This window comes from Primulina huaijiensis, chromosome 16 (assembly GCF_012295235.1).
Source record: "Primulina huaijiensis isolate GDHJ02 chromosome 16, ASM1229523v2, whole genome shotgun sequence".
NCBI classification, from domain to species: domain Eukaryota; kingdom Viridiplantae; phylum Streptophyta; class Magnoliopsida; order Lamiales; family Gesneriaceae; genus Primulina; species Primulina huaijiensis.
In genome coordinates, this window is record NC_133321.1 from 18,799,968 (window position 1) to 18,869,411 (window position 69,444).

Sequence of the window (69,444 nt, forward strand, 5' to 3'; positions counted from 1 at the left end):
AAAAATTTGGATCCTTGTGGTCAAGTTCCATGTAGTCACAATATAATTGTAATAGAAACTCCTTGGCGTTGCGATGGAACCAAAAAGTTGTAAATGATAAGCAAAAGAATTCGCCCGAAGTTTGGGCCAAAGGAGAGGCTACTCAGTATATATTTAGTGGGTGACATGACTTGAATTTAGAGAAGTGACATATGATTCTTTTTTTTTCGATGCATTGGACAAATTTCATGCATAATCTCGTCCAAAAAAATATTGATAATAGAAATAACATATGATATTTTTCGTTAGAAGGGGGCGGCTAACCCTCAAGGCAGCCTCGATCCACACTTGGTGGATTGTGATCATGGGGTTACGTATCATATTTCGATTTTTTTGCTTCTAAGTAGGATGGTAGAGTAATTATTTCTCTCGGTTACAAATAAAGGATGAAAAATGGCGCCTATGTTATAATCTAATTGAGGTTAGGTGATGAGGTTACGTATCATCTTTCTTTTTGTTTTCCACCCGCGTTTGATGATTGTTTATTGTGAATCTGTTTGATATATATGCCTTCATTTAGGCCTCAAAAAAGTAGAGAAATGACATACAGGGGCTAGCGTGCAGAACTATAGTAAGCTACTTCACTCTGGCTCGACTTTCTCCAACTTATCGAAAAAATAAAAACATATATATAGATCTTTGACCCAGACCTATAGGACCGCGGGATATAACAAAACGGAAATCTACTGATTTATATGCTGATTTTGTAAATATCAATATTCTAGTATATAGAAAGGCTCGCTTGCAGAACCTCAACGTACCCTTTGAACTGTGGAATGACATGTTTCATATATAGATTAATCAAGACAATGATTGGCACATGTATTGCTTAAAGATGGAATCCTTGTTGGTTGCGATTAATTTTTTTATGATTCTGTAAGTTTTGCAAATCATAGCTAAGAAATAAATATCTAAATTAGTAGATATCATTTAAATTTGAATATCCAGGCCATAAACCATGGCATTGAAAATTCCTTCCTGGATGAACTGCGAAGAGTTTCAAGAAAATTTTTCCATCTGCCCATAATAGAGAAACAAAAATATGTCAGACCAGCGGATGGCATTGAAGGCTACGGCAGTGATATGATTCTTTTCGAGAATCAATCCCTAGATTGGAACGATAGGTTGTATCTTTTACTGAGTCCGAAAGATCAGCAAAAGCTCGAATATTGGCCTGAAAATCCAGAAACTTTCAGGTAAGATCAGCCATTTTCTCTGTAAAAAATTGGGTTTTTTTTTAGTTACAAAATCGGTTTATTTTTAGGACAACATGAGTTCATTTGATGACTTCAGCGATTTCAATCCTTCAGGAAGTTATTAGATGAGTATACTGGTAGTTTAAGACAAATCCAAGAACTGATAATAAAGGCTATAGCAAGATCATTAAGCTTACCAGAGAAATGCTTTTTGGACCAATTCGGGGAGAGGCCTACAATGTATGGAAGGTTCAACTACTATCCTCCATGTTCGAGGCCAGACATTGTTCTTGGGCTCAAACCACATGCAGATGGCTCGGGGATAACTATTCTACTGCAAGATGAAGAAGTTGAGGGCCTTCAAATGCTGAAAGATGATCGGTGGTATCGAGTTCCCATTATGCCTTATGCTCTTCTTGTCAACGTTGGGGATCAACTTGAGGTACGTCTTAAACTCATCTTTCTATGGGTTTCAAGAATGAATTTCATAGAATGTTGGTTGTAAGATAGGAGGCTTTGATCTTTCAAAACCTCGTTTTAGATTGCTGCGTAGAATTGGGGACAACATTAATGTTTTTCATTTGGAGTACGCGAAGCAACTTTTTTTTTTGGGATACAATAGGTTGGGGAATTTCCTATCTAACCACACAACCCACACACAAGTGGGATTTGAAGTTTTGAACCAAGATCTCGTATCTTTGGGGCTCACCCTTGCCACTAGACCATTATTGTATTGAATTCAAGTCACATTAGGTGCATATATAGGTGGGTAAATTAAATTATAAAAGCAAACTAATGTGATTGTCAAAAGCTTCGTTTATGATTTTGTTTCCTTAATATTTGGCAACTAGTTGATTTTGCGATTTTCTCTACTAACCCTCCCAAGTTCCTGAAATTTCGACCGTGCTCCTGGCAAGTTTTCAATTCACTGTAGTTCCATAATGCTGATCATGACTGGCATTATACTGTGGGGGAAGAGTTGATGGATTTATAAAGCCACAGAATAGATGATCCTCTCAGTTTCGATTAATCATCTTCGTAAAGCAATTAAAGATGTGACAAGTACTTGTTAGTAGGAACTATATTATATTGCATGGTCCATGTAATCTTGATTCCGCAAGCATGTGAAACTTACTCAAGCATGATAGACTACTTATCATATGTTACTTTTCATAACTTTTGAATATTTTATAATCTCGTCTTTTCGCTCTTTTGTCCACGCAGATAATGAGCAATGGCATCATCAAGAGCCCGATGCATCGAGCAGTTACGAACACAGTCAGGGAGAGAAATACTCTAGCTATGTTCTTTGCTCCAGATCCTGAACTAGAGATTGGACCGGTGAATGAACTAGTTGATGATACGAGGCCGAGATTATTCAAGAAAGTAAGAAACTACCCGGAGACCTATTTTCAACACTACCAGCAGGGGAAAAGGCCAATTCAAGCTGTTAGAATCTAGTTTTACTCAACGTGCACGAGTTTGGTTTTTATGGGAAAATTGCAATTTCAATCGTCTGTCTCAGGTCTTCGTATAACTTGAATTTTTTTTATCCTTTTTTCGTTGGAACCAATCGATTATGACTTATTTGGTACCTATTTCTGCATCATGACTAATATGATGAGAATAAAATCTATATTATAGTCTACTAACAAAAAGTCTATATTATAGACACTAAAATTAATTTAAACAAAAATAAATGTGAAAATAAAGTAAAACGACGTCCAAATTTTGAAGAAAAAAAATTGGCTTTTCTTTTTATTTTTGCCAGATAGATTTTAGTTTATGTATGTTTTATTCTTGTCACGTAAGGGAGCATTGAATGCAAATAATCAATATTAACTTATTGGTTTCAGCCAAAAATATAGACTTTGTAAAATAAAAATTCATATTATTAGATGAACATCATACTTTGACAAATTATGTGGATAAAAACCAAAATATGTAACTTACAAAATTATGATTTTTTTTAAAAAAAAATCCGCTTATTTATTGTGTACCTGCAAATTGACAATAATAATAATAATAATATAATAAAAATAAAATATTATAGTTTTCAACGTCAATTAAATCATCTTTTTATTAACTCAAGAGTATACAAAACTTGTGACAAATATATCCCAATCGTCGCACAAACGGATTTTAGAACGCAGTACATGATAACAAAATTATACAAAAGAAATGCACGAAGATAGAGCAAATAAATAAGTACGAAAAAGTCTGAAGTAAAATGACATTCTCAAATCTTGTTCCCAAGTACTCCGACAAAGGAAACCACCAAAGCCACGAGTCCGATCACCGTGGTTGGAGAATAACTTATTCCAACGGAGGGTGGCGGCGCACGCGGCGGCATAGGGGCAGGCCCCGGAGCCATGTGGTGGTCGTGACCTTCATGCGCCGCCACGAGTTGCACTAGAAATATAATGCAAGCAAACATAGCGATCGATCTAAAAGCCATAACTGTTGTGTCACTTGAGGGAAAAAAAAAAGAGAAAATTGCTTATAAATTTGTCTAGTCTAGGCTTAAAATATCTGTGTCAAGAGAGATCTTGTAGTCGTGGGTATTTATATGCAATTTTAGCTGCACACTTGCATTAGTCGACTTGGTTATTATTGTACTATATATCCGTCAAATTTGTACTGCCATTTTAATTAAAATGTATGAATTATTGCCAACTTTCAAGACTTTGCAAAAATAACTTAATGCCTTCCATTGACTCTTACACGCTTTCAGCATACAAATATCAGAGGAAAACTTCTGTTAATTTTTTTTTTATTACTATTTTCCCCTAAAATTTAATATTTTCACTACAAGTTTTGTGCTCACATCTGGACTTGGTAAGTTTTGTGAGGTGACGAAATCTAAGAGTCAATGGTTGAAGTAATTTTCCTTTTTGTAGATGTATTTAATACTACAAACTTCACAGTTTGAATATATATATTATTTCAAATTTGGTTAATCTGCGGAGGTTACTTTCTAATCACGTGACAAAATACTGTGTGTGTAGAATAGTTGTGGTTGTGGTGGTCGCGGCCTTTGGGCACAGGCGCCATAGGGGAAGGTGCCGGAGCCATGTGGTCATGGCCTTCATGTGCCGCCACGAATTGCACTAGAACCATAATGCAAGCTAAATAAAAACAATTGATTTAAAAGTCATAATTGTTGTGACATTTGAGGGGAAAAATAATGTTACACATAAAGGGATGCTAAATTTTGTTAGACGTAAAAATTGCCTCGTAGTCAAGGATATTTAGTTGCACGACTTTGCTTTATTTGACTTGGTTCTCGTTGTACTATCCAACGTCACATCTGTACTGCCATTTGATTTTGATTAAAAATACTTTGTGTGTGTGTAGAATAGTTATTACAAGGTTTTCTCCCTTAATTACTAGTAAGAGATGATGCCTTATTGCCAGCTTTCAAGACTTGGCAAAAATAACTTCATACCAATCGCAAGCAATATTATTTGTTAAAGTTTAAAAATAATTCACACACACACACACGCACGCAAATATATATATATATATATATTTGCGTGCGTGTGTGTGTGTGTGTATTATTTTTATATTTTAACATATATATATATATATATATTTGCGTGCGTGTGTGTGTGTGTGTGTGTGTGTGTGTATTATTTTTATATTTTAACATATATATATATATATATATAAGAGTCAGCGGTTCCTCATCTTTATGCGTGCTGTTTCAGCCTCCATTATTTGTTTATTCATGTACACGAACATTACTTAAATATATAATGCATATGTTGAAACGATTATTTTCTTTTTTAAAAAAAATTTGTGAGTAAAAATCAGCCAACGTTATCTTTCGACGTACACTATATAATCCATGAACAAACAAAATATTTTACAAATCACGTTAATCAAAGTATTCAAAACAATGTGGCATAAAATTAATAACATTTTAGGCTCCCATTATTTTAAAACGATTACGAAGAGTTCAGAGAATGTGGACATAATCAACTCGTAGATGAAAGATCTGATGCAAAAGCTAATGGAAAAAGTTGACAAGGCATTGATATACTTCGTGAAAGAATACTAAAACTATGTCCCAACTCTTCACAAGATTTGGCCATTTGATGATAGAGAATTTCTCCTCAAATCTAATTAAATTAGAAATCAGCAAAGCATATTATACTTCAACGGAAATTACAAAAAGTCGGAGCAGGAAATATAGAGCATCTCATATCTCTTTACTTCAGAAAATCTTGAAGAGCAAACCACCATGAGTAGCAAAGAAGGGGGCGAACACCAGTGATTCGACTGCCATAAGCTTGATAAGAATGTTCAATGAGGGCCCAGATGTGTCCTTCAGAGGATCGCCAACTGTGTCCCCGATCACAGCAGCCTTGTGTGGGTCAGATCCTTTAGGACCCAGAGTTCGAGCATGCTCTGAAGCACCAGCCTATAGTCGGGGGATCATCAAAAAAATTAGTGAATTAAGCGCAGATTCAATCGTCATGCGATTAAAATTTGGAACAAATCTTTACCTCGATGTATTTCTTGGCGTTATCCCAAGCACCACCGGTGTTGGAGGCAGAGATAGCGATCTGCGTGACATGATGCAAGTAGTAACAATGCCGTACAATACAAACAAAATTATCACAGAGTTTCCTACTTAAATTGAAGCTTTGGAAAAAAAACAAAACCATTCAGGATTATGATTGATCCATGGCATTTCGAAATTATTTTCGGTTTGAGTAGGACGTCTTTCCTTGCCTGCCCCCGCATAAAAGAAGTACGGATACAGTTTGTGAAACCTAATAAAAGGACGGACTATGGGACGAATATGACCCATCAGATATCTAGGTTGCTATACTGCTGCTATGTATATACAATTTCTCTAGTGATTGAATTAAGATTTTCAGTAGAAATCAAACAATTTTCTCGGCTCAGCTTTTCCCTACTTATTTTTCCATTTCTTCCAAACAGATACGAAATTAATCACTAATAAAATAAAATGTCCTTGGAGATCTCAATAAGATGAAGCACGTTTCAATTAAGTTACCTGAACACCAGAGACGAGAGATCCAGCAAGAACACCTGAAAGTGTCTCCACACCAAAGAAAATGCCCACGATGAGGGGTGTGAGCATGACAAGAGCACCAGGAGGGATCATTTCCCTGATAGATGCATCGGTGGATATCTTAACACAAGTTGCATAGTCGGGCTTTGTAGTGCCTTCCATAAGTCCAGGGATAGTATTAAATTGCCGACGCACTTCTTCAACCATCTTCAGAGCAGCACTGCCGACGCTTTTCATTGTCATTGCCGAGAACCAGTAAGGAAGCATAGCACCAACTATTAAACCGATGAAGACTTTTGGGGTCAAAACATCTACAGTTGAGATGGAAGCACGGCTCACAAATGCACCAAAAAGCGCTAGAGATACAAGAGCAGCAGACCCGATTGCGAATCCCTGAAATTAGGAGTTAAGGATCGATATTGGAAAATAGTAGTATCAATACTGCCAATATATGAAACAAGTACCTTCCCGATAGCTGCAGTGGTGTTTCCTGCAGCATCAAGGGCATCAGTTCTTTCTCGAATTTTATGACTCATGCCTGCCATCTCAGCAATACCACCAGCATTGTCACTGATGGGGCCATATGCGTCAATAGCCAGACCAGTGGCTATGGTGCTAAGCATCCCAAGTGCAGCCACTGCAATGCCGTACATTGCAGCAAAGGTAAAACTGACAAAAATGCTGACTGCTATAGCAAAAATCGGAATAATAACTGATTTGTATCCCAATGCAAGGCCAAAAATAACGTTGGTGGCTGCTCCAGTACGGCAAGAATCCGCAACATCTTGCACGGGACTGAAACAGTGGAGAGATTACTTAATACATTAACTGTATAATTACTTTACACGAGATAACTGTCTAGATATATACCTATAAGCATTGCTTGTATAGTACTCTGTGACAAATCCAATTATCAGACCAGCCCACAAACCAACAGCAACACATAAGAACAATTGCCTGCAACATTCAGATAATGTTGTTAAGGAATTTAACAAAGAAGCAACAAAACGGTACATATAGTAAATGCGTGCACATACTTATGCAAAATTCTTAAAGAGGGAGAGAGCCATTCAAACTTATTACAGTTTTCTCTTCATGAAAAACAATAAGGTTCCTAATTTGACAGTGTACTTACGAGAATGGATGATATGCTTTATATGAAAGGAAGGGAAATTATATGTAAATGAAGGTATACAATGAAAGAAAAGTCATTAAGAAATTTGAGGCAACATTGAACTCACCAGCTTTTGACATCTTTCTGGGTTCCGAAATTAAATATCGTGAAGGAGGAAGGAAGTGCAATGAAACAGACAACAGCAATTCCAACAGTCATTAATACCGTGGAGATGATGAGTTGCTTCTTCAGTGCAGGCTCGATTTCTTTGACAGCCTTGACTTCAAAGAAATCAGTTGCAAACAAGGTGGTCAACAAACAAACAAGAATTCCAACGGAGCTGACCAAAAGAGGAAATAACATAGCAGTAAAGTCATGATTGATCCCAAAAGATGAGATTGAAGCAACGACAAGGGCCGCGCAGGAGGATTCTGCGTATGAACCGAATAGATCAGATCCCATACCGGCAATATCCCCTACATTGTCTCCAACATTGTCTGCAATGACCTGCGACATTCATCAAACACAAGTTCACAATTTAAGAACAAAATATTCCAAGAAACTATTATCAGTTATTTTTACTGTAGCCATACAGCAGGATTCCTAGGGTCATCCTCTGGAATGTTCCTTTCTACTTTGCCCACAAGATCGGCCCCTACATCAGCAGCTTTCGTGTAGATACCTCCACCAACTCTGCCAAAGAGAGCCATGGAAGATCCCCCAAGTCCATAACCGGTTATTGCCTCAAACAGGCCTTCCCAGTCATCACCATAGTATAACTTGAAAAGGTTGATGGCAATATACAAAACTAAAAGGCCATTTGCGGCAAGGAGGAAACCCATTACTGCACCAGACCGAAATGCAACTATGAAAGCCTTTCCAACACCCTTCCTAGCCTCCAATGTAGTCCGGGCATTGGCATAGGTGGCAATTTTCATTCCAAGAAATCCAGACACCAAAGATGTGAGGCCACCAAGAAGAAATGAAATGGTACTAAAGACAGCTGTAGCTAGAGCAGGCTTGCAAATTTTGGTGCTGTCAAACGTACATGATTGGCTCTTTGTACTGAATCCTTCCACAGAACCGAGGAAAAGGAAAACCAATATGGCAAAAGCAACCATGAAGATGCCAACATACCTGTACTCGGTAAAAAGAAATGATGTTGCACCTGTGATATCACAATTAGATTATAAGAATCGGAGACAAATTACTGAGCAAATATTTGACTTTTTCTGTTCTTCTGAACGTACAACAATACAGTTTGGACAAAAAACAAAGATACAGACAATAGAAACTCAAGTTCAAAAACATTATTAGTTTCCGGAAATCAACTTTCAAGTGCACATTTTAATAATAAAGACATCATTTTAGCCTTACAAATCGTTTCGAGATCATTTCAACAACATGAAATAACGACAATAATTAGCGCACGCTATGCCTAGGTACTTTTTCACTTATTAGTTCATGCTATATTTCATCCCAAAATAAGTAATCTGCAGAATGTTACTAGCCAACATGGTATACCTTTCAGACAGAACTATCACAAAGGACAAAGAGTCCAGACAAAACCAATGAAAAACAGAAAACTATAAAAGAAAAGGAAAATACAGAAATCCAATCGTGAGTATGTATAGAAGAGCAACTTTATGCCAACATAGAACTAAACTTATAGCAGTGACGTAGAGAAACTATGCGTGTGTATTAATTAGACGACCTCGCTACAAACAAATGAAAAAAAATCTAATCTGAACAAAAGTTACAAGCTTTGATAAGGTAAAATTGACACCGAAACTTGTTAGCAATTATCAATTAATTAGTGTGTAAAAGGGACAACAACTATTTATAATAAGAACCATCATCTAAGGCTGACTCGTATAAATGACGAAAGCATCCTAAGAAACAGTAGCAACAACTGTGTTTAACAACGAAGCATGATCGTGGATCCTTTTAGAAGAACCGCATCATAGGGCTTGACAAGGAGGAAAGGAAGAGTATTTCTTTAATCAGCTAGAAAGACGTGGACTAAAAAAATTGATCTTTGATTTTCACGTGGACGGGGGATATTAAAGGAAATTTTAAAATCACGAAATACATATAGAAAATAATAGCATGCTTTTAACTTTTCCACCATGAGAAAGGAACAACAAGAGAATCAAACGAAAATAGGGCAAAACAATAAAAGGAAATAAAGCCACGTAAGGCTATAGATTTCAAACGTGAATACAAGGGTGCTGAAGGCATACGCAAACGCCGTTAACATTAAAGTATCCGAGCAAGAACCCAGATTTCCCATCTAGAATTATAAAAAAAACGCGAACTTTTCGTGAAATAGCGCTTAATTAGACAACCGTATGGAATAGCACTGAAGGAATATAATAATTATACAAGCTATGTATTTTGAGACTACAAAGAGATGCATACATATTACTGCATACTTCAAGCAATTGAAAATAACAGGTAAGAAGCAGCCATAACTAAAAGGCCAAAAAGAAAATCTGCCAATCCATCCACTAAACCAAGCAAAACCCATATCCTCAACATCATATTATTCAGCCCTAATGCTCAACTCTCCCTCGTAAACAAATCTCCCTGGCTCTGTAATATAAACAAACACAACCAATGCACGGAATATATAAAAACAAAATATACCTTCAGAGATGGCTGCTTGGATTTCGGCGCATTTCCGAACAACAGAATGCTCATTGGTGCCTTCTTCCTCCTCTATAAGAGCTTCGTTTAACCCACTTTTGCTGTCGGTCGAGCTAGATTTGTCAACTGAAAGCTTTACCTTGGAAACCAGCAGCCATTGGAAGAGGGCGAAGACGATGCCCACGACCGCGCAGAGGGGAATAATGATTTCGGTGGCGAAATAGGGAAGCAGCGTCGTCTCACCCATCTCTTCTTTTGCGTGCAGAGGGATTCGCGATATTGGGGGGGGGGGGGGGGGGGGGGGGGGGGGGGAGCGAGGGAGATATGCGTTTGGTTGTGTGAGTGCGAGCCTGAATTTATGCGGTGAGGAGTGTGGAGAGATCCTGGAAATTTTTGTTCCAAAAAATGGTTTATATAAAATCAATTTGTTTTATTTATTTATGTATTTTTGATGACCAGCAACTTTTTTTAAAAATTTTAAAAAAAATCTTTGTATTAAATAAATTCTCGAAATAAACTGGAAATATAAATTAAAGAAAATGAAGATAATAAATATTCCAAGAAATTTAATATGAAATTTTGAATTCGATATTTGATTATAATAAATCCCTCCGAAACTTTTAAAAAAAATATATTAAACAAGCGGAAATGTTAAATATATACAATTAATTATGGTAAAAAAATATACGTGTCGTCTTATTTTAGATTACACACGTCTTAGAAATTATGACTATTACATCATTCGAATAATCCATATTAGTTTTCCAGTCATGTCTAACTTTTAATCATGGGATAAAGTTAATGAGAATATTGAATTTTCGTGACATTATTCAAAGTATAGTTCACATGACTATTATAGATTTTTATAGCTAACATGACCACGCTCATGGAATTTGAATAAATCAAAGTAAAATAATAGCACACAGGTTTAATTTTGAATTATTTGATGGTAAAATTTCTTTGGAAAAAAAAAAGCCTATTTATGCACAGAAATTTACTTTAATGTTATAGAAAAACTTAACACGAGTTAGGTGCACCAAATCGGCTCCACGAAACATTGGTTGACAAAGACTCAAACACAAGATAACTATATATAATTTTTAAATCTCGTGTAAATTATCGGGAAGCATGAAATTGTCTTTTTATATACAGATATATAATCTTAGGCTTTTTGATTATGAGATATATAGAAAATGTCTTTTTATATACATAATCTTATGCTTTTGATTATGATATATATATATACAGACATGTGTGAATAAAAACTCTAGACCGTTATTTTTCAATCATCTCAATTTCAACACGCTAATATGTAAACTATATTTGATAGATGACAAAAACTTGTGTGAGACGGTCTCACGGGTCATATTTGTGAGACGGACCTCTTATTTGGGTCATCCATGAAAAAGTATAACTTTTTATGCTAAGAGTATTACTTTTTATTGTGAATATGGGTAGGATTGACTCGTCTCACAGATTAATATCCGTGAGACGGTCTCACATGAGACCCACTCTTGATAGATATACTACGTTAGCAAGCCTGATGCAGTAATATACAAACTATATCAATCGGATAAATTGTAGTAAGCATACGTCGTGCGACATGTTTGATCGATAAAATTTTGGTGGAGAGAATCGAATTATCACACGTTCACCTACTCTGTCAAATCAAAACACGGGGTATGATCATGATATATTGTTATAAAATTTTAAACAAAAATGGTAATATTAGTTGGTTGGAAGGTTATTGTTGGATGAGGATACATGTACGAGGCTAAAATGTTTATTTCATCTTATCTATGTGGACATTGTCTCCATGATAGGATAGATTGCCAAAATTTGCCCATACATATATAGGACCCATTTTTTTTGGAAATTGTATGTGTAGTAAAATCTTACCCGTTGAAATGAAATGAGGATACTACCCACATAAGTAAGATCTCATCTACCATTCTAAAGGACAAGACCCCCGGCTGACTCATAGTCTAGTTGCCGTTTCGCATTGTTATCCGCTGGTAAAACTAAACTATCTTCTTAAATAAGCGAATATATATATATATATATTCTCGTAATTTAATAAGCTATAATAATTATTTAATAAGCTATAATAATTATTAAACGGACAATAAAATAAATATATAAGAGAAAAAAATTAATTTAAAGGGATGGCAGGAAACCGAAATGTAAAAACCGTACGTCGCCTTAAACGAAATTTCCGCCTACTTTTACTCGAAAAATAAATGCCTACCCGTAGTTGGGTAATTACCACACAATTTAATACTTTAAATTTATAATAATTTTTGTAATGTTATTTCTTTAAGTTAATTAATTATGTTACTGCCTGTTAGATTTTGCTCTTTTTTTTATATGTATATCATAAATTATAATAATTAATTAAAGGACCAAATGTCTAATTCTACTTTCAAGATCAATGAACTAATTTGCAAAAAGATATAAATGTTATTTGGCCTCCACACGTTTAATAAGTTAAAGTCAGAAAGCCTAAAATATTATAAATTTAATAACTATACTATTTAATAATCCAAAAACCCTATAAAATAAATATATTAATCATTTTAATGGACGAACAAAAATACCACCTATTTATCTAATAAAAAATTGTTAGATCGTTAGTTTTGATTATAACAAACAATGACTTATTTTGTTAGATCAAATTGTTTTTGCATTCAAATTGTTTTTGCATGTATTATAGGTACTCAACCGTTTTATTGAAGATTCCGAAAAAATCGTTCAACCGGTCTTAAAGCAGCTTATTTGATCTATTTGACCACTTGAGCATACAAGATGCGCCATAAGACCAATCAACCATTCACTCTATCGAAACATATTTGAAAATTGTTGAGTAAGATATTTTCAAGTCACACGTCTTACACTGATCCTACCTACTTTATCAAAAAAATTGGCAGGCTGATTATACACTAAAAAAAGACATTATAATATGATAATGTTTTTCTAAAAAGGCATAGCTCAGTGACAGTTAATTTTTGCTGTCAGCGACCGTTTCTTTCCGCAATAGAAAAATGTCCAATTGATATTCATTGGGTGTATTATGAATTAAGAAAGGACAACGACAACAATTCTTTTGCATTAGTGAGCTATAGCCAAACTTTGAATTGACAAATACAAAGAACACTATAAATCGAATATGTTAAGAAAAGCTTCATATGATGCAACACGATTAGACATACACTTGAAGTGATTTTTCAAGATTACATTTATCTGAAAAATTTATGAGCATCCTTCACACTCATATCAACAACTGTTCAACAGCTCTTGCTTCAAAAAAACATCCATCAGATCATCAAATATCAAATAGGTCTTCTGTCAACTTCTCAATCATTTATGTCAAGACCGTTTGAGAAGTTTCTCGATAATTTGAATCTCAAGATTCATTCATTCTATATGTTTGTGTTGTATTGGTTGTCAGACTTGTTGTCTCAATCGTTGATAAAAGTTAACCATGAATTTCAACTTAGGCACTGAATACGTCATAAAATTGAAGCAGATTGTTACAAAGATTTTAAAATCAAAGTCTTCTAATAAAATTCTTTTTAAATGAAATAATATGTAACACAGGAGCTTGAGTTTCTGACCATCCATAAAAAATCATCGTTTCATTTCATTTATTGCATTTATTTATTTTATTGTATGTTTATATTTGAGCATAAAAGTATAATAAAAACCATCATACTGTTTTATACATTATTCGTGGACCGATCTTTTTTAAGAGTTGAGAAAATCAGGTCTCGTACAGCAAACACTATTAATATCAGTTGCATTATTTTTTAGTGTTAAAAAAAATTAAATTATTTATTCACCTCTTCTTAAACTTATTTACGATATTTATGATCTCGACAAAATTATTATTATTATTTTTTGTCTGTCTCGACAAAATTATTATAACAAACTGTTTTGATAAATTAGAAAAATACCTAAATAATTTGTTGATAATTACGTTAATTTTTTTCCACGTGAATTACTCTGTACGCTTGAGTTGATAGTTTTAATAATAAACCAAACAAGACTATGTGCATTTCTTAATTAATTTTTTTTATTCCAAAAAAAAGTAAAAGCTGCCAACATTTTTTTTAATAATAATAATAACAGTAATAATAATAAAGCACGAACTCATATTTTATCCTTTAGTTTTAAGCTGGCAGTTCTTTCCCCGATTCGCCAAAACTTGCCTTTTGAAGTTAAAAGGAAAAATGGATTTAAAAAAGAAGTTAGATTAAAAACTATTTTCATTTCGACGCATGAATAAATAAAAGTGTATTCTAGAAGGTTTTGAATTGTTCATTCCAAATTGGCAAGGACTTTCAAATTTTGAGTTATATAGTTTATTTATGCTAGCGGATGAGGCACACGCGTTGTGTGTAACATAATATTAGATATTTGAAATATTGTTTAATCAATTTATAGAATGAATATTGGACATTTGTAATTTTATATGAATATTATAATTAGTGTGTTCGTACACATTGTTATGTATGACAAAAAATCTATTTTTCTATTAAACTTAATTACAATAAAAAATTATAATAGTATTATGGTAGAAAAAAATGTTTTTTGCGTTAAAAATACTAAACTTAAGGTTTTTTTAAATCGAGAAGTTTTCAAATGTGTTGGTACAGTTAGAGCTTCCATTTTTAGGGAAGATTTCATACGTAGGATTGACATGATTGGAATTATTATATGTAGTGTTGAAGAGGAGGGTAAAAAGGGAAGATATTTTGGTGTCTTCCTCGAACAGTTTTTCTAACACACTCACACTTAATAATAGAAGTATAGATATATTAATACCCTATATACGTGTGTATTTGTTTTAAAAAAAAAATAAAAAAAATCTTTTTGGAGTTTAATAAAATTAAAGATTATATTTATACTAGTAATTAGACGCATATATAGATATACGTGTTGATTATTTTTTTTCCTTCTGCTATTATTTGTGTCAAAAAAATAAAAATTATATTAAAATTAGAAAGTCTATATATATTCATATAATATTTTTTTATAAAGATAATTATTTAAGAAGGATAATTTTTTGTTACTTTTCAAAATGTGCGATGTTTGACAAAGATGAAATACCGAAATTTAAAATTAGAGTTTTGCAATATTTCATATTAAAAACCCACTAAAACTCGGAAAGATGAGCGATAAATAAAATATTTCAAATAGGTGTGTTACATTTATATTTTGGGTACATTTTAGTCTGTGGGAGGTTAACAAAATAGAAACAGACACAATTAATCAATTTTATGTGCGTTTGTTTTCTTTGTCCTAAAATGAATCCTTTTCACGATGCTTCTAATCTCAAAACTCCTGCTGAATTTGACGTATTGATCCGAGCAGGGCCAAAGTCTCAAATATATAAATAAATAAATAAATAAAATAAAATAAAATAAAATAAATGGACCCGATTGAGTTGGGTATAGAATTAAATGTGGATGGGCAAAGCATATTTTTCATTACAAAACAAAATTAAAGATAAATAGGATCCAAAGATCTCAATAAATGTGAGGGAATAAAACTCAAAGGAGACGAGATATTCATCGGAATCTTGCCTAGTGACCACATGATATTAGTCACACTGCATTATATTATATTATATTATATTATATAATATTGTATTATAATTTAATGTACGCAGTTTGAAGATAACATTGGAGAAAAAATTACCAAAATTCGAGAGAGTTTCCTGTGGGTATATTTCCAAGGATAGACCACACTCATTTCCACGAATTTCAAGTCCTTTCTCTCTAGTTTTTTATTCATTTCTGATGTAATATTTATGTATAAAAAGGTTATTATTACACATGCAATGTAAACAAATTTGTGTGGCTAATGTGTATCTAATATCTAAATAACGTTCAAACTTGTGATAAATTTTAGAAAATGGAACTTATCGTTCGCGATCATGTATATAACACATTCGTCTTTCGTTCCCATTAACTTATTGTGATATCCTTGTCCCACATCGAAAAAATCAAAGATTTAAAATGAGTTTATAATGACTTACAATGGACTTCTATAGCAACTTGGGTTAATCATTTTCGTAAAGCGAGGACGAATACGAAGTAGTTGCTATAGGGGCCCATTGTGCAGTCACGCAAGCGCGAGCTCGGGCTCGGGGCGGGACAGAATGGTATCAGAGCCGGTCACCGGCATGGAACACCGGGAAATAAGTGCTATGCAGGGCCAAGTGCTACGTGCATGGGAGCCACCTCTTGAACCTGCGGGGCAAAGTGCTACATGACAGGAGCCACCTCTAGATTCTCGGTGCTGGTGGATCGAGGGGTCAGGCTGCGACGAGGACGTCGCGTTCTGAAGGAGGGGTGATTGTGATACCCTTGTCCCACATCGAAAAAATCAAAGATTTAAAATGAGTTTATAATGACTTACAATGGACTTCTATAGCAACTTGGGTTAATCATGTTCGTAAAGCGAGGACGAATACGAAGTAGTTGCTATAGAGGCCCATTGTGCAGTCACGCAGTCGCGGGCCCGGGTTCGTGGCGTGACACTTATTTTATTGTATATCTCGGTAATTTATTGATTTTAAACTAAATATTTTCGATTCATGTGATTCGTAGGATCTAAATGTTCGTCGTTCTATTAAAATAGAAACTTTTGCAAAGCATTTCATAGCTTTCTAGTTAGATACAAGTATTACTTCCAAAGAATCTGATTGTGCGAGAGAAAAGTTGAATGGAGGTCACGGGAACTTTAAATGAATGCAATTTTGAGAGGATTATAAATTTATTATAAATAATCAATTTTTAAATAATAACTCAAAATAGGTGAAGTGCAATCCCGATAGTGACATTATATTGTGTAGGCATAACGAATTTGGTCCCTCTCGCTAGCATCGATTTTTTTTCTGGTTAAAGTCGATTTTTTTAATTGTTCGGGTGGAGGTTTATTCTATTTCCAGTTTGATTCTTCGGGAAATTTGTCGTTAGTCCCCAGCCGTCGATTTTTTTTGTGTTCAGTCTCTGAGTACTTTTTTAGTACCACATTTCCACATGAAGTGTACCACATTTCCACATGACATAGTACCACATTTTTTTGGGTAAGGAGTGAACCCAAAAAAATATTTGATTGAGGATTTTTCACCAACTTCCCGTTGATTCTTTATATTTTAAACAAAATTGATTAAATAATTTTATATTATATGTTTCCAAAAATACAAAGGTATATACAAGTTTAATAAATTTATAGTTTCACTTGATACCGAGTCAGGATTAGTGAAAATTAGTAATTAATTGCAATCAATATATGACTTTAAATTTTTATATACTTTTTATATGTTAAAACTATGATAATATAATAACGTCATAATAATATGAATCTTTTCGGTGTTTTACACAAGCATAAGTATCTCTTGTGAGACGATTTCACATATTTATTTTTGTGAGTCAGGTCGATCAAGTTCATATTTAAAATGAAAACTAATATTTTTTGCATAAAATTTTGTAATTTTTTGATGAGTCGGATTGAAGTTTACACAAAACCGGTAAAAGAATATCCCTGTGCAAATAGACTGCTCATCAATTGGTTAAGGGATGAAAATAATTGAACCACGGGACTTTTATTACTTTTTAAAAAAGGAAGAATATTTAAAAGAAAATGCTCTCCACTTTACCCTAAAGCTTTTCATACATATAAATGCTCTAGATAATCATTCATGTTAAGGTCGAAAATTAATATTAACGAATAATTAATTGAATTTTATCGATGCAATCAAATTATAATGTTCGGAAGATAGTGAAGTTGAATAAAATTATGTAAAAAGGCACTATGAGACTGCGTGTGTGTGTAGAATCAAGTAATGGAGAATATGAATATCTATGGTGATCAAAAGTTGGAAAAATTATTCCTCACTCTTTCGATTTATTCCAAAAAAAAAAATGTCCGCAAAAAGTGTGGAAAAGGGGAGAATAATCAATCAAAATTTGGATTCCTCATATTTTTTTTATTAAAAAATTATTATTTTATGTATATATGTAAATCATGATTTTATTTAGAATATCTACTCCACTAAGATTTTGAAATATATATTGTAAAATATTGGTTATATCCACTTTTGCAAGGCAAAATTTGTGTGAGACGGTCTCACGGTCGAATTTTGTGAGACGTATTTCTTATTTGGGTTATCTATGAAAAAGTATTACTTTTTATACTAAGAATATTACTTTTTATTGTGAATATCGGTAGAGTTGACCCGTTTCACACATAAAGATTCGTGACAACAACTTTTTTTTCAATTTTACCTTTATATGATATTACTATTACACATTTGTTTTTTATTTTTTTTGTTTTAATTTCAACACACACTTTTATTTTTATTTATTTTTATTTCAACAATTCAAATATCAATTTAGTCCCTCCATAATTTGTCAAATTTCACTTTAGTCAATCGATAATAATAAAAAAGATTGTACACACACGCATCGCGTGTCCATAGTAATTAGTATATATATATGGATATGGATCTATTTATTGTGTTGGACTCAAATATTTTGGATATGAATATATAAAATAATGGCAAAAACTTGTGTGAGACGGTCTCACGGGTCATATTTGTCAGACGGATCTCTTATTTGGGTCATCCATGAAAAAGTATTACTTTTTATGCTAAGAGTATTACTTTTTATTGTGAATATGGGTAGGGTTGACCCGTCTCATAGATTAAGATCCGTGAGACGGTCTCACATGATACTCACTCTACAATAATTCCTTGTGTAGCGCTTAGTCGAGCCTTATTTAAGATTGATTTTGACCCAACATGTTGACCAATTGGGCTTTGATTTTACCCGACTACCAAAATACCAGCAGATGGGCCGAGCTATTTATTTAAATTTAGAAGAGCTTTTCCGTCCAAACATCAAAATGTTCAAAAAGTCAAAATGTCTATTTTAGTGTATGTATTTTTTAAAATCAATTTTAGTCATTATTTCTAAAATCATGTAACTAAATTGCCAATATTATACATGAGTTGACAAAAATGACTAAAATTGGTAAAAGCGCATAGTTATATAACTATAATTGATTTAACGAAACATACATGTTTAAAAAAGTCACAAACCAAATACATACATAACTAAAATTGACATTTTTATTTTCAAAATGTGATTTTTTTTAAAAAAAAATTTAAAGAACATATATACCCATATATGTTAATTATAAAATCAAATCGGGCGGAGCCAGAAAGGGTGACTTAAATTTTTGAAAAATCAATTTACCAATAAAATTCATAGAGACAAAAAATTTCCTTTTATATGTTTCATTGGGTTTGGGCAATGCCTACATTAAAATTCATTTAGGCTAGAAAAAAAATTTATTTTTTTAAAGAAATCTGTCTATTCTGGCCAAAGCAGATCCGCACCTAAAATCGAACAAATCATTTCATGGCATTCCCGAAGTCCAGAGTTTGGAGCATAAATAATAAGTGAAAACATTTAAAGTGGTATTTTTTTTTTGAAATCCTAATCTAAGAGTGGGAGGAGGACTCGAATTTGAGTCTAAACAAGAGAGAAGCAAGATGAGATCATTGGAGATAAAGCTCGGTCTCATTTAAAGTTGTATTTTAAAAAAATCAAAAAACAAAAAAGTACATTCCATACCATTTGGATAAATTTCGAGATAATGAAAGGGGATAGAATTTAAATAATATTATAAATTTCCAATCTAACTCTTTTTTTTTTTTGTCATTATCAAATGCTGACCATTAAATCAAAAAATATAGTAATTATTCAAAACACAAATTTATTTCTTTATATTTGCGGTAATGCAGAGTGTATGTACTTAGGTGCTAATGAGTCGGACTGTTAAACTCATGAGTTCGGAGAGATGCGTGTCTATTTGTTGTCATGAGTTCGGAGAGATGCATGTCTATTTGCTGGTGCTATCTCATATATCTTAGAGATCAGTTTTATCATTTCTTTACCGTCGACTCTGTCACCAACAGAGCCAATATTACCCATAAAGATTCGGTGTCACTCTTTTACGGCCCGCCCAGCCTACTAGATCAATCGGTGCAACGTTAACACATTGACATTCGAGAATTTTTCAGGAGGTCAATCATCCTACTACTTTCACACATATACATTTAGCCTAACATTCTCTCAACAAGTATAGAAACATGTTTTTTTTTGAGACTTGAATCAATGACATCTCTCTAATACCAATTGTTAAGATCAAACGCTTATCAATAGACGAAAAACTTTAGTTATTAGTTAATATGCAACTTTAGTTTCTTATAATTGTGAAATCGTAAAGTGTGTTTACTTTGGTACTAATGGATCGAGCGGTTAATCTCATAAATCCGAGGCTGATGTTGTCTCGTATTACTTTGAAATCAGTCTTATCATTTTTCTATCACTAACCTTGTCTTCAACGGATATTTAATCATCTTATTAAGATTTGATGTCACCCTTTTGCATCTCACGAAGCGAACGGGTTCGTTAACCGCAACGTCCGGTAATTTTGGTTGCTGTTCTAGTATACAAGTAATATTTATTATTTACACCTTCCCTCCGCTCCGCTCCGCCAGCCACTGCAAAATTTTTGCTACGCACGAAACCCTCGAATTTCTGGCATTTTTCCACCCCTCAAATTTCCTGAAATTCTTCTCTTTGAAGAAAATTCTGGGACATTCATTTCTTTCTCTATTTAATTATTTGTTCAGGGGATTATATGATGGGAAGAAGGAAGAGAGGGGATGATATTAACACAACGCCGCCACCGTCAGGTATTTTGTGATTTGCTCGGAAATTTTAAATTGTTTTTGCCCTCGATGTGTTTAAGTAAGAAGAGTTGACCCCTAAATCATGTTGATATCTTCCAGAAAATATCAATGTTCTATCTTTTTCATTGTTTGACCAAAATTTCAATTTTTTTCTTATGAAACCAGGAAGTAATGACTTATTACCATTTCAAAATCGGTTACATAGCTATGGTGGCTGTCATAAAATATAGGAGGACGCAGGACTCCATGCCAATTGTGCTTTTAAATTCATTTTTTGAGTGAAAAATTCGGTCTGTAGCTTTGTAATTTGTATCATAGAATACTGTCCCTGATATCTTAGACACTATCGCTGATATCTTTAAATTCTTTTTTGTGCCTGTTATTGGAATCCTCATCATTTTGCTCAACTTTCATTCATTTTACATGTCCAAAACTTGGAATCCTGTATAGTAAATGTAGTTGAACCTGCCATGATCATGTTTGATTTCAAGGTTCTCAACATATCTAGAACTATTAATGAAGAGAAATGATGATATAAAACTGGAATTTTACATTTCCACTTTCCAACAGTAATATCATTTGAACTTAAGTTTAGCGGACAAAGTTTATCAAACAACAAAAGCTTTCCTGCTGAGGCAGAGTACATTAACTCTAATGGAAGTGGAACAAGTATGTAAATGTAGCAAAATGCATGAGCGGAGCACAATGAAAAGTCCTATATTTAATTGAGAAAATTCCTATATTACAAAGAAAAGAATAACTTATTCTTCTGAACAGAATCTTGCGTATCAAGGGATTTTCTTAATTTAAGCACTACATAGAATCCTGTAGCCTCTTAACTTGCTATTCCTTACAGAATATTTAATATTGCTAACATGGCACATCAAGTGTCTGCATGTATTATAAATGAAACTGTTTTTTTCCCTGCCGACTTCTTGTCTTTACCAAATTTTTTTTATCGTCACCAGTTCTCCTTCCGACCGGATTATCTTGTCTTTACCGGATACTTGTCTTAGCCATCAATTGCCTTTACCGCTTCTCTTCTTTGCCATTATTTTTTTTTGTTGCTGTTTAATCATATTATGTCAGTTAATTGTTTGTCTTCCGGTGGATTGGTTTGGTTCCGCAAGCTTCCAGTGAAACAAACTTTCTGGGTCCTTACACATTCGATGAACTGAATTGCAACTTTTGTAGTTCATTAACTCTGGCGTGATGACTTTTTAAATTTCATATTTTGCTGTAAATATGATCAATTTACATACTTTTAATCAACCTCTTTTGTGATCCTCTGGATACTACAATGTATGGTTGCATTTATTTCATATTTTGTTATGTGACCTGAGTTGTGCTCTGTAATTCATTGCACTAAATTTCTAGATGATTGGTTGAAATATTATTGATCGTGTTTTTTCCTATTGTGAGTTGCAGATTTAGTGCAACATTACGAAGAACGTCAGTTGAAACAGGTTCGCTTATCATATTCCAAAATTTTGCTATCTAACTCTCTCATATTTATAATTTGGAATTATTCATTGCAGAAATCTTCCGACCGACCAGAAACCAGTGCTACTCAGCATGCACCATCCATCATGGATGTTACGGGAAGTTCTCTTACAAGACCACAAGGCCACCAATCACCTCAAAATCAAAATCATGGTGCTAGCCATGGAATATTATTGAGACATTCTCGTCATTACTTGGATCACAATTATTCAAGGCGAGGCTCGATTAACCACACCAGTGCATCTCCGTCTAATTGGAAGGGTTCTCCCGTATATGATACGGCGAAGTTATCCTTTAAACTGGCTAGTAAGGACCATTCTAGTTTTCAACACATGGGTACACACTATATCACTTCGAGATAACCGCATCTTCAACTTCACGAGTATTTAGATGAAAATAACGCTTCTTTGGCTCGCAATTGAACCAATAGCATCGATGGAGGCTGGGGTTAGTGGCCGACAGTCCATCAGGAAAAAATTAAATTATGCCTGCAATTTTTTTAAACTTTAGTCGCACCCTGTCTCTCCTACGTTTATTTAATTTTTAATTAAATTTTCAATTATCAGAATGTAGGGAATTGATGTTCCATAAACTCAAAAGAATTCGGGCAAGATCGTCTACATCAAATGCAGAATCTGCCTACACAAGAAAAATGGAATGCGGGATATGCCAGAAGCGTTTGAAGAAGAAGTCCTTCAAATTTGACAACTCTAACTCTTCCAGTGAGCTCTCAGTTGTCGGTGTTTTAGTTTGTGGCCATGTCTATCATGCAGACTGCCTGGAACTGAAAACGATCCCCGAAGACATGCAGGATCCACCATGTCCAATATGCAAACACCAGTTATAATTGACCGTTCCTAAATAGCTGAATAAGAGCAACCGTACATGTTTTCTAACATCAACCCTTTATCTGTAATATGGTTAGATGCAGTTATAGTGAGCGGATATAGTATATCCAGGTTTGTGCAGTCTTATACTGGTTTCCAGCTTTTATGGAGTCATTAATATTTTGATTAGTTGTATTTAGCTTTCAATGTTAATTTGGTTGTAATAACGATACTCAAGCAACCTAATATGTGTGATTCATTTATGTTTTGAATTTGAGTTCATCATGAAAAAATTCGCATCCAAGAAGAACAAAAGAAGAAAAGTCAAAGTACCCAAAAAATATTCGATTTCTTGAAAAACTATGTATAATATGTGTGACATGATCCCAATATTTCATCAAAGAGATGAGCGTTTTATGAAATACATGGAAAAATATTTCGTTCGTGCATGCATCACTGTTATTTGACAGCAATTTATCTAGAACTCGGTGTAAGAATTATTTAGTGAGTAGTCTGATTTTCAAAACATAATGTTCTAGAATAAAGAAGATACTTATTTAGGAGAATCCATATATGTTATTAGCATCTAAGCCGGAATTGGAGCAATCCAAGCCACTTTTTGTTTGGTTTCTTTTTCGGCCTTCTTTTGTTCTGTTGAGACGTTCTTTTTGTTGCCAATTCTCCTATTGAAAATGAATCTCCATCCTGCAAAAATGCATGCATATATAAAAATTTAAAAATCACTTAAATACATAAAAATTATTAAAAGCAAACACATGCATGTTGCAAGAAAGATAACAAAGAGGCTCATCTTACTTTTGTTTGGAGTACTTGTTGATCTTTAGTTTCTCGTGGAATGATTGCTAATAATTCATGTTTCTTCTGATCAGATTCTTTACCAATATTATGAAGAAGCGTTAATGAAGAGGATGACGACTTTGATGTATTCCCTTCCTCCATTTCCAAGCTCAACTGGACCTCGTATTATATATAAAATGCATGTGCAGTGATTCAATATTCAGGAACATGGATATTCTATATTTTCATTTTCGAGATATATACTTGCAATTACATCCTAATTTGAAAATCCAATTTGTCTTTTCATAAAAGAATCGGGTTTCTTTCGTTAATTTTGTATCTTTGTTGATTTTCAAGAGTAAAATTAAGGTAGACATACTCAATCTCATCAGATGAATTTTATATTTACTTTACAATTACATAATTTGTCATTTGTATAATGAAAGTCGAAAATTAAAACGAGTCCTGAATATGTTCCAAGATCTAAATCTGAACCAAACTTATAGGTTTAAAGTTTCAAAATATTTAAAATGAACAAAATCATATTTTCTTGATTAATTAACGTATCAGAATTTATATATCTATAGAATTATTTCAATGCATTACTTATTGTAAATTAATTATAAGTACTGAGAAGTACCTGCAACAAACGATTCTCGAGCATGGATAGCCGCTCCATAATCGTGCCTTTGTGTTGGACTTCATCTACAGCTGCGCACAGAGACTTGCATTCATTTTCTTTCTCTCTTTTCTCACAAATATTTGAACAAAACTCCCTTCTTGACAAGCTATGCTTCCCTTCTAAAAGTTGAAGCTACACACATTTAATAATAAAAAACAAATATTAATTACTTTTTCTTGATTTACAAATTGTCACAAACAATGTATGTGAAATAAACAAGCTAGCACATGAAAGAAAAATAAGAACTATACATAGACACATACCATGAGATCGAGGCGATCTAATCTCGGAATAATCGGCATAGCCGAGATTGTTTCTTGCAGTACTTCAGCATGTTCCATGAAGATTAAACTCGATAGAAATCTAGAGGTTATTTTCTTGTTTTTTGGGATCCTTAGTAGCTTGTGAAAGGAAGAGAGGAAGAGTTAAATAGGAGAAGCATTCATTCAATGAAAAATTAAAAACAACTACCGCATATACGTAATATGTGCCCATACTATTTGTTATCGGTATTTATGGATTTCATACAATTTTCATTTTTTTAATGTGAATTTCAACTGCATTGGCTGCCTCTCCCACACTGCCATTGCAAATAATTATTAATCATGCAACTTCAATTATTGTTCCCATTTATAACACTTATTTATGTGAAAAATATTTTTTTTGTTATCAGAAATATGAACAAGCAGATTTTCGAAAGTATATTTTGTTGTTATATAATATAACTATCATTTAAAATTCAACTTTTCATCACTTCCAAAAAATAATATTGTCTTTCAAAAATAAAATAAAAAATCTCACTACAAAAAAAAAAAGATTAGTCGTCGTTAAAAGGATAAAGCGACGGTTGTAGCGACGTTTTGGAGATCCATAACAGGAGTTTGTTTTTATTATATTCTATGGTACTACATTAAAGTTTCATAAACTTTGCTGATACGAAAAATTATATATTAATCGATTACTTATATTTGTTTTATATATTGCTTAACTTTCATCTTATCTACTAGCCAAACCGGAAAAAAATTAGGCAATCAACTTTATAGTTAATCAGTTAAAGCAAGGAGATGAAGTTTGGCACAAGTCGCTATTAATTCTTGGGCCCAATATATAAAACTATCAATCTTTTACCAATATAAACAAGCAGATTTTCGAAAGTATATGTGATTTGTGATCAATCTGTCGACATCAATATGGATTGGGTCAAATTAGGGAGGGCGGGCATATTTGTCATCTTTATCTCGTCTCTGAATCCATCTACACCTTAATATCCGCTCTGATCTTTGCTTTTCCCCGAACCCGAAACTACATGGATCAACTTCTCATCCCCACTCTCTTCCCTGTTTCAAAAATATTAATAGCGTAAGACGAAGACGTGTTCGAATATTTTCTCGAACCAAAACTTATTATTATCAATTATTAGAAAAAATCGAGGATACTCGTCCCCATTTCAGGTTTTCTCTGCAGGGCTCAAACTCGTGGGGAAAGTTGTCATCTGCGTATGAAACGACCAAAATGCCACATACTCTTTTATTTGTTTTAGACCCTGCTTGGTTTGTGGGATAGGAGGGATGATGACGGGTCAGTTTAAGTATTCTGAAACCCAACCTGCTAACTACTGTATCCGATTCGTCCCGTCTGTCAAAATTTTTTATATATTTTTTTCAAATACAAAATAAAAAATTTAAAAATTAATTAAACGTTAAAATTATTTTCAAAAATTATATTAATAATATTTAGGAAAAAAATATTATTACAAGTTAAAAACTATCAATTTTTTACCAATTCGATTATTAATTAATAAAAAAAATTATAATTATGTTTTTTCCATATTAAATATATTATAAAATAAAATTATGATTAAAACCCAGGCTACAAAACAGTATCATTTTCTTATTTCAAGCTCTCCATGTTTCTTCTTCACTCTGTTTTTGTTCACAAAAATTTGCAGAAGGAATTGGCATAATCGATTGAGGTTCTTGATGTAATTAAAAGTAGAATAATTCACTAGGAATGTTAATTAGTGATAACTTGTAAATGATGTACGCTCTGTGTATCTCTTGTTGAATAATTTACGAGTGTTAATAGATGTTCATGTGAACATCGTGAAAGCATTTAATGCATCATGTTTATTGATATCTGAAAAAGTGTGTGAGGAGACAACTAATGTGACATTCCACGATATGTTTATATGAACATCGATCTTGCGACGCTAGGGTTGGGCACATCAAAGAGAGTACTTAGAAGCAGCTACAGCTAAAAGAGATCAGTACTTGCAAGCTGCAATTGGTATTTCTTCTTTTTCCTAAAGAAACGATCACTCAGCAAAGTCTAGGATATAGCATGCTTTGTTAGAAGGAAAATATAATGATGTAAAATAATTGAGCATAAACTTGTCATTTCCGTTTTAGTCTTCCCCTAATTGAGTTTAATATTTCCAGGTTTTGTTTGTAGGAGTGAGGACTAAAATTTGACTGTTCATTGCATGCATATATTATTTGAAATATTATTTATTAACTAGTTTATTAAATTATAGGTTTTTATTGTATATTATTTTTAAAAAAAAACATCAACGGTATGTAGTGCATTGTCGATGTTATTTTCCTCGATGAGAAGCTAAACGTCGATGTCATTTTTTGTGGTGTGTAGTCTGCCGTCGATGCTGTTTTTTGTTGTGTGCAGCGCGTTGTCGATGTCATTTTCCACAACGAGCATTGCACGCTGACAATATTATTTTCTGTAACGTGTATTGTGCGTTGTCAATCCCTATGAATTGTAACAACTTTCAATTGTACAACGTGTAATGTAGTGAAAAGTCGATTGTGCAATGCGAAAAATCATTTTTGTTGTAGCGTATCTAACAAAAGACGCCTACGATGAGCGTACACTTAAAGTTATACTCAATTTTATATTTTTTTATGATAAATAAAAAAAAAAGAGAATCTAATTAGATCTATTTATTTTTTTATTCCCTATTAATTTTTAAAATAAAAATTCAATCATGTGCGTCAATCTAAACGTACATTTAAATTAACTAATAATTAAAACACTAAATTAAAATATAAAAATTAATACATATATATGTGTAGGTCTCTTGTGTTAACCACGACAATATTTACTATAATAAATAATAAATTTGACATAAAAAATAATATTTTTTTTATGAGTGACTCAAATATGAGATCCGTCTCACAAAAATAACTCGTGAGATTGTATCACAATTTTTTTGTGTATTTATATTATACATGTGGAGCATATGAAATGAGTACAAACTTTTTTTTTTATGCTTGTTAATTAGAATCAAATTTAAATTAGATTATAAAATAATTTATTTTTAAAAAAAAAAAATCAAACCGGATTTCCGAACTAATTCAATTTAATCACGTCAACGCTCACACTTTGCTATAATAAATTATTTGAATAAATCTATTACTACTAGTTTTCTATATTTTATATTAATTATTGCAACTAGGCCAATCAATGCCATGTAAGAAATGGTTAAAAAAAATTTATTGGCCAATAATTTTGGTGACAAGGAGACCCTATGTAGGAGACAACAACGAAAGCCATGTCAAAACAACGGTAAGAGACCTCCCCCACACATCATTGCCACTCAGGAAGATCCGAATCTGTTCATCCGCACATTCCTAAACAACTGTCAACTTGTTGATCCGACGGCTGCAAAATCACACGAATTTATTCCGATGCATAATTTCGGAATCAAGAAATGGCACTCTCTCTCTCTCTCCTTATTTACAATTACAGGGGGGCAAAGGGATAGTCTTTCTTGTGCCGACTCATTCTCACCTCTCTTAATTTCTGTGCTGTTTCTCAAGATCCCTCTCTGTCATCCGAGAGTAACCCTTTTTTCCTGGGGATTTTTTAAAGGCGTTGGATTCTTGATTTCCCAAGTTTTTGTCAAGGTACGCGTGTTATTTTTTTTTGTACGTTGATGTTGTACCATCATTTTTTAATTTCTTATCGGAATAGAAGTTTGCTAGTGGTTTTTTCTTTTTCTTTTTCTTTGCTTTATTGCTTGAAGATTCTTTCTTACATGCATTTTATGTGTTATATTCATTATAATGTCTTGTGGTGCTGACGTTCCCTCTTTTGGGTGACAAAGGAAAAAAATTTAATCTCACCAATTTATCATGATTTTTCTTGTATTTTGATGAGTAATCTGTTGAGGAATTTTTTTATTTGCAGGATTCCTCCTCCATCTATATATACGAATTATATATAGATTCGTATATATAGATAGATATGGCGGCGAAGACAGCGTCACCGAGGAATGCTATAAACAACGTGATTGAAAGAGTTGGGGTGTATGGATTTGGTGGTGGGAGCAGCCAGAAGAGGTGCAAGTACGCCCTTGAAGATGAAGATGGGACCGTGGAAATGGAGCAGATTGGGGCTGAGAGAACAAAAAATGTGCTGATTTTGATGAGCGACACGGGTGGGGGCCACCGAGCTTCTGCTGAAGCCATTCGTGATGCATTCCAGCTCGAGTATGGGGATGAATACAGGGTAAGCGTACAGAAAGTTTGATGAGTGTTTTGTTCTGATTCCCCCGTTACCATATCTGCATAATTAGTTCTAGTTTGTCGACCAGAGGAATTCAATGAAGCCATGATATTAAATTTTGTTCTAATTTAACTCGTTTAATTATCACTTTATTTAGCCAATGTCCTTGTTTCTTTGTATCATGCGTTGCGACTGTCATTTTAGTCTTTCTTTCCAAGTTTTGGACGAAAGATTCACATGCTATTGTATATGATGAACTGAACAACATTTATTGGTGGTTGCAATTTTCTCCCATTATACTATGCAGCCACGGGTCACCCATGTGATTGTTTTCCAAACAAGTTAAGCGGACATATGCTGTTATTAAGTACAATTCGAATGCTCAGTTTTAGAGCTAGGATTTAGATTGCTGGATATCATCCTTTACCGGGTTTTCTCACCCATTTTTTGGTTTTGTAAAGTATGATATAAGTTCGAATGAATGTTTTCAACATAAGTAGTCTGATTAGAAGTTGCGTACTAGAATCCCATTCTTTCAGAATATTTCTTGATGTCCAATTCACATTATCATTTGTGTTACAGATTTTTGTTAAGGATGTCTGGAAGGAGTACACAGGATGGCCATTAAACGACATGGAGGGGCAGTACAAGTTCATGGTTAAACATGTTCAGCTCTGGAATGTTGCATTTCATAGCACGTCTCCTAGATGGATACACTCCCTATATCTTGCTGCCATTGCCGCCTTCTATGCAAAGTACGGTGAATTTTCTTCTTTTATTTTAAAATCTTGATTATTGAATAAAACTGCCTTGAAATACGTGATATTTCTCTGTATAACTTGATCTATTGCTACATTTTATTCAATTTTTGTTTTTTAGGGAGGTCGAAGCTGGTCTAATGGAATACAAACCGGATATCATCATCAGTGTTCATCCTCTTATGCAACATATCCCTTTGTGGGTGTTGAAATGGCAAGGCTTACAAAAGAAAGTCGTTTTCGTTACTGTCATAACCGACCTAAACACATGTCACCGCACCTGGTAAAAAAATAATTTCATCGAAAATTTTCTTGAATTGTTGAACTCATGACAGCACATTCTAATAAGCAAACACATGATCAACAAAGGTTTCAACCGTCGGTGAACAGATTGTATTGTCCTTCGGAAGAGGTAGCGAAGAGGGCTTTGATCGATGGCCTCGAGGAGTCTCAAACTCGTGTGTTTGGCTTGCCAATTAGACCTTCTTTTTGTCGAGCAATTCTCTCCAAGGTGAATAAACCAACCTTGATGTAAGGCAACCATTTTTAGCATAAATTGCACCATCTGTTGTAATTGATTAATTAATTACTTGGTTTTATATAGGATGATTTGAGGGTAGAACTCGAGATGGACCCAAATTTGCCAGCCGTTTTACTAATGGGAGGTGGAGAAGGGATGGGGCCGGTCAAGAAAACTGGAAAGGCACTCGGAGAGGCTCTATTTGACAAAGAACTTGAAATGCCAATCGGACAGCTAGTTATCATTTGTGGTCGTAATGAAAATCTAGCCTCCACGTTAAAATCATTGGACTGGAAAATCCCAGTTAAGGTAGCCTGCCATTTTTGTCGAAGATATACGAGACAACTCCTCTCGATGACCTCTTATTGCTAGAAATATTATTTTCAAATCTTGGCAATAGAAACTTAGAAGTTGTGCTGGTTTGATTCGATGTAGATTAGAGGATTTGAGAAGCAAATGGAGAAATGGATGGGTGCTTGTGACTGCATTATCACAAAAGTATGCTATTCTTACCCTTCCCTATATGTTGTTTCGGCGGCATCTTCTGCTACAATAGTCAAGAATTAAGGCCTGGTTTTATACGGGTTTTTGGGATGTTACAGGCAGGACCTGGTACAATTGCGGAAGCATTGATAAGGGGCCTTCCGATTATTCTTAACGATTATATTCCTGGACAAGTAAGTGATCCCGAATGCTCATTTCTTCAATACCCACGTCTTCGCCTTTTACTTGAAGACAACATCTTTTATGCTCATTACCCCACACTGGTTAGTGGGAAGAGTTCGAAAAAAGATCTATAAGAATGCTCAACATATGACACTTCTCTACCAATTTGACACAATCATTTTTACACGACGAGGATGAATATGAAATAATTTTAGAGAGTCACTCAGCACGATCTCCTTTGTTCACGGTGTAACAGAATCAAGTTTACTAATGATACTTGGTTCATTTTGCCTTTTACAGGAGAAAGGGAATGTTCCTTATGTAGTTGATAACGGGGCAGGAATCTTTACACGAAGCTCGAAAGAAACGGCAAGAGTTGTGGCCGATTGGTTCAGCACGAAGAAGGATGAGCTCAAGAGAATGTCGGAAAATGCGCTAAAACTCGCCCAACCAAATGCAGTTTTCGACATCGTGAAGGACATTCATGAGCTTGCTTGCCAACGGGGTCCTTTGACAAACATACCGTACATGCTCACATCATCGTTTTCGAGCTTAATTTATTAAAGTGATAACAATCAAATTCCTCATAACCAGGACAAGTGTCTGCTACTTTGTTATTCCTTGTGCTCGTAGCTGATGAAAGCATGCTGCTGTTTTTACCTTCAGAGTTGCTCCCAAGTTGAGGGTGGTTGAAAGTGGTGCTGTTGGATTGTTTTTAGGTTAGTTTGACTAATAGTGAAGCTTGCTTATTTGCTTGTTGCTTATTATTTTATTTGTTACTTAAGATCACAGGGATCTCTCAATTTGAATATAGTAGTATTTTGTGCATGTTATTCGCAAATTGGCTGGTACTAACATTGGCTTTGGACGGTGAATCCATGCAGTAGCTGAGAAAAAGTTGGGATGATAGACATATTATAAGTCTTGTATTTCCTTTATTTTTATTTCATTCAAGTATTTATCTATGAAAACACAATTTTATTACAATGTGATATTTGTTAAAATGATCATATAAGTTTGTCGATTTTATATTTTGGTCCTGTAAATATTCAAATTTAAGTATTGATCATGTTAGGTTCTGATTTGATTTTTGATTATTTTTTATAGAGTGTTGGATGAATCATTATTTTAAGATGTTACATCAGTATTTTTCAGTATTACGTCAATATTTTAAAAAAAAATTACAAAAAAACCAAAACATAACTTATATAGATAAATTTAAATAGTTATTTTGACTATTTTTATTTCTAGGCTGTGAATGAGTTAATAAATTGTCATTGTCATTTTGTGCCTGCTAATAGCAAACTGATATTCCCATTTTGGGAATCTAAATTATTAATCTATTTTTTGAGAACAACGCGTACACGTGTCAAGCCCCAGTAGGCTCGTGGAGATGGGATTTGGCTTTTGTACATTATTTAACATAAAAGATCAAAATATATTTTCTTCGATTTTTAAGTAAAGCACAAGCAACCATGTGCATTGGTTAATGTTGGTGGGCTCAGACGTTGCGTATGAGCAATTGAGTTGAAAAGAGGCCAAATGTTCTTATAATTTGCATTTTTTAAAATTTTTAATCTTGTTACCTATAAATTTTCAACTTTAATTCTGTAATTTANTTTTCTTTTTTTTTTTTTTTTTTTTTTGGTCTTGTTTCGATGAGTTTTCATTTCTAGTCTAATAACATTTATATATTTTTCATTTTTTGTCATTTTTTACTGACAAACATATCGGATTCGGATAAAAAAAAATTACCAAAAATCGAAAAAAAATATAATTTACATGATCACAAATAAAAATTAACTGTAAAAGACCATAAGTGAAAAAGAAATACAAGTTATATAACAAAAAATACAAATTCATTATTGATCAAAAGCGAAAAAAAATTAAAAATTGAAGGACTACAAATGTAAATTTTCTGATTAAAAATATCTCAAATCCTACCCATTTTTAAAACAATACAAATTTGGTTCTTTGTTTGGTATTCAACTACGAATTGATTCAATTTTATATTAAATTTTGAATCAAACCATATTATATCGATTTTATAAAATTTCATAACAAACCAAACAATGAATATTTTATATCCAAACCAAACCAAACCGAATCGAACCTTGCTCGTTTAGATGATTCAATTTAAAATTTAAGTTTCATAGTGAATTAATACATGAAATATCATAATTTTAAAAAATTAGGAATGACAATCGATATAAATTGAGTGAACGTTTTAGTTAATCATGAAATATAATGATTTTAAGTAAAATAATGTAAATTAAAATACCTATGCCTGGTATAGAATTCTTCAACTTATAAAAACTTGAACTTTTAAGGTTGTGGTTATGTATAATTAGTTTATAATCTACATTACATAATAATAATAATAATTTTTTTTCAGTTTGATTGATTTTAAAATGAATTCAAATCGTGGTCGACTGAAACACCCTTAGTTCGATGTGATATCTGAATTTGTTTTTATGTATGTCGTAAAATTTTAGTCTTTAAATATTTTTTACGAATTTTTTATTAACAAACAACGAATTCATGTTTAAATATTTCTCCTAGTGGTTAAACAATTAAATTAAAAATGATAATGGTGTCGAGAGATACAAAACCGATGTTTAGAAAATATTATAAAAATGATCTCGAAGTCAATTTTGTGAATGATAAATATGATACGGTCTCCCCTGCTATTCTCGAAATACAGTATTACTTGACACAATAATTTGGAATATGTGGCATTAATTTATGGCAAAAACTTGTGTGGGACGGTTTCACGAGTCGTATTTTGTGATACAGATATCTTATTTGGGTCATTCATGAAAAAATATTACTTTTTATGCCAAGAATATTATTTTTTATTGTGAAGATCGGTAAGGTTTACCGTCTCACAGATAAATATTCGTGAGACCGTCTCACAAGAGATCTACTCAATTTATATTTGAAAAAATCCATTAATATTTCAAGTAATAAAATTATAGTATTATTTTTAATTAAAATCACAGTCCCAAACCCGCACACCGCATCTGAGATTTTTCATTTCTATCCAATTTTTTTCCCTATCAAGATTTTATCTTGATTCATTGAGTTGATCTCTGTGATTGAAGGTGCCCACTTTCATTTTTAATCAGGTAAAATTAGATTCTCTCCCCTTTTTTTTCCCTATCTAGATGGATATCGAATGGGTATATGAACTTTGTTTATGGTTTTCTTTTATTTATTGTTGGAGTAGATTCAAGATTGACTCGTATCAGAAACTAGTTCCAATTGTTTCAGTTTTTTTTAATTAGATATTTTGCTTGTGCCATTGATTTTTGGGGTTATGGTTGCTAAGCTTGAAGTTGCATTACAAGAATTTGTTGTGCATTTTGTTAACGTTCTAAAGATCTCAGCTTAATTTAGCTAAAAGGAATGGGAACTGAATTCACGTTTGAGCTTGAACTGGCAACAAGTTAGTTTGATAAACAAGGTTTATAAGATGGCATGTAATCTACTGCGTGTAAGAAGGTGAAAGATGATGAATTGTTGACGCACTTTGGATTTAATTGTAAGGTGGGTTATTCGATATATAACTCATACCGATTCTTTTCACTTTACTTCTTTGTTTGGTTAAATTTCAGATTTTTACTGAATTTTCGTTTAACATGATTGTCTGGCAAATACTAATGTTTGTGGGAATAAATGTGATCTATTATTGCCTTGCCAATTTTTGCTTACACTAGATTAGTATAAAGAATTAATGTTCGGGGAATCAATTTAGGCAGCTTAGGTCTACTTAAGCTCGAGTGACTCAAACATGGGACTTAGCATAAGGAAACCAACTTGCCATACAGAAAAGAAGGTTGGTGAAAGAGGAAGGGAGTCCAGCCCTTACACAGAGTCTAGATGTAAACTCATGCCAGTTGTAAAGAGAGATTCTAATCCTTTTTTAAGTTAACCAAAACCAATTCTTTTCAAAATCTATTACGTCTTTACCCACAATTAGGTTATGAATGGTCTGTGGACTTATAAAAGATGGAATCTTCAACAAAGATATCCAATATTTTCAAAATTTTAAAACAAAACAGCCAACTTTGTGTATCAACAATTCAGTAATTTATTTGTATCTTCTCATGATTTAACATATCGTGACTTGATTCTGCGAATTCAACTTTCATCAAACATAAAGAAGGAACTAAAAAATTATTTTTGCAGCTTAGACAATTAAGCTGTTAAGTTTGGATTACAACAAAAAGGTCTCAGTCCCTGTACATTTTAGCTTCATGAATTTTTATTCATTGTATAAGAAAAATCACTCAAATTCATGAACATCTTGCAAAATCTACAACTTCATGCACGCTATGTGTATAGCTGTGAACAAGGCAAAGTAACTATGATAGCAAACCATGAACCAAAATAGATGGAAACAGTGGGACAAATAATTCATTATTTTCCTTTTCATTTTAAGTGAAAATACCAAGTGAGACAAGAAAAGTCAATGAAGAGAGGTTTGGACCCTGATAAGCATGGTAAACGCTATCTGAAATTGAACTACATTTTTTTATGGTTCTAATGACTTTATTCTTAGAGTACTTTCTGAAAAATAATTTGTAACGATATTTAAAATATTAAATGTTTTTTTAATGATGACAGGACTTCGCAATTTCGTCCTGGTTAAACAGATTGATGAATATAGAAATGGATACCATCATTTCAGGATTATAAATTATTTAAGTTTTTATTTTTTAAAGAGTTCGATTTTTTTTAGCAGATGAAACTTTTATGTAAAATAATTATTACATCATGTCGACAACATTTAAGTTGGTGGATATATTTTTGGCCTGATATTTGAAAGAATGCTGATTTGATGATGATAATGTGATGGGTGCAGATTATTCACTTGCTTTAGCTCGTGTAAAGAAAGTTGTGCATATAACAGATATGGTAAGAAATATCGTATTCGTTTCCACTTACATTTACTGGGTTGTGAATAGATTACATAGGTTTAATTTTATCAAATTATAAATGAGAAATGTAAAAGATCTAGGAAGATGTGTGAAAAAGAATATTAGATTTCTTTTTTTTTTTTTTTTAAGAAGAAGCATATATGATTTCTTGGTGACTGCTGGGAGGTGTTTTCATGATAGAATAATCTAAACGGGCATTTAAAGAACAATTGATTTATGTCCGATCTATTTCAGGATATAGCTCGAAAAATTAAGTTATTTTTGTAGGTCTACCACTCCAGTTTTCTCGATGATGAAGAAACTACTAAAGCATGTGGATGCCCTTTGCTTCCCCTGAAAAGCCACATTAAAGGACCAGCTCCTGTATCAGAACAAGGTCAGATTAACACCCAGAATAATTGAATCTGATTTTAAGAATATTTTGCATCAACAATGGTAGAATGTATATGCAGATAGCACGGATATAGTTGATGAGGCGATAACATTCTTTCGAGCCAATGTCTTCTTCAGAAACTTTGAAATCAAGAGTTCAGCTGATAAGCTTCTTATCTACTTGACATTTTATGTTAATATTGCTCTGAAGAAGCTTGAAGGCTGCAGAACTTTAGCCGAAGGGACCAAAGCAATTATTAGTTTAGGACTGGAAACTGTACCTGTTCCTGGAGAACCTGGATTTCCATTTCCGGGGCTGTTTACTCATCCACAATCTAGACAAGAAGCAGGTATAGCATTGGCTTGATAGGCTTATAACTTTCTGTACCAAAGAGAAGAAAAATTGAAGGTGCATAAATAGTTGATATTTGCATTGATTTTCCTATCTTCTGATGCTGTAGCAAATACCCAGTTTCACTGTCAGATCCTACTGATCCAAACACCACCCACTGATATATATCACAACCTACTAAATAAATGATCTGAAAACTTTAAAATCATGTAAACTCTTGTACCGCTCAACTTCTTTTATTGGATCTGAATCCTGCTTGCATCTTGTTCAATATTTTCTTTTTCTTATTATAGAACTGATCCCATATCGATTTTTTTTAAATTTGTTTGCTTGAACTGTGTCTAAGATTTCAGCTAGTACTAATTTGGCATTGCAGAGCTGTAATTAGCTTCAAACCATTTTTCTCTAAGTTTCATCTTCATGATTTCGACTTTTGTTCGACTTCATATGTGGTCTAAGACTTTAGACTTCGTCATATTTATTTAAACAACAAATTCCAAATAATATCTTCTTGTATATCATCAGTCCATTTAATGTTTACTAGTCATTCTATTACTTCTTGTCTTTTCTTGATTGCACTTTCTGGACACAGAACTCTTCCGGAATTATTTGAAGCAGATACGGGAAGAAACTAGTGGAAGATTATTGAGTGTGGCATATCGACCTAATGGAACTCCAAACAAATGGTGGCTAGCCTTTGCTAAGAGAAAGTTTATGAACATCATCCAAACAAATGATTCGTCCTGATGCTTGATCTATTACTTAGAAAAGTTAAAAGTATGGCTTGCTTTCATGTGCTATGTCATACTTATGCTGATGTTTTGCTTGTTTGTTTGACTTTTGAAATATCGGCGACTGAGGTATTGTTGCTTATAGTTGCATCTTTGTTGAAGGTAGAGCTTGTCAAATTATGACAGATTAAAGTGTATTGTTATAGAAGACAGTGTAAAACAAAAAAAACACAAAAACAAAAACAAAGAACCGTGTGATCCGGAGTATAACACGCGTAGGACAAGTTGGCACTGACACATGGGATTCATGTGAAAACGTCAATATTAGATTCCCACTATTTTCAAAAGAATAACTTTTGTACGTATGTGCTGCTATAATCTCATAAAGTATTAATTAGATCGCATCCCCGCACACATACATGCATGAAGCAACGGAATGAAGTACACGTGTTGCTTGTGTTATAAGTTAAACGATAAATTCGAAGCATTGATATTGGAGGTGGTTATTATTTTCATTTGAGCGTAAAATTGGAAAAAAAAAAGTGTAGTAGTTCAATTTGGATGCAAAATTGAACAAAAACGTGGACAAATCAGGGCTAAATCGTTTTTCTTTCTCCAAAATTTATTTGATATTAATTCATCCTTTGTTACAAATGATGGATGACCATATCATGAGATATATACGATAAAGTACAACTTTTTTTTTGGCTTTTGAATGATAAGTATAACTTTAATAGGAATATTATTGGAATAACCGTTGCATCTAATTCTATTGTATCTCGGTTGAGGGATTTAATCAGTCGTTTGGTCCAATTTTCGTGGTATTAAAATACTATACTTCACTCAAGTGGCCAAGCCGTTGCATTTATTCTTTTTCGTGGAAAGAACTAAGAGAATATGTACCATTTTTTTTTAATTTTTCCCCTCAAATTAGAATAATAGAAATGAAAAGATCAAATGTTAGGCTGTTATTCTTTCGAATATTACATGTACCTAAGGATATCAATTATTGCTCTTAATCAAAGTCGAGTGTTAAAATAATTGTTTGGAGAAATCGAATTTGGAGTTCCATATTTGTCCCGTCCGTGCCATTTTAATATAATTTTTTTCCTTTTATTATGCACGGGTTATTGAGAAATTATAGAGTAAAATAGATATAATTGACAAAAACTTGTGTGAGACGGTCTCATGGGTTGTATTTTTGTGAGACAGATCTCTTATTTGGGTCATCCATGAAAAATTATTACTTTTTATGCTAAAAGTATTACTTTTTATTGTGAATATCGGTAGGGTTGACGCGTCTCACAGATAAAGATTCGTGAAACAGTCTCACAAGAGACCTACTCTAGATAATTAGCTCACCATTTACCCGCAAAATCCAAATTAATTGTCATTTCCTCGACGTATACCGCGTCTTCGCCTCTCCCGTCTTTTCATGCTTCCCATTGTTACCGCCTCGGCACCCTTTCTCGCCCTTCATTTTTATTCTGGGACGGAAAATCTTCTTCGACTCAAGTTACAATTTTCCATTTTGTTTTTGAGTTTTGGTCCAACTGTCACCGGTCCACTAATTTGCAAAATATTTCAGTTTTACTAACTAAAAAATTATTGACGTGACACATCGATAACATCGGATGCTACACAAATAATTGTAGTGTCACATCGTTATTTTTATTTGTCTTGTTATTCATGTAGATATTTACATACGAAAACATAGAATAACATTTGATAGATAATAAATACTATGTTCTATCATTGAATATTTGTCGATTGTTATATGAATTGATCAACAACATGATAAAAAATGAAAAACATGCGAGATTATGAAAAAAATAAAATTTTCTTTTCTAACATTATTACGATGATACTTGCTTAAACAATTCAAAAATCAATACACACATGCATGAACATAACACTAAAATCAAAATATGATTATTAGGTAATTGTCTATTAAATCGATAACAAGATCAGGCGAATTGTCCTGATTTTATTATTAAATTTTTTTGACCTTTTTTTTAAAAAATATGCCCTTTTTACACACACACACACACACACACACACACACACATCTATATATATTGAGGTTGAATGGCAATGATCGGAAATCAAATTACTACATCTAGTCTAGAATATATATATATAAAATATTGTGTAGAATTCTCAATTATTTGATATTTGATTTCAATTCAATTCAGAGTGGCCTTATCAACATCACCACCCAGCAAAAATCCCTCTCCACTCCATTTCTCTGTAGTGCAAACACGTATATATATGTGTGTGTGTGTGTGTGCGCGCATACATTTACGAATATTCGAATCAATTGCAGAGGCACACTCCTCCATATACACACAGGAGCAGTGGTGATTGTGGTGGTGGCGGGAAATGGCGGGAAATGATTGGATTAACAGCTATCTGGAAGCGATTCTCGATGTCGGGCCGGGGCTGGGTGACACGAAGTCGTCGTTGCTGCTGCGGGAGAGGGGGAGGTTTAGTCCCACGCGATACTTCGTGGAGGAGGTGATCACGGGATTCGACGAGACCGATCTCCATCGCGCTTGGGCACGAGTATGTGTGTTTTGGTGCTGTGAGTTTTTGTTTTGTTCGTATAATGTGTGTACATGTCCGTTTTTTACTCTGGATTTTTTTGTTCAGGCACAAGCGACTCGGAGTCCGCAGGAGAGGAACACGAGGCTGGAGAATATGTGCTGGCGTATTTGGAATCTGGCTCGCCAGAAAAAGCAGGTTTCGTTTTTTCTTAAATTTTTTTCGATTTTTCCAGTCAATGATTTGAAGTTTTTCTTCCGAGTTTCATTTGTTTAGGTGATGACGCGTCGATCCCTGCTTGGGAAGGAAGTCTGAATTAAAATTTCTAGATGCATATTTGAAGTGTTATGAAACGTGGGTCGCTTAATGATTGAAATCTAATAACATATCTATGTGTAATGGTAAAAAGATTATTGCTTCATTGATTAAAATATTGGCTAAATGGCTCGCTCTTATCAACTGTATTGCTGCCTGTAAGATATTTGAAAATCACGAAGAACAATGTGGTTTGCGGGAGAGTTATTCTGTTTGAGGCTATTTGACAAATTTTCCAGTAAGCACAAACTTAAATACCATCATGGCATGTTTTTTATAAGTCAAAGAGATTCTATCCTTTTTGTTTATAGCTCTGTTGTTACTCGGGAAGTTCTGGAGTAATGGCAAGTGTTTTCAGATGGACCTGAGTTTTTTGGATGTATTTTATTCACACTATGTTTTTCGCTGGCTAGCCTAGTTACAGATTGCTAGTAATGATATAAGTTGTTGGACAAGAGCACACTAGATTTTCTAATCGTAGTTCAAGTTTGTCTTTCTTTGGTTATACTTATTTTACCTTCTGATTAGTGTCATCATTTCATAAGTGCATACTGAATTCAGTTGATATGGAATCCTTCCTATTTATCGTGTCCTTGATTGACGTCTGATGCTTAAAATGTTTCTTAACATATGGGCATGATGAGTATGAGTATTCTAGCTCGAAAATCCATGTCTATCGACTTCATTTATTCACGTTACAAAATATGTAATTGGCATTGATTTGCTTCTACGTTGTGATTAATTTGTGATTGCATCCTTGAACCTTTTTTTTCTTCTTTTTACTTGTCCCTGAATGTCTTTAATTGTGCGTATGGTTCTTAAAATGCGCATAATCTCACACACGGTCATGGGGTGCAAAATGGTGCGACTGCAATCTTTAAGTGAAGGACACATATCGAAATCTCGAGATTAACACAAAGGGATTGTGAATCTAGGGAGAAATTCAGTCTAATCACCATTCATATTTATTTGTACACTAATGAAATTTTGTATGCTTCGATAGTTTGCAGAAAACATAATGATGCTAATTGAGAGAATTTTCATTATACACATAGATTCTATTCTATCACATGTTAGTGGGCCTCTCTTCTCACCCTGGCCTTTCTCCTATTCTTCAAGGTGGCTTTAATGTGCCATGCGTCTTTAATGACCATGAAATATGATATATTTTGCTTAGTAGAATGCCGAAGTCTCGCCATTAATTTAATGCTCGAAGATAACTATGATTTGTTTGTTTGACTTATTATTCGTCTTTTTGACAATTATTGCTTTTACTTCCTCTTTACATCAGTGATATTACAAATCATGTTACATACTTTTAATGCTAGGAGTCTTAGAAAATATTGTATGATATCTGCTGTTTTATTTTTTGAAACGTATATTTATCTATCAGTAGTGTAATTGAATTGCCATTATTTCTTTAATTTTTGTAGCTTGAAGGTGAGGAAGCCCAGAGAATGAATAAACGCCGTCTTGAACGTGAAAGGGGTCGAAAAGAAGCGGTTGCTGACATGTCAGAAGACTTATCAGAGGGGGAGAAAGGAGATGCGGTTGGTGACCTTTCATCTCACGGAGAAAGCAATAGAGGTCGATTGCCAAGAATTAGTTCGGTTGACACTTTAGAGGCATGGGTTAATCAACAAAAGGGGAAACAATTATACATTGTATTGATTAGGTATGAAGTAAATCTGCTTGTCTCATATTTCATATTATGATTAAAAAGGTATTTGGTGTTGATATCCCGTTTTTTTGCTTGTTATTTATTAATTTGGTATTTGATAACTTTGCTAGGTTTTGCTGGTATAGTCACTCTTTCACTAAAATAAAGTTAGATAATCGGTCTTCAGTTTCGGAATGATTATACTTGAGTTTTGATTTCCTTCTACTGATTATTTTTAAGACCGCCAGGAGATGAAGGGAACTCATATATTTGAACATGCAGAATTTATTATTTGAGGCCCCCGCCTAAAAATAATGATATAGAATGATACACAACTTAATACGTGCTTGCTGACTCAAGCTTGTCCTGCAGCATTCATGGCTTGATACGCGGTGAAAACATGGAGCTTGGTCGTGATTCTGATACTGGTGGCCAGGTATGTATTATGTGCTGTTCCCAGGGGAATTTTATGTCATTTTCATACGCCAGTGGTGCTTCAAAGATTCAGGGGTTGTTTCATGATTTGCCAAGCTTGTTCTCAGTTCATTTTCATGGATAATGCTTTACTTTCCTTTTTCTATATTTTTATCAGGTGAAGTATGTTGTTGAGCTGGCAAGAGCTTTAGGTTCGATGCCAGGTGTGTATCGTGTTGATTTACTCACTAGACAAGTATCATCACCAGAAGTAGACTGGAGCTATGGTGAACCCACAGAGATGCTACCTCCAAGAAATTCAGAAGGTTTGGTGAATGAAATGGGAGAGAGTAGTGGTGCTTACATCATTCGCATTCCTTTTGGACCTAAAGATAAATATATTCCAAAAGAACTTCTGTGGCCACATATCCCTGAATTTGTTGATGGTGCTCTTAACCACATCATACAGATGTCCAAGGTTCTTGGGGAACAAATTGGTAATGGATATCCTGTTTGGCCTGTCGCAATTCATGGGCATTATGCAGATGCAGGTGACTCTGCTTCCCTTTTATCTGGTGCTCTGAATGTACCCATGATTTTAACTGGTCATTCATTGGGTCGCGATAAGCTGGAACAGCTTTTGAGACAAGGTCGATTGTCAAGGGATGAGATTAATTCTACCTTCAAAATAATGCGTAGAATAGAGGCGGAGGAGTTATCACTTGACGCTTCTGAGATTGTCATTACTAGCACCAGACAAGAAATAGACGAGCAGTGGCGTCTGTATGATGGTTTTGATCCGATTCTAGAGCGCAAATTACGAGCAAGGATTAAGCGCAATGTGAGCTGCTATGGAAGATTCATGCCTCGCATGGCTGTAAGTATTGTAATTCCACTTTAGATCCCAAACTACTAGCGTCTAATTTTTTTTGCTGATCAAATTTATATATCATAGTTTGTCTCTAAGTAATGAATGATAAATACTCCTTTATGGCACTTACTTTTTGAATGTGAATTTGTTATGCGGCCTCGCTGTCTCTGAACTTGTCTGAAACTCTTAGGTTTTTATGATTTACTCAAAGAGTGAGTTTCTACTCTCAGGTAATACCACCTGGGATGGAATTTCATCACATCGCTCCTCATGATGGAGACATTGATACAGAAACAGAAGCAAGCGAAGGTGGCAAGTCTCCAGATCCACCTATTTGGGTAGAGGTTAGACTAATATACTGCAAAATCTGGTTCTAATAAGGCAGTACTTTTTAGATAGATTTATTTTTCAAAATTCATGAAATATTTAATACCTAAAATTTTGACCTCCCTCCTTTTTTATTTCTTAAGTTAATGCTAGTATCTATACGGTGATACATGTACAGATAATGCGCTTCCTTTCAAATCCAAGGAAGCCTATGATACTTGCACTCGCAAGACCAGATCAAAAGAAAAACCTCACTACTTTGGTAAAAGCTTTTGGAGAATGTCGTCCTCTTAGGGAACTTGCTAACCTTGTAAGCTGCCACCCAAGCCCATTTTCGTGGAATGCATTGAGTAGTTGTTACCTGTATTGTCCTTTTTATTTATTTCCCTTATATTTTGCAGACATTAATAATGGGTAACCGTGACAATATTGATGAAATGCCAAGCACTAATGCTTCAGTTCTTTTATCAATCCTTAAGATTATCGATAAGTATGATCTCTATGGTCTAGTGGCATATCCAAAACATCACAAGCAAGCTGAAGTTCCTGAAATCTATCGCCTAGCAGCAAAGACTAAGGTACTCTCGTGTTTGTTTTGTAGCTCAAGCAATATTCTTTGGTAAATCAAAGAATTAAGTGAATTAAACATGCATGATCTAAATTAGACCATTATACTAACATTGAAGCTACTAGACAAATAAATGAATCCACACTCTTTCTCGAAATACCAATCCATGCATGGTTGAGAAAAGACTGGAAAGTGGAACAGACCTAAGAACTTCCATATTAATATCACAGTCAGTAACTCTAGATTTGGCGTGCAACTGTGCCTCGATGGCGCAGGAGGCGACTTTAAGAAAAATAAGAGTATAGTAAAGGTTCGGACTTGGCTCCTTGTAGTTTTATTGTAAGCAAGAATTGTTTTAGAATTTATATCCATTCTCTTGAATATAATACCAACTGTTCATAAGTTTCTTGGTACAAACTTGATACGGATTGAACTTTTGGATTCGGTAAGCTAACACCCATAGATTTCCCCCCTCAAACATAAGGTGTTGAGATAGCATAAATTCTGTGGTCTGTGGCCTACACACATGTCTGCAATTCTAGGACTGAGCGAGTGAATAACTCGGCAAGGTCAGCCCCTTTTTTACACTCTTGGGCCTGTCGATATTATTGGTTCAAATAGGGCCAAAATGCTTAAGATTGTGGTACCAAATTGGAATTGCAAATCCCTTGTGAATTTTCTAAATGCTTACATAGTATATATTGTTTCAATTGGGAAATGGGAAGTATTTTATTTTTCAGTGCATGCATGTGTGCTACCATTAGCTGATATGTGTATTAAAATATTACATCTGCTGAAACTTTTAAGTGTTTCGTTTTTTTTGAACAGGGTGTGTTCATTAATCCAGCTTTCATTGAGCCTTTTGGGCTTACTTTGATAGAGGTATGCCATGTGCTTCTGAAGACTTTAAACTTGGCGAATTCAATTTTGTTCGATTGATGATTTTGATCTCTCCACCATCAAACAGGCTGCAGCACATGGTTTGCCCATTGTTGCCACAAAAAATGGTGGTCCCGTTGACATACACAGGGTATTTCAACTCTTTTCTCTTTTTTATCATCTCAGAGATTTTGCGGAAGATGTTTCTTCTCCTGAAGCTTGCATATCTTAGTTTGTTATTTGGTATCTATCATCCTTATTGCAGGTTTTAGACAACGGTCTCCTTATTGATCCCCACGATCAACAGTCCATTGCTGACGCTCTTTTGAAGCTGGTTGCAGATAAGCATCTCTGGGCAAAATGCAGAGCAAACGGTCTTAAAAATATACATCTTTTTTCATGGCCAGAGCATTGTAAAACTTATCTCACTAAAATTGCAAGTTGCAAACCAAGGCAGCCTCGTTGGTTACAAAATGATGACGACGACAAAAATTCAGAATCAGATTCACCAAGTGATTCCTTAAGGGATATACATGATATATCTTTGAACTTAAAGTTTTCATTTGACGGAGACAAGGATGGGAGCCGAGAAAATATTAATGACACTCTAAACCCTGAAGTTCAAAAGAGTAAGCTAGAAAATGCTGTTTTGACATGGTCTAGAGGTTCTGTGAAGAGTGTGCAGAAATCTGGGTCGACTGATAAGGGAAATCAGAACTCTGCAGGTGGTAAGTTCCCCGTATTGAGGAGGAGGAAACACATGTTTGTGATTGCTGTGGATTGCCATGAAGGTGACGGTCTTTCTGAATGTGTAAGAAAGATCTTTGAGGCTGTGGAGAAGGAAAGGACTGAAGGTTCAGTCGGGTTTATATTAAACACATCCTTTAATATTACAGAAACATATTCTTTTCTGATTTCAAATGGCTTTAACCCTACTGATTTTGATGCATTTATTTGCAATAGTGGCGGTGATCTTTATTATTCATCGTTTCACTCTGAGGATAACCCTTTTGTAGTAGACTTGTATTATCATTCGCATATTGAATACCGTTGGGGTGGTGAAGGATTGAGAAAGACTCTAGTCCGATGGGCTTCTACAGCTGAGAAGAAGGGAGAAAGGGAAGAACATCATGTTGTTGAAGATGAAGAGACTTCAGCTGACTACTGCTATTCTTTCAAAGTTCAGAAGCCTGGAGTGGTAAACCAATATTCCTTATTTTTCTCGCTGTATAGGGTAGTGGAACTTACTGTATCAACGACTTGAAATATGCCGCAGCTCTTACTGTGTCCTTCAGTCGTTGTATACGGATCCTGCCCTGTTCCTCGATCTCATTAATTTTGCTGTTTTGTTGCCCTTCATTGCTATATCTCCATCATAGTAAAACATCTGATGCCATTTTAACAAGAACATTTGTCTTTCAGGTTCCCCCTGTTAAGGAACTAAGAAAGTTATTGAGAATTCAAGCACTACGTTGTCATGTTATTTATTGTCGAAATGGATGTAAGATTAATGCGATTCCGGTCCTTGCTTCTCGTTCCCAAGCACTCAGGTACCACTTTTACTCGGTGTTGATATTTTCTTGTGACATCTGTGTTTGCAGCCATTAAATTGTATATTCTAAAGTTTTAAGTACAGTGTCCTGCATTTGCCTGGCATTTTCATTTATCAGTGTAGTATACGCCATCCTAAGTTCTAAAAAAGTACCCTTCAGTGCATACAATTTAATGCTTTGTTTCTTGAAGCTGGATTAGCGTCTCCAAGTACTCAAACCTCCCACACTTTCCATATGAAGATGGTTTTCTTCTTTCTTGCCTCAACCCATGCTTCTTACAATCAGACATTGTTTTGTTTGATCCATGACATAGTCATCAAAATTATTATAGGGTGATTTGGGAAGGCTTTACTGTACATCCATTTGAACAACTAAATGGAGCTCTCGTCATCCTCATATCTTTGACCCTTTCTTTGGTATAGCATTTTGCACATCACCATGTCATAAATGGAATCATAACTCGACATGTAAAACTTGCTTTTCAGGTATTTATATCTTCGCTGGGGTATGGACCTATCAAAGGTCGTGGTTTTTGTCGGAGAAAGTGGGGACAGTGACTATGAAGGATTGCTCGGAGGTGTTCACAAGTCTGTCGTGTTGAAAGGCGTTTGTAGTAGCACAAACAACCAACTCCATGCGAACAGAAGCTACCCACTGACCGATGTCATCTCCTTTGATAGCCCTAATATTGTCAGCATGCCTGAAGGATATAGCAGCTCTGATCTCCGAGCCTCATTGGACGAGCTACAGTTCCTCAAATTCTAACTTTTCAATTATAAGTGCATACCTGCCAAAATTAAGAATGGTGAATACTCAAATTTTACGGATTACATCCTGTTGCTCACAGCACAGTGACACTATGTTGTGAAAGCATAGAGTTTGGGATACACAGGTTACAGTGTATATTCTTGAAACCTTTGATATGAGAAAAGCCTGTTTGGTGGCTCTAAATGTTGAAAATGGTAACAAGGAAAACAGTCCAATATTTAAGTTTATGAAACTCTAACGTTTATCTGAAGCTGGTGCCTTTACAGATTTCATTATTTTTATTTAGCTGTAACAGTGGCCGTTTCAATGGCTCTTCAAAACAACAGGAAAGAATTCTATAATTCTCTCTTTTTTGGCCACTCTGCTGTGTCGTTTCTCGTACGTGTTCTGGTGCTTGTAATTAGGCATACAATCGAGTTTATGTGCATGGTCCGTCGATGATTTTGATGGTGGAGATAGCTTGTTAGCCTTCACCTGATTTACGCTGTCATAACTATAACTATAATTATATTAGTGTGCAATATTATCAGGGGGAGTGTCACCTAAGTTATGTTGCAATAAGCATCTTCCAATAGGAGAAATTAAAAAAAATTATCAGGGGAGTGATGATGTGTTTTTTAAATTGAAACTATTATTTATTTATTATAAATTGATTGTAACATTTGAATTTGTTGTTGTTTTTTTTTTCATTCGCTGGTTGATTGCCCAAGTGGACCGTGTTCAAGTGAGTTCATACACACCTACATTTGCATGGAGTGTTACCAATTCCAGGTTCTGGTTGTAAATTAGTTAACCATCATGTGTCACACTTGAAGCACAATTTATTGTTCACTGCTTCAGTTTTAGCTAGGAATTAGGTGGCAGTGGGTCTATAATATTTTGTTGCATCTTTACTGAGTAAGTCTCACAAGGGTCTATAATATTTTGTTGCATCTTTACTTAGTAAGTCTCTATTGTGAGACAGTCTCACGGGTATTTATTCGTGAGACGGATCAATTTTACTCATATTTATAATAAAAAATAATATTTTTGGTATAAAAATTAATATTTTTTCATGAGTGACTCAAATAAAATATTAGTCTCGCAAAATTGACTTGTGAGATTATTTCACATGAATTTTTGTGTTATTGATTTTGTCCCCTTATACACACTCGTATCTTCTTCTAAATCAGAGTGTCAAATAATATTTTGACAAAAATTAATAATTTAAGGCAGTTACTGCCTGCCCATTCTGGCATACATATGAATTAATAAGGTTCAATTCATGGCTCTGTACTGTTTGGACTATTTATACAGAATAGATAGATGGGATGGACACATTTCTAAAGTGTTTTTTTTTTTTTTGGAATAGTGATGTAATAAATTATGTAAACATAATAAAAAGGCATTGGTGGATTATGCAAGTCATTATTTTGTTATATTAATATTAAAATTAAAATATATTTTGGATTAAATTTTATATAATTTTTACAGTATGAATTACACATAATATGATTAAATTCCTCTTTATCACTTTTTGCTGTAGAGAATGACACCAACAAAAGCACCCTGGAAAATGACGTATATTTTTTAAAAAAAATACTTTTATTTAAAGAATTTTAATTGCAATTTGCAATATATCGCTGTAAAAATACTTCTATTTACAAAATTTTAATTGAAATTTGCAATATATCTCTGTACACGTAATTAAATATATTATACATTCCCAGTCGGACTCAAATTATGCGCCTTTAACAATCTCTTAGAAGCGTATTTATTGAATAGAGTATTCACATGGAAAACATAAGGCCTAATGTTGAGTATGCTACACTACACCTATTACATAGTATATAATAAAAGAATATGACTTTTATTAGAAGTAATAAAATTCAGTTCAAAGTTGATTTTTTGTAGTTTCTTATGGGCAACAAACTCGCCATTTTTATATAGAAATAAAAATTCATATGAGATTGTCTCGTCGGTCCATTTTCTGATACAGATATCTAAATTGATCTGATCTATGAAAAAATATTAATTTTTTATGTCAAAATTATTATTTTACTGTAAATACGGATCGAATTGACCTACCTCAAAAATTTAGATTTATGAAATTATCTCACGAAAACCTAATATTTATATATTAATTACTACTTCTTCGTGGTCTCAATATTTATTTTCAAATGAATAAAGATGCTATAGCATTTAATTTGCTCAACGGCTACCTACAAAATAGTTCGGGAAAATGCCCCGAATTTCTAACTACCATGCAATACTCAGCACAATATATTTATAGATTGATATGGACACTCTACAAATCAATTACTTGAAAAGATATTTCAATTTGTCTTCTGTTTTAATTTACGACCACCTATAATTTTAATTTTCCTACCTTTTTTATTATTATGACGAGATAAATTGCAAGAGTTACAATTAAGTACATACTAGATAAATTCTCGAGTTGATGTAATAGTCAGCAAATCATATTAGTCAGGCAAATTACATGCGACGAGCTCGTCCGAAAAAATCAAACTCGTGATTATTTGATTGAGAATTCATATATTCAACCAACTGAGACATTTTCAATGGACACAATTTTCTCTTGGACATAAGAAAAAAAGTATAAACTACTAAAAACTTATTCCAATTGACTTTGAACTCAAAACTCAGTAAAAGCATCGAATGCGTGTTGTCAGGGTACAAGATCTTCGTGATTTATGTACTTTTTAACTTTTTTGGGGGAAAAAATCAAGGATTTTATTTTAAATATATATTAAATTTACTCATATTTATTACCCTTAACTCTCAGTAAATTGACATGCAAAGTGGAACTATTTTTTTATTTGTTTCGAAACATAGATAAATTCAATAAATCATATGATTTGTTTTTAAAAAAATATTGATTCTCCCTATAAATAACATTAAATCAATATATACTCCCACTTAATTAAATTTTTAGCTATTAGCATCTTATTTAAATTTTACAGCCTAGATAACCTAAAACTTAAACCAATTTTTTTTTTTAAAGAAGAAGTATAAACTCAATGCAAAAATAAGAAATGATGCATGATGCCAGCATTAAATGGAGAAGTTATTGATAACCTAACCAAATGTGACACAACATTAAATTCAAGCAAAGTGTGAGCCTTCCTTGATAAATGCTCTGTTGTTTGTACAGTTGCTTGTTGCCATACCGTTTACTCTTTTTTCCTCTGTATTTCATATGAAAAGAGTTCGTATTTTTCTCTCCAAATCAAGAATACGATCTGCTCAAGCACTTTTATATTATGGTAAGTAGCAGTAAAGGGTCTGTTCGGAAGAGGAAAGTTATAGGGATGGATCAAGAAAAAGATGGAAAAGTTTGCACACCTGCAGAGAAGAAAAGTTTCAGCAAGAAAAGGATTGGTTGCAAAGATTTCAAAGGGAAAAAATGTCATCTTTTATCCTATCATGAGCTGCCGGAGTATATGAAGGATAATGAATATATATTGAATTATTATAGGGCTAATTGGCCTCTGAAACAAGCCCTTTTTAGTGTATTTCGGTGGCATAATGAGACATTGAATGTGTGGACGTGAGTGAAGTTCTTTTCTTCGAATCTGTCTTATTTTTCTTGTCATACTATGGCTTAAGATGAGTTGAGATTTTGAAATCATATTTGTTTGTTTTCTTGCAGACATTTGCTTGGGTTCTTGTTGTTTTTGGGATTGACAGTGGCAAATGTAAAGGACGTGCCTCGGGTTGCAGATTTCATCACAGTATTAGTTGGGTAATTTCAAGAATTTTATTCCCTTTTTCTCTCATATGTATTTTTAGAACTTGGGCCGTGGAGATGATTGGTTATGGCAGGAGATGTATGACTGAATATTTAATTTCTGTGGTTCATAAAAATATAATTTAATTGCTGAGACATATTTTGCTTGCAACAAGTTTGGAGACTTGGTCAGAAGGGATGATTTTGGTGGAGGGAGGCGACCTGGTAGGGATGACTCAAAATAGATGAAATTTGAATTTTTAGAAAGTTCACAAGATGAAAGGATATTAATTCTTTTAATATTAACCTTTGTGAAAAACATTACCTCTTTGTTTTATTTATTTTTGTCCTATCTTGGCTAATGTTTTCATATTCAAAGTTGAGAGTAACTGGACAATTTGTCTTTCTTTCTGGCCATGATTGTATTAATAATTACTTGCAAAAGTAAATCAAATTGAAATAAAATTGCTGCAGAGCAGTTATTAGCTGTCTGTTATCAATCAATTCAATCCTAGAAAGGGACATTTAACTATGATCTGTCAACTGTCACCCAGTTTTGTGAAAGTTGAACTTTGCATCTATTGGATTTAATTCAAGCCAATAAAGTGTACAAACTATTTATGTTGCCATAAATTCTTCAGTATTCTTCTTCCATTACCTACTAAAAACCGAAAAATACAAATGATGAATGAAAAACATAAAATTCAATGTGATTTTTTTTTTTATTACAATGGGATGGACACACTTTTTTCCTCTGTCGAGTGAGGTTTATGCCACTACATTATGAAACCCCTGCATCGAAATTTTTGACATTTCTTTTCATGGCTAGTTTTACTTCCTAATAGCTAAAAGGAAAGGGCACTCTTGTGGTGAAATATATTGTTTGTGAACAAAAATTTAAGTTCGATTCAGACACAAATGCAAACTAAAGTTTCCATAATCGAAGCAAAGGAAATAAAGCGTATTGCTCTGTTTTACAGGCAATACCCATCAGCAAATATATCCAAGAATTTCTCCCTGGTGAGTTCCCCTCATTCAAGTACCTAAGTCAACAAGTTTCTTTAAATTTTCAATGACGAAAATGAAAATTTGAATACTTCCCATTTCAGGGACCGACAAAATTAATCGACCTGAAGCAAGAGTCGCATTTGAAAATCGACACAACCTCGCCCGAAACCGTCGTCACGAACTGGCCATTTTACGTGTACTTGAGCGGTTCCATGTTCTGTCTCCTCTCAAGTAGCATATGCCATCTCTTCTGTTGCCATTCACACCACCTTAACTTAATGCTACTACAGATGGATTATGTCGGTATAACTGTCATGATAATTACGTCCTATTTCCCCGCCATGTACTACATTTTTCAATGCACCCCGCATTGGCAAGTCGTTTACCTGACCGGTATCACGATCATCGGGATCTGCACCATCTTCACGTTGCTCTCTCCGGCCTTCTCGACTGGGAAATACCGTCCTTTACGAGCTATGCTTTTCGTTTCTATGGGATTGCTTGGTTTGATACCGGCTGTTCATGCTGTCGTCGTGAATTGGGACGATCCCGACCGTAACGTTACACTGGCGTATGAATCTGTCATGGCGTTATCTTATTTGACCGGGACGATGTTTTATGTTTGCCGGATTCCTGAGCGGTGGAATCCGGGGTTCTTCGACCTTGCGGGGCAAAGCCATCAAATCTTCCATGTGTTTGTTGTGTTGGGGGCATTAGCACATTATGGTGCTGCACAATTTTTCTTGAGATATCGTGGTCAGATGGAGTGTGACAAATAGTTCGATGAATTAAGCATATTATTTATATATTTTTAATAGAATTTTGTATTCACTAAAATTATAAAATATTGTTTAGGGCAAAACCGTATGTTTTAATGTCGCAGAATGGCACTTCTCCATTGTAATATTTTTTCTTGAACACGAAGAAATACGTACTTATACTTTTGCACAGGGTTCATTACATAATATATATGTATCATAACGTCTGTATGTGATCAATAAGTGGTTTAACACACCGAATTACATAACAGGTTTCGTTCGTTACTTGAACACGAAGGTCTATTGGATCATACTCTTCTTTCTCTTAAAAGATTTGAAATCGTAAATATTTATCCCTTTGGTAAGAGGTGGATTTTTTTTTATATAAAAAAAAAAACTTAGATTTTGATAATAAAGGAAAATAAAATAAATTAGATTGCATCACCAACCTAGTCCAATTTCAGATTCTTGTAAGTAGACAAAACGAAAAACAATTTAAAATAATTCAAGGATATGAAATGTACATTGTTTGCTAAACCCTTGTTAGGACGACGATGAAACTATCAGCGATGATCCTCTCCTAAAACCAACCATACACCAACCGAAACAAAAATCAATGAATAAGCAAATGTAAATTTAACATTGGAAAAAAGATCTAATTAAAATGCTGGCATCTACAAGAGTATTGGTTTTTGTGTTTGCTCAACAATCTCAAGAACTTGTGCCCCTCTATGATTCAATAGAATCTCGACAAAGCCTACATTTGAATCAAAACTAAGTCTCGAAACCTAGATACGGGAATCTTTAGTAACCAAAATTAAGCCATGCTACTAAAAAACTAAGAATCGGAAATAAAAGTATTATTCTTTCAGATGAACAATTTTATGTTACACATTCTCCTTTCAAAAGGATTGACAGCTTACCTTCTAATGCAGAGCTTATCCTTGTCCTCAACTTATACCAAGGCTCTTTTAAGGAACATAAGGCTGCTTCAAGACAAAGTGAGTCCGAGGCCGGAGTGACAAATAAAAACAGAATGCTCCATCAAGAAAAACCATTCAGTTTTAAACCCCCGGGGAGGAACCGAATTCCACGATGTTGTTTCAATTTGTCAAGAGCTTCTTGTGTTTTGCCACACTTTAGATCCACATAAATCGCTGTAACAATAGCCTGGGTAGCATTGGGTATTTCAGATAATGCTTTCATCACAAAGTGTTGGGCTCGTTCAAGATCCCCCATCAACACACAACTGACAGCAAAGTTCGCACAATAAATTCCACGAGCCTCTTCAGGACTGGCAAACATAGATAGTTTGGAGTCACTTCCTGAAGAGCCAGTATTTGGAGCCCCTGACAAACCATTTGAGTCCTCGTTGTCAAGCTCTTTTTCCATTGTCAGTTTTTCACAGTCCTCTTGGCTGTATGGAAGCTCCACATTATTTCCAGCAGACACATACATCATCAAATAGTCAGCAGCTTCCTTCACCTTGTTTAGCAGGCATAATGCCTCAGCTACATACATAAGCCCAAGAAACACGTATATTCTTGAGCATTCTGGGAGTCTCAACAGAGACTTTGCTGTCGACAGGGCTTTCAAAGGATTTCCGAGTCCCAGCTCTACATATGCCAAATCTGCAAGTACTGCTTGCTTTATCATCCTGTTCTCCTTCATGCAAAAGTCATCGTATTCGGGAATAGAATTTTGCAATGACATAATTAGATTGTTTCCTACTCTTTGTTCTTTCACTTCACCATTTGAATTGACATGGCTTGTGGGGGATGACAAATTAGATGCCTTGGGATCACTACCTGTGGAATTCTTGTTATTTGTACTCTGCAGCGGTGACGTTTCTATTGATTCACTTTCCTCCAAACTAGGAACTGGACCAAATCTAGAACTTTTTGACCCAATTGATTCCAACAAATGCATAGAATTGACCAAACACTGCCGGGCAAGAGACAATGAGAGACCAGGCTGCCTGCCATCACTTGGAAACAAATCATCCTTTCCGATAAATTCAAGTTGGTCATCTGATGAAACCCGATAACCCAACGCAAGTTGCCTCCATTTCCCCTTTCCAATGACATTAACTCTAATATCAGATCTGTCATTTGAGGAATGACTAGATTTTATCAATCCCTTTTCCAAGGCCATTAGACAGCACTCAGCAATCCGTAGCCACAAAAGAGGTTGATTGTAAAAAATTAAGCTGGCGGTTTGGAAACAGCGGGCAGCATGGAAAGGTCTACCACATGTCAAGGAACACACACCACAATTATATGTGATCAGAAGCGATTTATCCTGAGACAGAGTTACGAGTTTTGGAGGTTTTTCCTTCCTTACGAGCAAGCTGTTATTTAGGGCTTTAGAAAAGAATAAACCTGAGGTGTGATGCTTCCCAATTCGATAATAGATGCACCCAAGATTATTGTAGTACATGTTAGACGTTCCGGTTTCTGAGTGGTTATTTGATGCCAGTAATAGCTTGATTGCTTTGCGATGGTTCCCACGAGCATATTCGAGCTGTGACTTCAAATAGAGAGCCATGACATAATCTTTGCCACGAGCTATGTTCATAGCCATCTTAACTTCACGTTTGGCTGCCTTCAGGTTTCTGGTGAGAAGCAGAAAACGAACTTTGTAAAGATACAACTTAAGCCTTAAATCAACAGCTGGCAGGGACTCAACAGCTTGGCTCCTCAAGAGATCATTAGAAAGTGGGATGCCAGGTCTTTGAAGGTTTCGGCCACTAATGTCAAGGGAAGATAATAACTGCAATGATTCATCTTCAAGTGCTTCCTCTGATAACGTGCCAATCAAAGAATTCTCCAATGCATTGGAAGCGTCAGCAGAATCAGAATGAAAAGCATCGGAAATAGTTGAGTTGCTGGGGATTGAAGCAGATTTGGATGCTGACAAAGGTTGTTGCTGTGCAGAGAGGCCGTTGTCTACTTGATTGTGTAAGCTACTGACACAGAAAACCTTCTCTATGTAGCTTATCACATCCTGAAATGATAATTCTTATTTGACCCAATACATGATAAAGAGTTACAGAAGTAAACAATAGTAAATTTTATGACATGGAGATGTGACAAATAACTGGTGGTACACCTTAACCCCAAACAGTAAATCTTATCACCCTAGAACTACAACCAGTCCTCATCACTCAAATAACAGTTATTAAAAGATTTACATAAGAAAAGAACGCATCTGCCAAAACTGCATCGGAGAAGAGCAAGCAAGACTGCAAGAGTTAATTCTAACTGGAATGGAAAGCGCCAGCTGTCAAAGAGAAAACACATTTAACCCCAAATAGTTTGATCATCTAAGACTTCTAAACCATATACTCTCACAAGGATAACTTTAACCCACTCCTCCCACCCCAACATATGTTTTGGGAGTATACGCCAACAATATGAAATAACAGTTCAATACTCCGTACCTATGTAATTGTGCAAAAAATCGAAATTTATAAATGAAAAGTAGAAGCTATCCTGAATCAACCAGTATATCTAATGCAGGTTCCAGATGCTACTTCAAAGTGAATTTATACATTTTCTAAAGTGTGTTAAGTTGAAATGAACCAAACAGAGTGCTCAATCTTACATTCCTATGAGAATCATTCCTTAGAAAGACCAATAGCCAAATAATTATTCTTATTGGGTCACTATTTAATATCAAAATTACTAGAAATATTTCCAAGTTGTCACAAGGTTTTTATTGCCGTGTGTGTGTGTGTGTGTGTACACTTCTTCCACGACTCTTTGCGGTTTCTGAGCTCAATCACACCTAAGGTAGTAGCCTCTAAAACTAAAAAGATTTTCGAAAACATTGATAATAAATCGCAGAGATGTTCTTCACATGTTCATTAGATACAGAAGCCTCAAATACTTGGATCATACACAATCATATGTTGGTCCAATTCATTCAGCAACTAGTATCAAGCAGAGAAATCATAAAAAGTTGTTACACCATTCTTAAAACCCTTCTTTGACATTATTAAATTTAAAGATATTTATGTACGAACCTAGCAGGTTTTTTTCTTTTTCTGAAACATGGAATAAGATCCTCTGGTCAACATAAACTTTAATCTAGATATATAATAGTGAAATTTGACATTCAACTATTTAAAAATTATTACAAGAAAAATTGTAAACTTTGTGTCTACCATGATTGCCTATTATAAGAGCACCCAAAGAATACACTCAAATCCATATAGGTAAGACAAGGGGAAACACCAACTCACATAGCAAAACACTCCTCCAAACATGTCATAGAAGCGCTGCTTTGAAAATTAAGTTAAACATCTGCCACAAGCCAATTGGCTCAGCTGGCAGAAGCCTCGACACCCGCGTAAATCAAATGTCGTCCCTCCCACTAACCCACCCCGTAGTTGTAAAAATTGTACTAAAAAAATAAGAAGAAGAAAAACATCTCACTGTGGAAAAAGCAATTTTGCCCATAGTTAAGAGATTCAAACAGCAATTTCCCACATACACAGATGCTGGTTAGTTATTTTAAATTTCCATCAGAGTTGACCACTTGCAGTTTAATGCAGAATACAACATGCCAAACGTTTTTCAGGTTAGAACAACGATACTATCTGTTCCTTGAGAAAGAACTAAAGAAACTAAAGGATCCATAATATTGATCAAATTTAGACAAAAGCAAGTAAAAGAACCTCTGCATGAGAATACCACATCCATTCTGAGATAGATTGTACTTACAGCAGATCTCAATGCATGCTGAGAGAGTAATGCAACATCCAGCAACAAAAGGCAAATACGAAGCGCAGTCCCCTGTATAATATTGACAGTTAGCCAATTGGTTTAATCAGAATTCACAAACAAGAAACATCGCAACATGCAATACATTATACTTGCTTACCTCATCAATTGGTTCAATGTTCTGATATAAAGCGTCCAAACATGAGAATGATTTTGGGTACTCATGAAGATGGAACCAGACAACTGCCTGCCGTAAGAATCATAAATGCAGACAGGGGATTAGAAAAAAGTCAGCTCCAAATCACGTAATTAATAGTGCCAAACTATATGAAACATACTGTGTTAAACATTGCCACCGAGATATCAAATTCATCACCGCGAACAGCAGGGGAACCCGAAACCTGATGCACCACGTTGTTATTTCCCCTCATGCTAGCAGTTGTATCTTTGCTTCCGGTCTGCCGGCCAACCTCTAGGTGTTCTCTAGATGCACAAGCAAGCTCTTCATTTTGTTTCTAGATTAAGGGAAAAGGGAATCCAGTGTAAGAATAAGCGAAACCAACATTGTAATAGGTTGTAATACTTTCGTACTAAAAAACAAGAATACAACATAAAATGGGAATCAATATGACCAGCAATCCTATGTTTACAAAGGGTAACACTGAAAATTTTGCAACTGCTAACTGCATTATAAATTACTTAGTATTGCCTAGACAAAAAATTAAAAGGTGGAGATAACAACCAGAGGAGATTGCATGCAAAGCTTATTATTAATTGGCAAAGATGGATATTTTTCATAACGAAAAGGCCGCCTTCTCTTCTTCCTTAATACATCCTGTTAGCTAAAAAATGTCAAACAGACAATGAAAACAATTGCTTTTTATTTACTTGAAGCATTCATTTAATGTCAGTATCATCCCAGCAACACGCACACATGATATTTATTTCTCAGGTACCTTTCATTCAAAAAATCGTCATAAAATCCCATTCAATTAAAAAGATGTGCACATAGGAAGATGAATAAAGTCCCTAAATAAAGAAAGAGAGTGGGAAAGCACCATTTAAGTACAAACCTTGATGTTTTCAATTGCTTGAAGAAGCCTTTTAGGATTTGGGCAACCATCTTGAATGTTCTCCACAACAGCTATATTATGAAGAATCTAAAATGGGAAAAATAAAATTAAGATTTAAGAAAGAAGCATTAATCAGAGAAACTCCAAATGAGATAATAGACAGAGCATTCATTTTACCATAATTGCATCCTGACACATTCTGCTCACAGAAACTAAATTGAATCAGTAGTTTTCATGTTTTGAAACCAACAATTGAAACAGGCTTGATGACCAATAGTTCTGGTGTGAATTCAAGGAAATTATTTTTTATTCAACTTGACCGTTTAATAACTTACTGAAACTGGTCAAGTTAATCATGCATAAAAACATTCATGTTCTTTCACCATTTCCTTTTAAAATTCAAATCTTGGTCCAAGCTAAATCACTTCGCATGGTTTTTAATTTCTTGACAAGCATAACAGTTTGACTGATCACAAATATGTATGTCTCGCACAGCATTGTCTCAATATGTTTGTGCAATTGAGGGATAACTTGATGAAATACAAAACCTAAAACAACGTCTAGAGCCTAGGCAGCACCTAGGCCCATTTTAAAACACTAGTTAAGACTAGGAGAAGGCAACAAGCTGGTAAAGCAAAGAAAGACTTAACACAAAACAGAGTTGATGGACAGCTTGGTTGAATGAGACATTTATCTATATTATAATCTCCATGACTGCCCCAGTGTTTGGGACTTCGTAGATTTTCCTAATAAGAAATCTAATTATTGATTGAGGAAAAAAGAATAAGAATGATTAATAAGCCAGGTCACTAATCAATATTATATTACCAATGAAAAAAATAAACCAAAAAAAGAACAAAACTCCAGCCTAAGTCATTTTATCAGCAAAATAAAGCACTTCAGGAAAACTCGGGTGAGGTGAACCAACTTACAACAAATAACAAAGATGTGGGAAAAGAAGGAAAATAAAAGAATTCTATGAGATCATGGCTTCACAAATGTCACTCAGTTCCCCAATTTGTTGGACGCCTAAGAACATGATGGTTCAACAAAACAGCAGACAAAACTAGAACTCAATTCCCATTTCCAGAACCTAGAGAAGTAAAAAATTAAAAGAAACGGTTCAACAACTTCCAAAAGAAAGATTACTTTTGTACTCGTACAAGAAAAAGCCTCAAGTTATTAAACCTACATCCACGTATCATGGTATCAAATATGACCGATAAAAAAAGGAAGACAGCAATAGTACAACTTAATATATAATTTACCGTAAAACCACAAACAGTCGAGCTTGAAGTTTACCCATAAGTTACCACAACATAAATATCAAATATGGCAATGGTATCTCAAAATAAAATGATACTAATCCAATGACAAACGCGCAAATTTAAAATCATCACCAAATGCAACGGAAATAAAAAATAAATAAAATAAAAAACAAAAGAAACTTCTCAATTCATCATGAGCTATAGTCTATTCCATTTACGCCGCTATCCTGATAATCTAGTGATATCAATAAAAATAACTAAAAGAAACCAAATTATAGATAAAACCATAAATCTAAATTCCTGTACTAAAATATAAGTTTACCCACCTTCGGATCGCGCTCCTTCTGCGACAACTGATTCAAAATCCTCAAACAATCTACGTACTTCCCAGCCTGAAAGAGCAAAGCAGCTTCCTTCGCAAGACCCGCAGCAACAGACAAAGCACTGTCGTTCTCCGCTACCGAGGCCAACGGCAACGCGTCCTCCATAACTTCACAGATCGATTCAATTAGACCTGAAACGGCACTACAATGCACCGCGGATAAAAGGAAACACCTAACTTGCCCCTTCTCAGAAATCCTTCAAATTTGCATCCAAATCTAAGATTTCAATTGGAATGGTAAAGATTCTTCGATAGAGATAATGAGCTGAATAAAATCCTGAACCCTAGCTACACCAATTTCAGTAAGAGAAATGAAGAAAGAGAGGTTGATAATATAAATACGCATAATATGTTTCCATACTGTATGATATCTATCATGTATGTGACTACAAGCAAAAATATATATAATTACCTGTGTAATAAATATATACATATATATAATTGGTCGTGGAAATTTTAATTTATTTTATTAAGTGACAAATTTACAAAATAATCGATTAAAATTATTATTTTATATTAATTATAAGTAAAAAAAATAACAAACACTAATCCACTTGAATTTGGGGCATCATCATGTAAAAGTAACAAAAAAAAAAACACATTGATAATGTTATCAATTTGATATCTAAGATAGTGTATTATATGAGCGCTTGAACAATAATTAAGAGTTCGATTTTTCATGTCAACATGTTCTCGAGCGAGCATATCGCACAAGTATTGTACATTGCTCTTTATTTATCTATCGTAGTTTGTTGGCTATTACGTTGATCATAAAGTTAACCCAACGTGCGTCAAAAAGTGTTAGTGACTGGTTCTCATATCATAAAAAAAATATATTGATAATGACTTTGAAAAGGCGTCCAAGTTGGTGGATTAAGTGAGCTTTTGACCAATAGTCAGGAATTCGATTTTTCCTACCAACACTTTATTGGACGAGCCTACCACAAGATTTTGCTCAATACAATTTATCTGAATAACGTGGTTTGCAGATTATTACGTTACTCAATATACACAAAAAAAAATAGTGGTCGCGGTTCATCGTGATAAAGAAACACATTGATAATAATTATTTTCCTTTTTTATTTTTCGTCAAACATTGATAATAATTTTTATTGGATTATGTTTAAAATATTTAGAACAAATTTTGTGAAAACTTTCTTTTTAAAAATATATATTGGTACCAAACTGCTGGGCTGGGCTTTCGGGTATGTTATTTTTCATTGCGCCAGTCATATGGGTAATTATTTTCAATCTTGAACTATTAATGGGTTGGGCCAACTGTTAGTTAGAGGCTAAGAGCCAATGGTTTGATATATGAAAAAATCACCATTTATAAGCTGACTTGAGCGTGCCTATGCAATATGTACTGTTTGGTTCATATGATTAATTATGTACTTTTGTAAAATTCAATTGATATATAATCATCATATTATTAAGAATCTCACGTAGTATAAATGATGACGACGAAGACGATATATCAATAATCGATATGCTTTGTGTTTGCGTTTTACTATATTTTTTAAAATCTTTTTCTATGCTTTATTTTCTGATTAAATAAAAATATAATGGAGAATCAATGGTTTGAATACCAAATATTGTTGGGATAATCTCATTTGATAATGGAATTTAGAAAAATCGATATCATACATGCGATGATTATTTCACGATATTGGAATTTTCCAAAAGTAAAAATTATTTAATTATATGAAGTTACTATTAAAGTGAGATATTTGAAAAATGTTTTCTATAAATTGGTAAACGGATAATATATATTAGTTAAAAATCTATACGTCTCAAAAATATACACTTATGAAGTTACTATTAAAGTGAGATATTTGAAAAATGTTTTCTATAAATTGGTAAACGGATAATATATATTAGTTAAAAATCTATACGTCTCAAAAATATACACTTATATATAATAATAATAATAATAATAATAATAATAATAATAATAATAATAATAATAATAATAATAATAATAATAATAAAAGAAAGACAAATTTACAAACAAACTTTCAATTTTATCGTTTTAAAAATTCATTCAAAAATTTCAAAACGCATTAAAAAAAGTATATATGTAAAAAGAAAATAAGCAGAAATAATATCAAATGTAGATACAAAAGAAAAAAGAAATCGGATTGTCAATAGTTCATAACTCAACTAACATCAAAATCTCAAATTTGTAACGAAGTCTTGGTAGAAATTTTAAAAGTTTAATTTCAAATCGAAACTCAGTTAGTGTCAATACTTTAGGAATCCATACATTTATTGTGAAGATCATGGATTCAAGCATTTGGGACGGCAACAAAACCCCATTTTTCAGGGATATGATATTATATGTGTAATGACTCATAAAAAGCCCGTTTTATTGTAACGACCATAAACTATCTCAATATTGATCTCCCTCTAGCCCTTCTTTCGTGAACAAGCCCCCTCTTGGAACTTCTTTCATATGCCATTACTCATTGAATATCTTCATCATTGAAAAATAAATTTATTTCGTCTTTCTCATAACTCAAACCCAAAACATATAGGAAAAATACTTAGATCCTTATAGTATTGTTATCAATTGAACTAACAGAAAAATAACTATCTATATCATTCATATACATTAGAAATCTATATAAATGTACCCATACGCGATTCATGTATATAATATAATATAATATAATATAATATATTTAATATTATACATCGTATATATATATATATTCTTAAAATTAGCATAAAATCAAATTTACATATAGTATAAGAATAATTTTGAAAAAGGCTCGACTATGTTACATAGTATAGACGATTGTTAATAAGCTATATTTGGAAAGTGAGCAGGAAATTCACAATAAAATCGGCCGTACTAAAGAAAAAAAAAGTCAAAGAAAAACACATGCAATTGTACCCCAAATCCAAACAAAAAGTACTACACGGTGAAGCTCATGTGAATAACCAAGACAAAAGTTTCAAAGGTTAAAAATAAATAAATAAATAAATCCCCAAACACGATTTGAACTAACCGTACACGTGTTTTACTTTTTCTTTTAAAATAAAAAAGAAAGCTACACAAGTGTTTTTATATTGGATTACGTTTTTTAAAAAAAATAAAAAATTAAAATTTTAAAATAATTAATAGCAGTTAATAATTATTTCAATTAGGGATGAATTTCGATAATATATAATTTACTTAGTTAGGCTGGTTAAAATGAATAATAGTCAAATATCATTGCTGAGATATAATTATTTATTTTGTTTATTTCAAGATATCGAAATTAGTTACTATAGATAAAACGAGAATATTGAGTGTGGAGGTGGGAAGTTTGAAGAAAAAATAAATTATACATTTTTTGAGAAAATAAATTAAATTATAAATTTTTATTTCTTGAGAGACGAATATCCTCTCATCTCCCACTAGATTCGTCCGTTTTCAGTCAAGTTCCTAATTAGCAATCGAACATCAAGTCCACACCTTTTTCGGGCTAGCATGACGGCCATTAATTAATTTTTTCTATATTTTTTTATGTTATCATGTTTTTTTCCCCCCAATTTCGTACATAAAAATTATCGATATTTTAAATAAACAAAAAATATATATATTTGTACATATGCAGCATGGTATACACAGAGTAGAAGTATTTCAAAATGTATGCCAAGAGTTTCAAAAACACATATTTAACAGTTTCAATGTTACACCAAAATAATCATATTCACTTATTTTTGCACTTTAGAGAATATCGTGTAGTCTATAAATTTAAATCAATAAATATAAGGACATTATCGCGCGTTCGACTAAAGTTTTATAATAACATAAGTTTAAAAATAATCATGTTATCAGTATCTTTCAATTTATCATCTCATATCTATCGCGAACAAATCGATGTCTAGGGTTATTAAATTTTTTTTTTAAAAAAAGTCTATAAATATCGCTTTAAAGGTTTAGAATTGTTTGTATATTTGTGGTGGTTTAATTATGGCATGACAAAGGTAGGGAATAATCCATCGATATCGATCGTGTTCAATTTCTTGAGTCCGTTTTTTTTTGTTTTTTTTTTGCAGAAACAAATTTGAGTGTGTTTTTACGAAGGCGGAAATGTTTGTGTTTGTCTTTTGCAATTATTAGAGATTCGATTTCCATTGAAAAACTAGTTAAATAAAGCGCAACAGATCCACGTCTTAATTATTGGTCGAAGACACTTAAATAATTGTAATGTCATTTTAACTTTACGACGATTCAGCAAATCAAAACAAAAATAATATTAATTTATATCATATTATATTAAGCAAATGATCTATTTTGGTAAAAAAAATTTTGCTTTTTTTTCTTTAAAAAAAAATATTCTCTTTTCCCTCAGTTTGAAGTTTTTTTATGATTTTTTTCTTAAATTAACCCTTTTTTTGTATAAAAAAACTAATTTTGTTTCAAAGGAAAAAACATTGTAATTGTTTTTTAAATTTTTTAAAATAATAATATATCAATTTTCAGTTTATTTTACATTTTTTTCCTATCATGCGCGCGCGTGAGAGAGAGGGTATAGGGTATGGAGACAGCGATAGTACAGTGGGTTTTTACTTTTAAATATTTATATTTATTTATTTCACAAAATCTTATACAACATTGTGAATCAAGTCGACTTCAACTCATGAAAAGTCTCATGGGTTTTTTTTATAAATTAATTAATTTCAAAAATAAAGTATATGATTGAGTTTTGGGAAATTAAGACAAAACGTATATGATTGAGTTTTGGGAAATTAAGTAAGGGTGTTTATCGGTCGGTTCGGTTCGTTTTTCGGTTTTTTATTTCGGTTTTTTCTGTTTTCGGTTTTAGAAATATATAATCCAATATCCGAACCATTTTTCTTCGGTTCGGTTCGATTTTCTACCAAAACGGTTCGGTTGTTTCGGTCGGTTAATTCGGTTTTGGTATAATTATTTAAATTAATATTATAAATATATTGTAAAATACAATATGTTAACTTTCTACATGTTTTCTTAGTAAAATAATTAAATATAAGGTCTAAATTAATTAAACAAAAAACAATAACCTAAAAATTTTTCAAAATAGTTTTTCATTCACTAAATATCATATCAAAATATATAATATAAATAAAAATATAAAAAATTATTAATTTGATGAAATTTCGGTTTTTCGGTTTTGACATATATAATCCAAAATCGAACCAAATAAACTTCGGTTTTAACATTTATATCCGAATTACAAAATTCGGATTTCGGTTCGGTACGGTGTTCGGTTTTTTCGGTTTGGATTTTCGGTTTTATCCGAAGTTTGACCACCCCGAAAATTAAGACAAAATGTTATTATCAATAATAGACGCTTCAAGAGTATGTCACTTGTATGACTGTCTCAAGAATCTTTATCAGTGAAATGAGTCAATCATATCGATATTCACAATAAAAAGTAATACTCTTAGCATGAAAATTAATATTTTTTCATAGATGACCCAAATAAGAGATCTGTCTTACAAAATAATAATCGTGAAACCATCTTACACAAGTTTTTACCACGTTTCAATATATTTTGCAGCAATTGTAGTGTCCAAGTTGTCATTTACACCAGCGGCCAACAAGCAGCTTCCACTGCCATTGCTTTAATTTTTTGAATTTGAAAAAATATTTTATTAATTAAATAGGAAGACCAAATGCAAAAAATAATAATTGAAATATGTTGGTTTACTTTTCGAAAAAAATGTAAATACGTATACATTCACTTATTTTTAATTTTATTATTACCAATAATATGATTAATAAATAATAATAATAATAATAATAATAATAATAATAATAATAATAATAATAATAATAGTTGGAATATGAAAATGTTTGAATTTTAGTACGCGAACTTTTTGAATTTGTACTTTTTTATTTTTTAAACAAAATCTTTTATTTATTTAAATATATGTTAATTTAGTTTAACAAAATAAAAAGAAGCTATGCATTTGTGTCGATCCACTTATTATTTATTTTTAAAATTAATGAATTTGAGCTCCAACTTTCTCTTTTTATATTAACTAATTAAAACAATAATGCATTTTTTTTCGTAGGTAAAATTTTTTGAATTTATGCAAAATTTCAAAAAATATTTTTCTTAATATTTTTAAAATAAATATCTATCTAAATCGTTGATCGGTTCACCATTTAATGTTATTTATCTTTCAAATTAGTCAATTTACAAAAAAAATTGTAAGTTGGAGCTCAAATTCACTAATTTTAAAAAATAAATAATAAGTGGATCGATACACATATATCACTTTTTTAAAACATAAATCAATGTATATTTAAATAAATAAAAGATTTTGTTTAAAAAAATTTAAAAATAACAAATTTAAAAATTTCAACTCTCATTTTTGTAGTTAGTATTCATATTTTATTAATAAGACATGTGTCCAAATTCAATAAATAATAATAATAATAAATAACAAAATTTAAAAAAAAATTAAAAAATACGGACGTTGTCTTGTTGGTAGCTGCTATGTGCAGCTTCACATGGTAACTTGGACGATGAAATATATTGTAGCGTTCGTAATTGATGATGGCGTTTTGTTTTAATTTTGTAAACTCCACCATCTAATTTTTTTTAAAAAATTAAATCTGTTTTTTAAAAAACCAAAAGTCACATTTGTCAAAAACAAAATATACGCAAGGCAATAAATTGCATGTATGTCGTAGATTCTAATGATAATTATTGAGAAGGTTTTTTGTAATATTGTTTCACGGATTTATATCTGTAACACGGATCGATCCAAATTTACAATAAAAAATATTTTTTTTGACATAAAAATAATATTTTTTCATGTGTCCGTCGATTCGAATATCTGTCTTACAAAATTGATCCATGAGAACATCTCATATGAGTCTTTTTTGTGATAAATACTTTTTTTTTTTGGTGATTTTACATATATCTCTAGCTCAAATTACTAGAAAATCAATTTTACACGGATTGCATATTTTGCGCAAAATCTGATCAGGTAAAATTTTGGTTTCAAATTCAATTACCCGAGCTTGAGTTATGATTCCTGATTAGTTGTTGTTTGTACTATTATTCGAAGGTATTTTTAGTTACGTTTTCAATATTTTTAAATATAATTTTGAATCAAATTTTATGGAAGACACTTTTTAACATGTATATTATATTATATCTAAATATGTCGATTATTTGTCGTTTTAAATATTGTATGGTTTTCTTAATCTTATCTTATCTTAATACCTAAAAGTGTCACCTATTCTATTAAAATATAATGTAATAACATATTTATTTTTTCTTATAATAAAAAATAACAAATATTCTCCAAAATAATAAAACAAATATTTCCAAAATAATATATCAATATTCCTCATTATTTCTCATATGTTTATTTAAATATATTTATTTTGAAACAATATTAAACAAAATTATAATATATTAATATATATAGTTAAAATAATAATTTATATTAAAAGATAAGAGTAGAAATATTTATTATTTCACTAAAATAAATTTATTCGAGAAACATGAATCTACAATGAGACAAAAAATAATTACGAACTATACAAGTATTTACAATTTTTTTGGAATTCATTAAATTAAATAAATATTATTAATAAAATAAAATAATTATTCGAAAAAAAAAAAGATCTTAAAAATCGCTACAATATATATGTTTTTGAAAAAAAATACTAATAAAATTATTTTATAATAATGTGTTACAATACTTAAAAAAAAAGTAGAAATCAATAGTCAAGATAGAAAAAAATAAATTTGCCTAAATTGGTTTTAGTAAGTCTACTGTAAGACAGTTCATAAATCAATATAAATTATAAAAGTTGACTCGATTCATTTCTTGAATATTTATATTGATTGTATCATTTCATTAAATTTCGTTTACGGTTTTGGTTTTGCGATATTTTTATATATTTAGTTCTTCACTCTCTTTAAATATCAAGTAAATTATAAAATGTTTTTATATAATATTACGTTTTTTTTTTATTTTTAGTATAGAATGTCATCATGAATTTTTGGCATATTAAATGTGTATACATCAATATTATTATTATTATTATTATTATTATTCTTATTATTATTATTATTATTATATATTTCAATTATTTTGGGAAAGCTGAAAAATNCACAAAATAATTATAAAATTAATCAAAATTTTGATGTAATAAATGTTTTTTTTAAATATTAATTTATTTTTTAAAATTTGATAGACAAATAATATATGATTTTTAATAAATTTTTATTTTCTTATTAGTAATAATTTCAATAATCGAGTACAATGGTAAATAATTCAATTTAAAGCCAATATTATTATTCTTATTTGAACATAATCTCAAAATGATATAATTTTTTTATAATAATTAATTATATTTATTATATTGATAATTTTAATTAATTATTTAAATGTTTACACTTCCTAATTTTAATGATACGTTGAGTTTTTTGTTATAATTCAGTCGTTAACAACAATTTTCTTGTACTTTTCTCAATCAAGATAATGACTAGGCAAATAAAGCAGCGGGCCAATTACTTTTTTTTTTTTCTTTTAAGGACGCTTGATTTTGATTTGTTATTCGACAACAATCGCTGATAATTTTCTAAATTTTCGAAAATATTGAACTTTTTCAATGATTTATTTTTTTTATATAGAATATTAAAAGCTTTCCAACGGTGTAATTTTTATATTTTTTTGTCATATTATCGACCAATTTACAGTTTTAGTTCAATAATTTGTAATTTTGTTGTCCTTTTATATTTTTCATTGAAATATTGTTGCATGTGACATCGAAAACTGATTATGCATAAGCGAATATTGCTAATATGGCGTCGAACATTGTTGATTTCATTTGATGGAAAAAAACTAAAATAAAAAAATGTATATTCATGAAATTAGACAGTGCATTGATCATATTATAAAAAATAAAAAAAATTGGGTTACATATAAAAATATAATTCCCCTTTCCTAAAAATGATGATGATCATTCGGTTAATTTGGTGACAAATCGAACCGAATTAACCGAAATCGATTTAACCGATTTTTTAATTCTAACAAAATCGAACCAAATTTAGTAAATTAAATAATCTAAAACTCAAAGAAATTATAAATCCTTTTAATATATA

At 32.9% G+C, this 69,444-nt stretch overlaps 9 protein-coding genes across 15 annotated transcripts in view; 6 read left to right on the forward strand and 3 right to left on the reverse strand.

Annotated features, from left to right (window-relative positions):
• LOC140961200 (protein LATERAL BRANCHING OXIDOREDUCTASE 1) overlaps positions 1 to 2,883 on the forward strand; it is a 3,350-nt gene extending 467 nt beyond the window's left edge. The window contains exons 2-4 of the mRNA XM_073419562.1: positions 988 to 1,235; positions 1,350 to 1,677; positions 2,460 to 2,883. Of these exons, the coding sequence (XP_073275663.1) occupies positions 988 to 1,235; positions 1,350 to 1,677; positions 2,460 to 2,696 (813 nt within the window). The 3' untranslated portion in view covers positions 2,697 to 2,883. The remainder of the gene's footprint in view (positions 1 to 987; positions 1,236 to 1,349; positions 1,678 to 2,459) is intronic.
• A 2,365-nt stretch (positions 2,884 to 5,248) lies between these two features.
• Positions 5,249 to 10,360, reverse strand: LOC140960847 (pyrophosphate-energized vacuolar membrane proton pump-like). The gene is made up of 8 exons (XM_073419147.1): positions 10,046 to 10,360; positions 7,990 to 8,564; positions 7,524 to 7,903; positions 7,153 to 7,239; positions 6,747 to 7,077; positions 6,265 to 6,675; positions 5,747 to 5,806; positions 5,249 to 5,661 (listed from the first exon to the last, which is right to left on the reverse strand). Exons 1-8 carry the CDS (start codon positions 10,290 to 10,292, stop codon positions 5,455 to 5,457), a joined length of 2,298 nt encoding a protein of 765 aa, XP_073275248.1. The 5' UTR covers positions 10,293 to 10,360; the 3' UTR covers positions 5,249 to 5,454.
• A 10,219-nt stretch (positions 10,361 to 20,579) lies between these two features.
• LOC140960729 (uncharacterized) lies at positions 20,580 to 23,418 on the forward strand. The gene is made up of 4 exons (XM_073418977.1): positions 20,580 to 20,819; positions 22,245 to 22,282; positions 22,355 to 22,625; positions 22,886 to 23,418. The coding sequence occupies exons 1-4, from the start codon at positions 20,765 to 20,767 to the stop codon at positions 23,164 to 23,166; spliced, it is 645 nt and encodes a 214-aa protein (XP_073275078.1). The 5' UTR covers positions 20,580 to 20,764; the 3' UTR covers positions 23,167 to 23,418.
• Positions 23,140 to 25,116, reverse strand: LOC140960730 (uncharacterized). 2 transcript variants are annotated; one of them, XM_073418978.1, is made up of 4 exons: positions 24,890 to 25,116; positions 24,585 to 24,758; positions 23,963 to 24,124; positions 23,140 to 23,851 (listed from the first exon to the last, which is right to left on the reverse strand). In XM_073418978.1, the coding sequence occupies exons 1-4, from the start codon at positions 24,965 to 24,967 to the stop codon at positions 23,726 to 23,728; spliced, it is 540 nt and encodes a 179-aa protein (XP_073275079.1). In that variant the 5' UTR covers positions 24,968 to 25,116; the 3' UTR covers positions 23,140 to 23,725. The 2 variants fall into 2 exon arrangements, with proteins under 2 accessions (XP_073275079.1, XP_073275080.1); XM_073418979.1 differs by having other exon boundaries at positions 23,963 to 24,118; positions 24,890 to 25,110.
• A 3,205-nt stretch (positions 25,117 to 28,321) lies between these two features.
• LOC140962018 (monogalactosyldiacylglycerol synthase 2, chloroplastic-like) lies at positions 28,322 to 31,705 on the forward strand. The gene is made up of 9 exons (XM_073420859.1): positions 28,322 to 28,546; positions 28,830 to 29,150; positions 29,730 to 29,902; positions 30,027 to 30,188; positions 30,275 to 30,416; positions 30,510 to 30,734; positions 30,861 to 30,923; positions 31,028 to 31,102; positions 31,392 to 31,705. Exons 2-9 carry the CDS (start codon positions 28,887 to 28,889, stop codon positions 31,653 to 31,655), a joined length of 1,368 nt encoding a protein of 455 aa, XP_073276960.1. The 5' UTR covers positions 28,322 to 28,546; positions 28,830 to 28,886; the 3' UTR covers positions 31,656 to 31,705.
• Positions 31,706 to 34,071: 2,366 nt separating this feature from the next.
• On the forward strand, positions 34,072 to 37,631 carry LOC140962147 (actin-related protein 2/3 complex subunit 3). Of its 6 annotated transcripts, none has more exons than XM_073421023.1 (6): positions 34,078 to 34,219; positions 34,474 to 34,640; positions 35,959 to 36,011; positions 36,302 to 36,410; positions 36,487 to 36,756; positions 37,351 to 37,631. In XM_073421023.1, exons 3-6 carry the CDS (start codon positions 36,009 to 36,011, stop codon positions 37,503 to 37,505), a joined length of 537 nt encoding a protein of 178 aa, XP_073277124.1. In that variant the 5' UTR covers positions 34,078 to 34,219; positions 34,474 to 34,640; positions 35,959 to 36,008; the 3' UTR covers positions 37,506 to 37,631. The 6 variants fall into 6 exon arrangements, with proteins under 6 accessions (XP_073277125.1, XP_073277124.1, XP_073277123.1 ...); XM_073421022.1 differs by having other exon boundaries at positions 34,481 to 34,640; XM_073421025.1 differs by having other exon boundaries at positions 34,491 to 34,640.
• A 2,000-nt stretch (positions 37,632 to 39,631) lies between these two features.
• On the forward strand, positions 39,632 to 47,562 carry LOC140961195 (probable sucrose-phosphate synthase). The gene is made up of 13 exons (XM_073419555.1): positions 39,632 to 40,054; positions 40,142 to 40,231; positions 41,782 to 42,023; positions 42,381 to 42,444; positions 42,601 to 43,299; positions 43,524 to 43,637; positions 43,799 to 43,930; positions 44,022 to 44,198; positions 45,017 to 45,070; positions 45,156 to 45,218; positions 45,333 to 46,265; positions 46,490 to 46,617; positions 47,106 to 47,562. Exons 1-13 carry the CDS (start codon positions 39,872 to 39,874, stop codon positions 47,383 to 47,385), a joined length of 3,159 nt encoding a protein of 1,052 aa, XP_073275656.1. The 5' UTR covers positions 39,632 to 39,871; the 3' UTR covers positions 47,386 to 47,562.
• Positions 47,563 to 50,499: 2,937 nt separating this feature from the next.
• Positions 50,500 to 53,002, forward strand: LOC140960763 (heptahelical transmembrane protein 1-like). The gene is made up of 4 exons (XM_073419031.1): positions 50,500 to 50,938; positions 51,041 to 51,133; positions 52,099 to 52,138; positions 52,228 to 53,002. The coding sequence occupies exons 1-4, from the start codon at positions 50,652 to 50,654 to the stop codon at positions 52,903 to 52,905; spliced, it is 1,098 nt and encodes a 365-aa protein (XP_073275132.1). The 5' UTR covers positions 50,500 to 50,651; the 3' UTR covers positions 52,906 to 53,002.
• Positions 53,003 to 53,505: 503 nt separating this feature from the next.
• On the reverse strand, positions 53,506 to 60,698 carry LOC140961279 (uncharacterized). The gene is made up of 6 exons (XM_073419699.1): positions 60,279 to 60,698; positions 58,685 to 58,771; positions 57,950 to 58,126; positions 57,772 to 57,858; positions 57,612 to 57,683; positions 53,506 to 55,890 (listed from the first exon to the last, which is right to left on the reverse strand). The coding sequence occupies exons 1-6, from the start codon at positions 60,438 to 60,440 to the stop codon at positions 53,929 to 53,931; spliced, it is 2,547 nt and encodes an 848-aa protein (XP_073275800.1). The 5' UTR covers positions 60,441 to 60,698; the 3' UTR covers positions 53,506 to 53,928.
• Positions 60,699 to 69,444: the final 8,746 nt, after the last annotated feature.

Coding starts and splice junctions, on each gene's coding strand:
- LOC140960847 (XM_073419147.1), bottom strand. CDS start 10,292: ATGGGTGAGACGACGCTGCTTCCCTATTTCGCCACCGAAATCATTATT. Junction 7,904..7,989: donor ATGACCCTAGGAATCCTGCT/GTATGGCTACAG, acceptor TGAATGTCGCAG/GTCATTGCAGACAATGTTGG. Junction 7,078..7,152: donor TATACAAGCAATGCTTATAG/GTATATATCTAG, acceptor CCACTGTTTCAG/TCCCGTGCAAGATGTTGCGG.
- LOC140961195 (XM_073419555.1), top strand. CDS start 39,872: ATGGCGGGAAATGATTGGATTAACAGCTATCTGGAAGCGATTCTCGAT. Junction 42,024..42,380: donor TTATACATTGTATTGATTAG/GTATGAAGTAAA, acceptor CTTGTCCTGCAG/CATTCATGGCTTGATACGCG. Junction 43,638..43,798: donor ATCCACCTATTTGGGTAGAG/GTTAGACTAATA, acceptor ATACATGTACAG/ATAATGCGCTTCCTTTCAAA.
- LOC140960729 (XM_073418977.1), top strand. CDS start 20,765: ATGATGGGAAGAAGGAAGAGAGGGGATGATATTAACACAACGCCGCCA. Junction 20,820..22,244: donor CACAACGCCGCCACCGTCAG/GTATTTTGTGAT, acceptor TGTGAGTTGCAG/ATTTAGTGCAACATTACGAA. Junction 22,283..22,354: donor AAGAACGTCAGTTGAAACAG/GTTCGCTTATCA, acceptor TATTCATTGCAG/AAATCTTCCGACCGACCAGA.
- LOC140962147 (XM_073421024.1), top strand. Junction 36,411..36,486: donor AGCTCCTGTATCAGAACAAG/GTCAGATTAACA, acceptor ATGTATATGCAG/ATAGCACGGATATAGTTGAT. Junction 36,757..37,350: donor ACAATCTAGACAAGAAGCAG/GTATAGCATTGG, acceptor TTCTGGACACAG/AACTCTTCCGGAATTATTTG.
- LOC140962018 (XM_073420859.1), top strand. CDS start 28,887: ATGGCGGCGAAGACAGCGTCACCGAGGAATGCTATAAACAACGTGATT. Junction 29,903..30,026: donor ATTGCCGCCTTCTATGCAAA/GTACGGTGAATT, acceptor TTTGTTTTTTAG/GGAGGTCGAAGCTGGTCTAA. Junction 31,103..31,391: donor ACGATTATATTCCTGGACAA/GTAAGTGATCCC, acceptor TGCCTTTTACAG/GAGAAAGGGAATGTTCCTTA.
- LOC140960763 (XM_073419031.1), top strand. CDS start 50,652: ATGGTAAGTAGCAGTAAAGGGTCTGTTCGGAAGAGGAAAGTTATAGGG. Junction 51,134..52,098: donor TTCATCACAGTATTAGTTGG/GTAATTTCAAGA, acceptor TCTGTTTTACAG/GCAATACCCATCAGCAAATA. Junction 52,139..52,227: donor TATCCAAGAATTTCTCCCTG/GTGAGTTCCCCT, acceptor TTCCCATTTCAG/GGACCGACAAAATTAATCGA.
- LOC140960730 (XM_073418978.1), bottom strand. CDS start 24,967: ATGGAACATGCTGAAGTACTGCAAGAAACAATCTCGGCTATGCCGATT. Junction 24,759..24,889: donor TAGATCGCCTCGATCTCATG/GTATGTGTCTAT, acceptor AAATGTGTGTAG/CTTCAACTTTTAGAAGGGAA. Junction 24,125..24,584: donor TCGAGAATCGTTTGTTGCAG/GTACTTCTCAGT, acceptor ATATAATACGAG/GTCCAGTTGAGCTTGGAAAT.
- LOC140961279 (XM_073419699.1), bottom strand. CDS start 60,440: ATGGAGGACGCGTTGCCGTTGGCCTCGGTAGCGGAGAACGACAGTGCT. Junction 57,859..57,949: donor CGGTGGCAATGTTTAACACA/GTATGTTTCATA, acceptor TTCTTACGGCAG/GCAGTTGTCTGGTTCCATCT. Junction 55,891..57,611: donor AGCATGCATTGAGATCTGCT/GTAAGTACAATC, acceptor TTATCATTTCAG/GATGTGATAAGCTACATAGA.